Source organism: Prosopis cineraria, unplaced genomic scaffold, assembly GCF_029017545.1.
Source record: "Prosopis cineraria cultivar Desert tree isolate PC_DT_omini unplaced genomic scaffold, ASM2901754v1 PC5, whole genome shotgun sequence".
NCBI classification, from domain to species: Eukaryota; Viridiplantae; Streptophyta; class Magnoliopsida; order Fabales; family Fabaceae; genus Prosopis; species Prosopis cineraria.
Window position 1 is genome coordinate 37183875 of NW_026555336.1, and position 60948 is coordinate 37244822.

At 32.5% G+C, this 60948-nt stretch overlaps 7 protein-coding genes across 10 annotated transcripts; 4 read left to right on the forward strand and 3 right to left on the reverse strand.

Moving 5' to 3' along the window:
* Positions 1–15387: 15387 nt before the first annotated feature.
* Positions 15388–19290, reverse strand: LOC129310480 (uncharacterized). Its single transcript, XM_054952330.1, has 7 exons — positions 19141–19290; positions 18928–19017; positions 18568–18722; positions 17991–18111; positions 17480–17599; positions 17328–17398; positions 15388–17242 (listed from the first exon to the last, which is right to left on the reverse strand). Exons 1-7 carry the CDS (start codon positions 19246–19248, stop codon positions 17002–17004), a joined length of 906 nt encoding a protein of 301 aa, XP_054808305.1. The 5' UTR covers positions 19249–19290; the 3' UTR covers positions 15388–17001.
* Positions 19291–27884: 8594 nt separating this feature from the next.
* Positions 27885–35201, forward strand: LOC129311060 (heat shock factor protein HSF8-like). 2 transcript variants are annotated; one of them, XM_054953024.1, is made up of 2 exons: positions 27885–28549; positions 33663–35201. In XM_054953024.1, exons 1-2 carry the CDS (start codon positions 28286–28288, stop codon positions 34896–34898), a joined length of 1500 nt encoding a protein of 499 aa, XP_054808999.1. In that variant the 5' UTR covers positions 27885–28285; the 3' UTR covers positions 34899–35201. The 2 variants fall into 2 exon arrangements, with proteins under 2 accessions (XP_054808999.1, XP_054809000.1); XM_054953025.1 differs by lacking the exon at positions 27885–28549 and adding an exon at positions 29133–32436.
* Positions 35202–36626: 1425 nt separating this feature from the next.
* LOC129310446 (mitogen-activated protein kinase kinase 10) lies at positions 36627–37993 on the forward strand. Its single transcript, XM_054952286.1, has 2 exons — positions 36627–37083; positions 37119–37993. Exons 1-2 carry the CDS (start codon positions 36815–36817, stop codon positions 37834–37836), a joined length of 987 nt encoding a protein of 328 aa, XP_054808261.1. The 5' UTR covers positions 36627–36814; the 3' UTR covers positions 37837–37993.
* A 1216-nt stretch (positions 37994–39209) lies between these two features.
* LOC129310636 (protein SAMBA) lies at positions 39210–41621 on the reverse strand. The gene is made up of 3 exons (XM_054952541.1): positions 41364–41621; positions 40296–40409; positions 39210–39619 (listed from the first exon to the last, which is right to left on the reverse strand). Exons 1-3 carry the CDS (start codon positions 41518–41520, stop codon positions 39573–39575), a joined length of 318 nt encoding a protein of 105 aa, XP_054808516.1. The 5' UTR covers positions 41521–41621; the 3' UTR covers positions 39210–39572.
* A 113-nt stretch (positions 41622–41734) lies between these two features.
* On the forward strand, positions 41735–47481 carry LOC129310637 (uncharacterized). Its single transcript, XM_054952542.1, has 2 exons — positions 41735–41932; positions 46819–47481. Exons 1-2 carry the CDS (start codon positions 41869–41871, stop codon positions 47067–47069), a joined length of 315 nt encoding a protein of 104 aa, XP_054808517.1. The 5' UTR covers positions 41735–41868; the 3' UTR covers positions 47070–47481.
* Positions 47482–49799: 2318 nt separating this feature from the next.
* LOC129311704 (uncharacterized) lies at positions 49800–60171 on the forward strand. 3 transcript variants are annotated; one of them, XR_008593384.1, is made up of 5 exons: positions 49800–50408; positions 51074–51464; positions 51557–51714; positions 52097–52457; positions 59884–60171. XR_008593384.1 is itself a non-coding variant. In XM_054954120.1 (5 exons), exons 2-5 carry the CDS (start codon positions 50250–50252, stop codon positions 52379–52381), a joined length of 993 nt encoding a protein of 330 aa, XP_054810095.1. In that variant the 5' UTR covers positions 49907–49925; positions 50162–50249; the 3' UTR covers positions 52382–53071. The 3 variants fall into 3 exon arrangements, 2 of the variants coding, with proteins under 2 accessions (XP_054810096.1, XP_054810095.1); XM_054954120.1 differs by lacking the exon at positions 59884–60171 and having other exon boundaries at positions 49907–49925; positions 50162–50408; positions 52097–53071; XM_054954121.1 differs by lacking the exon at positions 59884–60171 and having other exon boundaries at positions 51074–51461; positions 52097–53071.
* LOC129311705 (syntaxin-22-like) lies at positions 53235–56547 on the reverse strand. Its single transcript, XM_054954122.1, has 7 exons — positions 56143–56547; positions 55429–55522; positions 55107–55246; positions 54730–54801; positions 54336–54493; positions 54100–54200; positions 53235–53652 (listed from the first exon to the last, which is right to left on the reverse strand). Exons 1-7 carry the CDS (start codon positions 56328–56330, stop codon positions 53587–53589), a joined length of 819 nt encoding a protein of 272 aa, XP_054810097.1. The 5' UTR covers positions 56331–56547; the 3' UTR covers positions 53235–53586.
* Positions 60172–60948: the final 777 nt, after the last annotated feature.

The window sequence follows — 60948 nt, forward strand, 5'->3', positions numbered from 1 at the left end:
TTGATTGGACCTTCGAATTAATTTGATATTCAATTTCCTTTAAACATTGTCGTAGGATTAATTACAATAGACCAAGATTATTAAAGCTGGAGAGATTGTGATCCAGCAACTGCTTTAATTTGTGACCTTGAAAATAGTTCCCTCCACATATGAACCTCATTTTGTTTCCTTACGAATGTGTGATTAACCTTCCTCTTTTTGCTTCTAACGGTAACTCATTGCTTTTTTTTTAATATTATGCTTCAAGTTCCATGAATTACCAAAGAAGAAGAAGATGATGATGATGATGATTTGTAGGGCACTCTAAATTTAAGCAAAAAAATTTAAATGTAGCCAGCTCGTCGTCATCGTCGTCCTTGTCGTCGATGAGCTATATACATATGCGCTCATGTCGAAGGATTAATTACCTTTAAAGATAACTCAAAGTTCTTAGGTATTTTATTTTATAGTACTAGATTATAAACATATGAAATTGATTTAATTAAATCTGATATTCTAATTTAAGATATCATTGAGTTATAGGATATTATTCAGGATGCCTGAATGTAGCTCGAATTAATTGATTGTATCTAAATTTATGAATTTATTCCATTTAAATTAAATAACAAACTTTAATGGGGTCTTATAAACATATGTCTCTGTACTGAGTTAGCTAACTGTTAATTAAAAAAGTATAATCATTAGTCGTTATCCTCTAGGGGTTTCCTTAACCAGTGATGGCTCTAACCCAATTGTCTTCACAATACCTACATGCTAGTAAAGAGATTCCCTCTATCTCTTTTTCCCCTGCCTCGTGTTTTTCCATTATCATGAGAATAAAGAACCAACTACAAATTATCTAACAATGACGGGAGATAATTTTAAATCATTCATTGTATTTACTTGGTTTGTGAGAATTCTATATAAAGGTTCATTAGCATCTGTCTCACAAAATTCTCAAACTATGTCCCATGAATACTTCTCTTAAGAAATATTGAAACAACTCTCAGTTGTTAGCACATTGTACCGAATAAAAGCTACAAATAGTCTTAAATGATGAGTTTCTCAATGACTGTAAACAAAAAGATGTGCCCTCAAAAAGTAAAACAAATTAACATGTGGTCCCGTTTTCATGAAATATTGTGAGAGAGAAGCACCCGGATGCCGGACAGTGGATATATATCTTCATTCCTGCGGGGGAAAAAATATGACGATAAAATCCCAAAATAAAAAAATAATAATTGTTAATCTCCAGCAAAAAAATTTTAAAAAAATTAATTATAAATATTAATTCAGATAACTATAAATAGGAATTGCAATTGAAGATTGAGAGTTATATTTAAAATTTAAATTTTTTATTTGTAATTAAAACTCTTAAATTTAAAACTATTTGAATAAATATTTCTAGTTGATTTTTTGAAAAAAAATTATTAAAAATAAACTGTCATTAATTCTTTATTTTAAAAATTTAATGTTATTCTCCGAAAAAAAAAATGTGGCAGCCTTCAGGTTTGTCACATATATTGTGTATTGATTTATATATATATATATATATATATATAAACTACTAATTTAATAGTGCCGATTTGATAGCACCGTAACAACGTATGGTCGATGTTAAATGTTAATTTCTAGCATTTTTGTCTTCTACGGCCATCGTACTTGGACAATATTAAAAAAATAATTACGACTTTGAATATGGACAATATTAAAAAAATAATTAATACACATCAATTCACTTATAATAAGGATCATTCATTTCTCATAAAAAGTTTTGTATTTATTACTTGGGTTAATCCTCTCTTCATACAAAAATATAAAATATTTTTAACTGAATCTCACTCCTAATAAAATAGTTATCTATTTTCAAACTAATCCTATCTTTTCATATTTATTTCTATTAAACATTCTATAATAAATATAAAGTCAATATCATTAGGGGCATTTTTAAAAAAAGATAATGATTACCTTAAAAGATTAAAAATGCTTTATATTTTTTAATATTTAACTCTTTAAAAAATGCTTACATTTTAAAAAGAGTGAGTATATGCTATTCATAATAATATGTTGCATTTAAGCTTGGATAGTGTGTGTAAGCAACATGGAAACATGGAGTCAATTGATGACTTATATTCCATCAAGTTTTTAAGCTCAATATCAATGTCTCGCCTCCTACATCATGAGTTGAACGTTAAATTTGGAGTTCTTATTATGCTCTTGAGAAATATTGATAAATCTATTGGTATCTATAATGGCAAGTGTATGATCATTACATGAATAGAAAAACATATTCTAAGAGCATAAATAATTTCATGATTGAATGCTAGGATAAAGATCTACATTTCAAAGATTGACATGTCACCTTATAACTCTCAATTGCCATTCACTCTTTATAGAACAAAATTTTCAATTATATTACCATTTGCTATGACTATAAAACAAAGCCAAGGTTAAGACTTTCTTAGCATTAGACTGTTTTTACCAAGACCCATCTTTATAGATGGTTAATTATACATTGTTCTATGAGCAAGAAAAGGTTGAAAATATTAATTATGATGCAGATGATAAGCACACAAATGTTACTTCAAACGTAGTTTAGTTTATGGAAAAATTTTTCAGCAATCTAACTAATGTATGGTAGTAACCTATTCATTGAGATGCTATAATTTTTATTTTTAAAAAAAAATCACTTTTTATTAGGTGTGAAAAATGATTGCATTCATTCACAATTTGTTTTTACAAATTATTTGTTCATCTTTATTTATTATTGTAGGCTGTTGGGTTCATCATCATATTGGTGTTTTAAATTTATCCATCACATTATCACCATAATATTTTGCATCGTTGTTCTTAAATATATAATCATTTACCTAGTAGTTATATCTTATTATTGTTTTAGGCATATAAAATTATTATTGTTTTAAGCATATAACTACTTTTAAGCATATAACTACTTAATACATACAAATTGCCATCGTTTAACATTAGAAGATGTTGCAAAAATAACATCATCCGTTACACACGACTGATTAACTAGTTCATCTCTCATAAAATGTGCTTTATAATAAATAAGGATAAGATGGAGTAGCTGTTTCCTTACTTTCAGTGACGAACCCAGAAAATTTTATTAGTGGGGGCAAAATTTATATCAAATAACACTAATGTTTTTGAAATATAATTATAAATATTTATTAAATTAATAAAAAATATTTTGTTAAAACTGGACACATAAGAAATAATAAAACGACTATTAGTGCCTTCCCTTGTACTTAAAAAATAAATCTTAAAAAATAAATTTAATATGAGAGAAAATTACATTGAAAATAATATAAAAAGTAGTAACTTTTAATACATACTTTGATACTCTTCTCTAATGAAAAGAATCATGATGTTTTAGAATAAATATTTTCAATATAAACCATTAAAATTATTTTCTATTTTATTAAAAAGTGTTACTTTGACCATGAATGAGTATAATAAAAATTAAAGAATCTGGCCTTATAAAGATAAATATTTTATTTAAGAAGTTGAAAAAGTATATTAACAATATTTTATTATATTCTTATATTTATACATGAACCAACATTTTTTTTAGTTTCTCACATTCATACCTCTATCTTACAAAATCAGTAATAAAAATAATATTAACTTTCTTGGTTGAACGAATGAAAAAATGTTGAGGCGGTAAAAACTTGTAGATTGACATTTTGAAAATAAAATAAAATAAGGGATGCAAGAGCAATACTTCTTGGGGAGGGGGCAGGAGCGTACAACTGAAATTTTCCCCTAAAACTCCTACTGAAGTTGGTATTGGCAGGCGCAGCTGCCCCTATCCGTTCAGACTACGTTCTTCATGAAAATTGACATTTTTTTTTTTCTTTTTGTCTTTAACCCTTTTATTACAAACAGCGACAATGAGTATTTAATCGAACTATACTATTCAGTTTTTCATGCCTACGTTAATTAATACAAGGTTAAATTGAAAAATGAATAAAAAATTTTTTAAATTATATAAATAATAATTTAATTATTTAAAATGTCATAATTTTAATAAATTTTTTAGGGGCTTTTTATCAATAATTTTTTTTAACAAAAAGACAATTTTATCTTTACTAAAAATAATAACCCCAATCATAATTTTATTTTGTTTAAAAAATTATAATTTGTGTTATGTGAAGAATTAAACAAGAATACATAACTTGTCAATTATAAATTTTTATTGAAAAACAAACCCATGGTCACACCCTTTTATTTAAAGAATAATAACTTTTATTCTGTGAATTATAAAAATTAAAAAAAAAAACATATAATTTGTTAAAAATAATTTCTATTATTAAAAAATAAGTTCTCAAAATAATGTTTCATTCATAACTTTTGTTTAAAAAATCACAATCTTTCTTCAATGAATCACAAGAATTAAACAAGAAATCACCAATTATCAATAAGAATAAAATGATCTTTTAATTTAAAATTTATTGATGAAAATATCCTAAGAGACTTCAGTTAACATTATGACATTTCCAAATTCAGATTGTCATTTGGATAATTAAAAAATCTGTTATTATCCTTTTTTCAACAGTTAAATTTACAAATAATTAATTATTTTTTCCTTAATATCATTCAAAGTTTGATCCTAAATATGTGTATGAAGAGTATCATTTAGAAGGTAATAACTTTTTAAATAATGCATTACATCTCTTAAGGAATTAGTCTAATGGTTTATCAATTGGGAGATCTCTCAAAAACTTAAAAAACTCTTTTAAAAATTTTAGTGTCCTACATTTGTATTAATTAAATTCAAGTAAAAAAATGTGTCAGGATTTAGGCAAAAACAAAAAAATGATCGAGTTTAGAGTGGAGAGGTGTTGACAATGAATGAAAAGAAACGAGTTGAATGATGGAAAGAAAAGGCAAAGAAGCATCCAGACTCACCGTTCACAAAGCAGTTGGAAATGTGAAATGTCACAACCCAGACGCCAAAAAACGTCGTTGGACTCTTTAATGCCTGATAGCCAACCTATAAATTTGCCCTCCATTAATGCACTTTGACAACTACTGTTTCCATTTAGGAAAAAAAAAAAAAAGGTAGGCACATGCTCTCCTTCTTTTTGGTCGAAGGTAGATGCTCTCTTTCAATTAAATGAATTAATTTTTCAAATCAATCGTAAATTTATATTTACACAAGAGTAGGATTGACATTTAATAGTATATTTATAAGCTTTTATAATCAATTTAATTTAATTATCTAATTTTTTATTTGTAAACAATCTATTAAGTGAAAAGCTGACTTCTTTTTCCACCAAAAATGATTTTTTTTACCCTAAAACGTAGATTCAAATTGAAAAACATACCAAAATTCCATCTAAAAAATGTAATCGATCATTTTGAAGTTCTTGTATAACTAATAGAATTTTTACATTTTTATATTTATATCTTTTTAAATATAAGGAGTAGGCTTGGCAAAGAATATCTCCATTGAGCTACTAAGAAACAGACCCATGGATAGATATATCCAAACTAAATTGCTATATATACAAAAATTAAAATTCAAACCCTCAACCATTTGATTAAGCAATAAAATTGTCTACTATTTACACTAACTTTAATTAGTTATATTTATATTTATATAACAATGTGAACCTTTCAGTTTTCACACAATGCCAAGGATTTTATATTTATATAATTTTATGAGCATTATGGTTCACTTCTTATGAAAAATGTGACTTTTTTTATACACACACTCACAATATAGAGTATTCTATAGAAAAATTTTACTTAATTTAAAAGATGGAGCATCGAGTAACTTTTTAAATTATTCTTTTAATTATATCTCTATTTTATTTATTACTCTTTAAAAAATGATACATTAAAAATTTTAATTATCATTATCAAAGCACTTATATAAGGTACTTCCTCTATTTTTATATAAGAGAAAAAAAAATATCACACAATTTAAGAAAGTCAGTTAGTTATAATAATTATATCCGAAAATGAAAAAGTGAACTAAACTACCCTGTATTAATCAACATAAGCATACATTAGTTATTTCTTAGTAATATAAATTATGAGAGGTGATTGAGAAATGTATAATACATGCTTATTGAAATTAATAATTTTACTTATAAAAAATATAAGTTAAAAGTGAGAGTTTTTTTAACAATAAAAAATGGAGGTAGTATTTAATAAGAATAAAATTAAAAAAATAATTTTTTAAGAAATTAAAATTTTAATTAATTTTGAAATTGACTATTAGGAATATATTTGAGTTGATATTGGTGAGTGATAGACAGTTATGTGTTTCTGAACGCATTAATTGTCCTGATTTTCAAAGTGACATATAGCGTACCACCACAAATACCTCCTAAATTCTGTTCTATATTTAAGATAGAAATGAGTATCTGAATCGTCTAGAATCTTGATATGCATGTATACACATAAGTCATATGAATCTTAAACACAATTTACTTGTTAAATTATTAAAAAAAATAAAGTAAATAACAAGCTTTATCATTTCATAAATTATTATTTGTTAAATTATCAATGAAGACTTGTTAAAAAATTTAATATAGAGTAATTTTTATAAATATTTATATGTTTTGATTACTAAATTTTACATGTCACAAGCTCATGGGAACTTGTTTATTTTGTCAAAATTTACTTCTCAAATTATTAAGAGAAATTTTAAAAGCTAGTAATAAGACTTATCATTTCATGAATGATTACTTATTAAATTATCAATGAGAACTTGTTAAAGAATTTAATGTGGAGTAATTTTTATAAATGTTTACATTTTTTATTACTAAATTTTTCATGACAAAGACTTATGGAATTTGTTATTTTATTAAAATTTACTCGTCAGAGTATTAAGAAAAATTTTGAAAGCTAGTAATAGGATTTGTTATTTTACAAGTAGTTACTTATTAAATTATCAATGGGGGACTTGCAAAAGAAATTTAATATGGAGTAATTTTTACAATATTTATTTATTTTTATTACAAAAATTTTACCTGTCAAAAGCACATGTGAACTTTTTATTTTGCTAAAATTTACTTCTCAAATATCTCAAAAAAAATTTTGAAAGCTAGTAACACGGATTTATTATTTTACAAATAGTTACTTGTTAAATTATCATGAGGACATGTTGAAAAAATTTAATATAGAGTAATTTTAATAAATTTTTACTTGTTTTTCTTCTAAAAGCTTACATGTTAAAAGTTTTATGAAACTTACTATTTTACTAAAATTTACTTATTAAATATTTAAAAGAAATTTTTTAAGCTAATAACAGAACATGCATTAAATGGTTACTTGTTGAATTATCAATGGAGACCTTAAAAAAATTTATATGGAGTGATTTTTATAATATTTTCTTATTTTTATTATCAAAAGCTTACATGTCAAAAGCTTATATGAACTTGCTATTTTATTAAAATTTACTTATCAATTATTAAGAGAAATTTTTAAAAGTTAGTAATAAGATTTGTCATTTCACAAATGATTATTTAAATTACTAATGAGGATTTGTCATTCCTGATAATGTGTGTGTGCGCGCGCGCGCCCCTCACATTAGCCACCTTAAAAAAATTAATCCTCCTCAGATTTTTTTTAAATGAAAGATAGTTTTATTTTTTCACACTAAAAATTAATTATGTTTTGATCCCTTGGTTTTGCATTATTCATTGTGATTTTTCCTTTTTAAAAGTGATTTCTTCAAATCACTTAATGCAAAGAGCCAGTGGGGACAAATTGACCTTCATGCTATAAAAAATTTCATTTACTATAATACTATACTTTCAATCATATTTACCTAGATAATACAAATTTAAAATATAATTTGATTAACACCGAGTTCCAAAAAAATTTTAGTCAGAAAGGTATATAGAACTTGTTCCATCAAGCCAAGTTTTATTTAATTTTAAATAAATATTTGTCTCATCATCTCTCTCTTCAACCAAAATTTTTTTTCGTTAGATTTATTTAATTAAAAAACTAACTATATATCCATCCTCTCTCTTTTCAGCCAAGTTCTAATTAATTATCTGGATAAAATTTAAATCACAAAATCTTTATTCTAATTTCATTAACTCCATTAAAGACTAAATAATTAATTGAAGTTCCTAATCAATTGAAATTGAAATATTAATGTCTAATACAATATTAGACACTTGGATTAACTGAGTAAATCACCATGAATCTCTAAAATTATTAAATGAGATGCACTGAGTGATACTAAATCACATAGGTAAAAATAATAAAATTGTTAATATATTTTAGGTTATGCCATAAGTGATACTAATTCACTGTGGGTCCCTAAAATTATCAATCGAGATATCGTGAATGATACTAAATCATTATAACATCTCTATGTTTACTGCTCAAATATAAATAAAAAAATTATAATCATATAAATATAAAAAAATTGTGTTTTAACAAAATACACTAGTATAGCTTATTTTAAGATGTTAAGAAAGTACTATAATAAAGATTACATAATGTGTGGGGGGATTTTATAGATTATTAATTATTGAAAAGAAAAGAAGGAAGAAGATTAAATAAAAAAAAGACAAAGAAGAAAATGAGAATAAATACCGAAACGTGAGGTCCACTAATTTATTTTATTATTTTCAATCTCATTTCTTCTTCTGTGCGCATCCTTTTTCTTTCTTTCTTTTTGTCTTCCTCTAGTGCGGTGCACAGTGAGAAATAGAGACAAAAAGTGAGCAAAATTTTAAAAATGGGACTCCATAACAAGATACCTTGAGTATGATCTTAAACTTTTTTAGACTATAAGTGTTTTAAATATTTTTTAATCACATATCTCTTTGATTTTTGATTTCTTGATGATAGAAAACTTAGGATTTGATATAGTTTGGTTTTGGGACTTGAATTGATTACTTAGTCTTTAATAGAGTTGATGATGTTGGAATACGGACGGTATGATTTAAATTTTACTCAAATAATTAATTAGAACTTAGTTGAAATGAGAGAGGATGAGATATATAGTTGATTTTTTTAAAAATTAAATAGAACCGACAAAAAAAAATTAATTGAAGAGAGAGATGATGGGATAGATATTTATTTTTTAAAATTAAACAGAAGCCAAGTTTCTATGTACAATTTTGACCAAAACTTTTTTGGGAATTCAGTGTTAATCAGACCAAATTTTAAATTTGTAGCATTTAGGTAAATGTATTGAAAGTGTAGTATTGTGGTAAATAAATTTTTTTTTTTATAGCATGAATGTCAATTTGTCCTAATTCCCACTCAAGTTTTATTTCAAGTGTGAAGTAAAAAAAAAAATCCAATTTCAATGCCAGCGCCATATTTCTCATACTTTCTTATTTAATTAGATTATTAAATTAATTATTTTGCATTGAGATATAAATCATTTCATATTTACAATTTTTTATGTTTTTATTTCATCCCATTTCATATACTGAAGATTCCGGAAATTAGATTAGAATTTGGATATTACTTTTCCCTCCATCGCACGAGGTTGATTGACAAATGAGTGAAATTTTTTGTAATTTTTATTTCAAAAGAATGGACATGTTTTTCTATATATTGTGAAGTGCACTATGAGTTTTATAATAAAAATCATTGTATGAGGTCCTATAAATCTAAAATGTAAATTCTTTTTATAAAATTATTTTAAAGTTTTATTTACCTTTTTTAAATATTAATTATAAAAATTTAAAAACTCCCTCCTCATCATCATAACTTCTCTTCACATCAACAATAACTCAAATTGTTTGCATGTATTCTCTATCCGTTTGCCTCCTTAAATCTCACGCCTTTGGATTCTCGTCTTTCTTCTGAATATTCAATATAACATGAGCAAAAAAGTTCATTGCCATTAAGGTCAAGTACAAACGGTTCACTCATATAGCCTTGTATGATTTTTTGTATCTTTTCTCACATCTAAGGTGACAGGGCTATGTTGTGGCTATAGAGTATTACTTTTATTCTTTACTTGGCCTCTTTAAAATCATGCACTGCTTTGTAGATTTTTTATAAGATAAATGTCTTATATATTTCTTGACCATACATTTATTAATATGGTCTATATAATTTCAAGCTTTTTATATGTTGTCTTTATATGTGGAACCTAAAAAGGTTCAAATGTATGAGAGGTAGGCTGCAATAGTTGGGTACAAAATTGCCATTCTCCATTATAATGGAAGTGTTTTGGGCACAACTAATGGCATAATGTTTCTAATTCAAGCTTAAGGAATGATAGCCCATGAAGAAAATTCACCTATTTTTTTAGTGATTTATTGTTTGCAGTTAATCTTCATATAGGCTTCTCAATTTTCCGCCTTCTATAGTTCATCCAATCCATACTATTATCTTGTAAAATACTTGACATTGTTTTAATGATTCCTTTTAAGAGACCTTATGATTTCCAAAATTTTATTTTATGTAATTGAATGTTACTAAATAGTACATTCAATATGGGTTTTCAAATTTCAATATACCAACTTTGGGGCTATTCTTATAGGTCTTTCATTGACCTCTAGTCTAAAATATTTTGATATGTTTTCAGAGTTATAACATTTATGGAGTTATATTTATAATTTTTAATGTGATGCCAAATTAGCATAATTTTGCCTACACAATTGATTGTTGAGGGTGTTAAAGTTAAGTTTGTTTCAAAAAGGTAAAGTTTGGTGAAGGGTTATTGAAAGAATTTTTATTGAGTTATTGGGAAGCGAATGAATTTTTCTCTACTATTTACGTCTCATACTATATTACCTTTGTTTAAAGAATTGTATATAATTATATAGAATATTTATAGAATTTTATTTTATAAACGTTGCAATTGCAATGTGCCACATTCGATTTTTTATTAGATTTTATCAAATTATAATATTAAATCATAATTCCTTATATTATTTTTGCAACTAGTAGACCCCACTTCTTCCAATATTTTATTTTTTTCACTCATGCTATTTTTAAAGTTCTTTATTAGTTTTTTATAATTTATATTGTTTCCTCATTCCTCTTCCATTATCTCACAAACCCTCTTATTATGTAACTTCTAATCATACTATTCTTATTTTTTATTTTAAAAACTAAGGGATCATGGGATAAGATAAATAATCTATGATAGGAATAAAAATGATAAATAAATATTGTTGTTATGAAAAATAGTTTAATAACATTTTAAATCCAAATTATGCTTTAGTGGAGAAAATTATGATACATAATCTTCACCCTGAATCTAATTTATAAAATTAATTTTAATTTAATTTTTTAATATTGAATAAAAATAAAAATTATGAGATTTAATAATATTCATTAGGGGTAAAGGTGAAAACTTACTAAATTTTAAGACAAAGTTAATGAGATTTAAGAATTTTTTTAGTTTTAATAAAACATGATAAAAGTGACTTATAAATAGGACTAGAGAGAGTTTTTTTTAGTTATATTTATAAGGCACTTTCAATATATTTTACTAGAATTAAAAAAAATCTTAAAACTTATTAACTCTTTCTAAAAATTTAATAATTTTTTAACTTTACCCCTATTAAATAAACATATTTTGACAATATATTTTCTCTCTACAACATTCAATGGAGATCAAATGGGAATATTTGTGATAAAAATTTAATGAAATAACTTATAAATATAACTAAAAAATTTTCTCTCTATACAAATCAATTTCTATTTTTAAGAGAGACTACAACTTTTTACTTGTTTTTATATAATTGGAATCACATATTTTAATAAGCATTTATTACCCATTTTCTAGAGAAATAATTAATGCATACCTATGTTAATTAACATAGAGTATTTTAATTCAATTTTTTTATTTTCAAACATAATTATTATGGTTAACCAATTTTCATGAATTTTTTGATATAATTTTTTTCTTATATATTGAAACGGAAGGAGTACCTTATAAATAGGATTAGAGGAAGTATAATAATATCCCATTCCATGCACCAATTTAAATGTACTCCACAATAACATTAACATCACTCTCAAATTGCATTAATCCGGCTCTTTCAAGTGTACTGTTATTAAAGTGAATAAAAAAAGAAATTAAAAGAAATAATTAAGTCACACTTATATATATATATATATATATGATTAAAGGAACATTTATTATGAGACAATAGAGATTACAAGAAAAGAGAAAGTAAGTCCTTGAAAATGCCAGATTCTTGGCATAGAGTTAAAAGAGAAAGGATTTTCTTCTCTTCCTTCCTATCCTTTTCCCCTCCTCTTCTTAATTTTAGATAATTTAAATTTGATCTCTTTCAAAACATTTTATTTTGTTTTACTCTTACAGTATTTTTAAATTGTTCTTATTAAATTTTAGTAGTTTGAATTTTATTATTTATATTTTTTATAATTTAATATTTTAATAATAATTTTATAGGAGAACAAATCTAAACTATTTAAATATTAATCTAATGGCTAGAAAGTAAAAAAAAAAAAAATTGGAAGAGGATGGGAAGGAAGAGGAGAGAATCCATGCTCCAAGATAAAAAGTGAGATCCATTTTCCACCTCGTTTTCCTTACTTGTTAGCTTGAAGTTTTTAATGAGTTTTACCGTAAAACATGCGGATTCATTGAAGAACGTATGACGTGTGCGTGCGAGGGTGTGGCTATAATTAGACCAAGAAGGAGTATGACATCGCAACTCATACATACATGCAAGTCAAAGATAGGTGATGGATGTTAGTTGTATTTATCGCAATCTATTTATAATTTCATCAACTAGCAAAACAATTGGATAGCGTCAAGTTATTATTCACATGCTTCGATTTAGACTTTCGGTTCACTGGCTGGCTGCGCTTGTCTTTTTATTATCATCACCATGTCTACACTCAACCAATCCAACAAAAAATCAAAATAACGTGAACATGAGCTTAAATATGAAATCGAGACTTGACACACCCACAGTCCCACTCGTATATGAATTGAAAGAAGAAGATAGCATTTGATATAAAAGACGCTTCCTTAACTGCTCAATCAAATTCTAATTAAGGGTATCATTATTCATTACCATAGTTCAGTTTTTTTTAGGACTAATGCACCATGAAAGGACCTACTGACTCTCTCATTAGCATAATATGGATGAGGGTAGGCCCAATAATATGGCGTCAGGAAAGTGGAAAATGGATAATTGAATAGATACCTATGAGGGGTATCTTTTTTGCAAACACCTTACCTCATTAAATGTTCATGAGCTTGTTACTTGTATTAGATAATTGAGGAAATCTATAACTAATACTTAAAACAATAATGCCGCAAACAAAAGTGAGTTAAGTTGATAAGAATTTAATTAATAACTCATAAAGTTGTAAGTATAAATTTCACTATTGATTTGAGTATTTTGTTAATGAACAATATATAATTATTTCTGTAAGTACCTTTTGAGTTCGAAAATATGTTCTGGCTTGATAAATATCAGAACCTAATTCATTTAAACTTTTACTTTATAACAAAAAGATATGCCTATGTGGATATGTAATCGAAAAATTATAAGCTTAAAGTCAAACAATTCAAAAGATATAAGTTCATGTAATGCCTAAATGAAATCTTTTACATGAAGTTATGCGTATGGAGAATGACAATAAAAGATTCATATCTCGAGCTGGCAGTATTCATCCATCTTCGACTGTATTATGTGTAGTTAATTTGATCGGTTAACAGTGTGCACTGTTGGTATTAGAGAAAATTAATTTCCCTAAGCTTCACTAAAAAAGACAAAATCAAGCAACAGGACCGTCTTATCTTATCGCCTAATCTCAAATGCTGACAACATGAACTCAATCATACAATCTTATCAACGCGAGTTTCAGTTTCTCAGAACAGTTGTAGTGAACTAAAACCTTCGATTTAATTAATAAACGTCAAATCTTGCATTGATTCGAGAACAGCAACTTTACTGGATATACGTTCAATCACATGTAGGAAGGAATAATAAAAGATAATAATGAAAAACGATGCACTAATTTATTACTCCGTCGAGTTCATTGAGGAAACAAAACCAACACTTTCCTGTACAAGAAATAAATTGATCACTCAGTGAGCCTAAAATAAAAGCCTTGATCACTCCTTTACTTGATTTCAACAGGAAATCAATGAAAGGGTCAAGGAGCAATGCAGAACCAGGTGGGAGAAATTTTCTTAATACAGCCCACATGTTTGTGAGGCAGAAATTTCCTCTGATTTCATAATTCAATATAAGATATCCGTCCTGGCTGCTGATAACCCAGTGGCTATGCTTTATGTCCACTTCCTCTGTTTTCTTTAAAACCACTGCTTGCTATATTACTTGTTGCTCTGAGCCTGAGGAATCTGTACTCGTACCAGTTAACATGAATTGAATAATTTTTATTCAGCTTGAGTAGCATATCTTGTACTGATTTGAGTAATTGAAATTCAGGTAAGCAATATATTTTCCTCTGGATCTGCTACTCTGTGTGGCTCATACCAGGATCATAACAAATATCTGATCTGATGATGGCAGGGAAACCGTAATTTACGTCAACTGATGACACAAAATATTTGGAAGAAACCTGATTATCACACTGAAATGCCGCCAAGAGGTCAGAGTTCACATAACACAGAAAGACAATAACTGTGACAATATAATTGATCCAAAGCGGCAAGTGCTCATTCATCATTAGTAGAATAATCTGTTTGCGTGATCCAGGCACTCAAGATCCTCAATAACTTCCTCGAGTGCTGCTGCTGCAGACTAGAATTTGATACCATTGTTGAAAGATAAGTTGCACTGCATAACATTGTCCCCAATAATCTAAGCGATCAGAGAAAAATATGCTTGTTCTTTCATAAGGCTACATATTTCCAGAAGCTCAGTGACAAAGATAAAATGCAACTTAGTATAATTCAGAATATCCAATAATATATAAAAAAGGTATGTTTAACAGCAATTATCAACCTATAACCTATGAATATTCAGGTTCATCTCAAGGAATGAAAATGAAGATGTTTCCTAATACAAACTCCTATGAAAGAAAGACGGATCCATCTTGTATTAAATGTCTCCAAACCAGAGAGAAATATTAACAACGAAGGATTACTTACTTCAGAAAAACCTGCAAGTCAGGACCCGGAAATTGAATCTGAATCATGCTATTGAACAAGAACCGAGAACGTGTCCAAGCAATCGACGACAAGACCCCGGCTTTACCCCAAAAGGAGGCCGTCCCTGCGCGATATATATCATAACGAGCAAGAAGCCACAAGCACGGAAACATTCAAATTCGAAATCCAAGGACCACCTTGGTATTGCGTCTGAGCGCAAAAGGTAAAATACTGAAAACCAGTCGAATTTAACAAAATCAACCCAGTAATGTTCGACAATAAGAAAGATAGGGTGGTCAGACAACTGTGAACTATGGTTTAAAAAAAAAAAAAAAAAATTCTTCAAAAAGCGATGGTTCAAGCGGCTAGGCTGACCAGGCATTGTGAGCTAGAGGAGCGGCAGCCTGTTATCCTTCCACTGTAGAGAGCCGGAGGTGTTCGCTGCTCTGTGAAACCAGCCTCACGCTATACCCCCTCGTCTAGGAATCCCGAGACTCAGGCCTTCGTCTAGGTCCCGCGATTCAGCTCCCGACTTGGAACGGGCAGGCCACAAGTGCGACCTCCAACCCAACCAGGCGAAACCAGAACCGTGTACCATCACCTTAATGCCCCCACTCAGATTACAAGCTCGCGTTACCAAGCTCGGCGGGCAAGTAGATCTGCCAGTTTTTTATATGCAATGATTTGTGTCAGAAGATAGACGATGTGGGACTAATGACTTGTGGTTTCCGTTCATTTCTCCCTCCCACATTTGAAGAAAAGGATACTCTGGAATCGCAAGAAAACTTCGGGATAACATAGAGGACATCAAGAGGCAATATTGAGGGGAATAAAGTCGTACAAAATAAAGAAGTGAATAGAAACATAATGGAGAAAACATCCTCCATCGAACATAAAAACAACGTGGTATGAGAAAAATTGAGTATTCTTCAACTTTATCGAAGTTATTCATTTTTTGAGAGATTTTAGATATACATTTTTAGCTAGGTCTCAGCTCTGACAACATAGATAAATATGGATTGGATTAGACGTATAACCTTCATGACTTTAATTCAGCCCATTACAAGAACCTAAAGCCACGAGAAGTCCCTGTGCACTGGCCATAGATCCAAAGCCAATCAATTGATTTCTTTTAATAAGAAAGCGATTATCGAATTAATTCAAATCCGCCTCCCCCCACAACTTGAAGGCAGAATGATGAATAAAGTTCAACAATACCTCAAAACAATATAAGCAATCATTGCTCAAGAAGTAGGAAGAGATGGTAAAGTTACAGGACATTACAAAATATATCCAAATCCCACGCTTGCATATCCTGACTCATGGCCAGTAGTATAATGTAGCTTATCAACTCTACAAAACTAGGCTTTTATTTTCCAAAACATGGTTCACTGGACGCGCATGCTCCTCAAGGGCTATACCTCTGAATGCAATGCTAAAAACCCTATCAGTCCAACATATCTAACTGCATTTTTTTTCACCTAAATAAATGTCACCCATACATTTCCAACATGAAAACGGAAGTGTCATTAAAAACTACCAACAAATTAATATTAGAAATTGAAAGAGTAGCAGCAAACCATACAATATAAATAAAAAAATCCAAATATTTGATATTTTCCGGAGTAAATATTTTACCCAAACTTCACTATTACAAACCCATATAAGTAAGTAGGAATTTAGTTTGAGAATAACACTACACTCTTTCTTTCTTTTTTTTTTTTTTTTTGGGGGGGGGGAGAGGATTTGCTGCAAACTAGGAAATTTATACCAATGCAAGAGGAACTAGAAGGGAAAAAAGAACGGTTGCCTGTACAAGAAATTTATGGTTTTGATAGTAAAACTAAAAGAAGAACCTTACTCCTGTACTTGATTTCAACAGCAATTCATTTAAATGGTCAAGGTACGTTGCAAAGCCTGGTTGGAGTGATATTTCTAATACCGTCGAATAATCATTCTGAGTCTTCAGTTTCCTCTGGTTTCACAAAAAATTCAATATAAGCTATGCGGCCTGGCTGCTGATAGCCCACGGAATCTACATATGCATGTGAAGAAGGCAATTTGCCAATCGAAACCAGATGCTGAACTTTCAAGAGTCCACCTCTCCCTATGGTTAACTTGCTTCCTCTGTTTTCTTTGATAACACTGCTTGGTATGTTAGTCGTTGTTGCTCTGAGGAACTTGTATTTGTACCTGTTAACATGAATTCAAAGAAATGATTGATATTATGATGGTAGGAAAAACATGATTTACTTCAAGTAGTGATACAAAACTTTACTTGTAAGAAACCCGATGATCACACTGAAATGCTGCCAAGAGATCAGTATTTGCGTAATACATAAGGTCAATCTGCGAGAAGGACAATAAGTGTCACTATACAATTGATCCAGGATGGCAAGTGCTCATTCACTAGTTGAGAACAAAACAAACCTGCAAGTCTCCATGGCCTTCACCTTTTAAGGTAACAGAAGGGGGAACTGGCTGTAGAATGATCTGGATGCTCGAACCGGGCCACTCTAGATCCTCAATAGCTTCCTTCAGTGCTGCAGACTAGATTTTGATACCATAATTGGAAGATAAGTTGCAGTATACAGGAAAGAAATGCTCATTCTTTGACAAGCACACATGTATTGATAAATTCAGAAACAGTATAAAAAATATAACTGGCATCATTAAGTGCATCCAAGAATTTTATTAACAATCACCATTTAGGTTATAAACTGTCTATTGCATTGCTCAAAAGTAATTTATTATTATGTACATGCGAGAGTACCTCATTATAAGATTAACTATTAAAACCTTACTGTTAATTTTATAAAACAAATACAAAATTTGGAAACTTGAGGGATGCAAGGTGCACAAATAAAGCAGTGGTGGCAAGATCCAAAATGTTAAGTAGCATCCAACTGGGACACACTGATATGAGAGCTTTGCAGCATACCTTAACAGTAAATGTCAGAGGGTTTGTTCCAGCAGGTTCAAAATTGTAGTCCCATGGCATTGTGTCAGGAATCCTTGTTCTGATCTCGGCATAAATGCTAGCATCCTGCAAGTCAACTTTCCTAAAACAGCGGAGAAGGTAAATTTCATTCACGGATCTGGTTGCTCCACAAAATTGTGAAGTGTTAGGCTTGTATAACTGAAGAAACTAAAGTAATCAAGCATCGTGTTCAACAAAAATCATGAAAATTGCAGTCTACCAGCTAGACTAAAATGAATGACAGAATCCATCAGAAGCTCTCACTTGATAAAGTATATTTATTTCTTTCCAGGGATTGCTTTGCTTTAGAAAAAAGTTAAACGTTCACTAATTTATCAAATCATAGAAAAGGGCCATGGAACTGTAATTAGCAATCAATAACCAATGAATTTTCATGTCTTATCAGTCCTTTTCATGTCAAGCAATAAAAATGAAGATGTCTACTAATACATATTTTGTCAAGGAATGACGAATCTGTCAACATTATATGCCCCCAAATTAGAGAAACACAAACTATCAACGAAGGCCATATACTTACTTCAGAAGAACCTGCATGTCAGGACCAGGGTATTGAATTTCAATCATGCTTGACTGACCAGGAACCGAGAACGCGTTTAAACAATCCACTAAAATGCCCAAGCTTACTCCAAAACGAGGCCGTCCCTGTGCGTTGTAATCATAACGAGCGAATAGCTGCAAGTACAAACACACCCAAACTCAAATCCCCCATTAATTAGGTAATTACAGCATTAGCAAAAAGGATAAAATACTGAGTGGCAATCGAATTTGACGTGCAAGTTGTGACTAGAACTCCCCAGAGAAATGAAAAAGACCAACCCTATATGTTATAATGATGATATATCAGTGAGAATGCAAATATTACATGTAAAATGGGTACCTCGCGTTTAAGATAGACCTTGGCCTGAAGACAACCACTTTCTTCCACGATCAAAACGATGCCATGTTCAGACAACTCCACCACCGCGTCCTAGATGCGATGACAGTGGTAAGTTAATTGATTCAAAGAGAGAATGTTATAATATTTATAATAGCTTGGGGACCAAATTCCAAGTGGAAAATGAGGATGGAGGTGAGACTGAGAATAAACAACCTGGTGGCGTTTCCAACGAACGGCGCCGAGAGCATCGACCAAGCCTTGAACGTGCTCAAGCTGGCACACCAGGTCATGGGCCTCATCATCCATAGCCGACGAGCTCATTCTTCCTTGCCCCTCCCGCTCGCGCCAGATACCCAGAGAGGCAAAGCGGGAATTCTGAGTGAATGGCTCCTTGACAGATTCTTTATTTATAAGTTTTAATTAAGAAAAATATAGATAAAAAATTCATATCAATTAAAAATTGTTCATTGTGAAAAATGAAATTGATATATATATCTATTTAAATTAATTTTTTATTAATAAATATTTATTTAAATTTTAATAATAATTAATTTAAGTTTTGACAACCATGAATTCTTGATTAATATAAACTTCTTCTAATAATTTTTTATTATTATTGTCCATTTTAATTATATCATTCTACTGGTCCCAAAATAATAATAATTATATTATTATAAGCGAGAAAAATTGGTTAAATTATTGATTTTATTTAAAAATAATAATTTATTCTTATTAAATTTATCATTTTTAATATATTTTTTCATATTATTTTTATTTTTAAAAATTTAACAATCAAAAATTGTGAAAAAGATAAAATTAAAAAATAAATAATAATCTATTCTTTTAATTAAATCTCACCCTCCAATAAAATAATTAAATACTTTTAAACTAATCCTATTTTTTTATATTTATACTTATTAAATACCCTATAATAAATATAAAGTTACTGTTAATAGGAGTACTTTTGAAAAAAAGACAATGATTACACCTCAAAAGACTAAAGATATTTTATATTTTTAAATATCAAACTCTTTAAAAAATACCTTATATTTTTGAATGAAGAAAGTATAAAGTAATTTATAGAAAGTATCACAAATTTTTTTTAGAATGTAATTTAGATTTAACTAAATAACATGAAAAAGTCTCACTTTTTTGGCATAATTTTTCCTGTGTCCCTATAATTCTAAAAAAGTAAGATGTAATTTTTTTAAATAATCTATAATCTACTTCTATCAAGTCAAAGCAATATTTCTAATTTAAATTCATAACTAGACATAGCCCCGTGCATTGCATGGGTGGGCAAATTTAATAAGATGTAAATTCAAGTAATGATATTAGAGTTAAAAAAAAACATAGCCATAATGTATAGTACCTAATCAAGAAGGAAATAACGTATAACTTAACAATAGTTACTGTATGCAGGGAAAAAAAAAAGCTTGATGAGGAAGTCAAGCATTTATTAACAAAGTTCACTATATATGTAGCTCAAAAACAAAGTAAAAAAAAAATAAACCACTTGTAATTTTGCATAGTCGAAATGAAATGCCAACCCAAAAATTTGGAATTGTGTAAAAGATGAATATTATTCATACAATCGTGTTGCACAGGTTGGCTAATCCTTAGCATATAATGTTTATATCACCATGTGCCATGGGTTGGCTAAAAAAAAAAAAAAAAACACACACACACACACACACACACACACACACACAGAGTTATACTATAATATTACTAACTACAGGTTGATTTTCTGATTCTCATGATATTATATGATACACACTACAGGTTGATCTTCTGATTCTCATGATATTATATGATACACACATAAATTTAAGTAATGATAGTATATAGTCCAGACAATTACATCATAATATGTGACAAATGGTTAAGAAGGATAAATAAAGTATTATCTAAATAAAGCTATTGTATTTGGCAAAAAAAAAAGTTTAACAAGGATGTCATTCTTCACTGTATGGTCAACTCAAAAACAATATTTACAAAAAAAATATTGTACATTTATAGCTTAAAGGTTTTAAAAAAATTGTAAGGTTAGAAGTTATGAGAGATTTTCTTGTGCATTATATTAATAGTATTTGACATCTTTTTTTTTTTTGGAAGATGCCAGTTCGAACTCATGTGCTGCAGTTTAGAAACACTCAAGTAAACCACAAAGACACGGAGTAAGTGGCATAGTATTTGACATCTAAATGAGTAAAATTGAACTAAATAGCTAATTATTAATTTATATTTCAAACAATTCAATTCCCACATAAACTTCTAGTATGAATAATCTTTGCAAAAATTTAAATTGACACTATAATGCATGATGCACAATATAACTTGGCCACCAATATAATCCTACCTGACTTGGCCCATAAATAAAAGTAATAAGATAATAGATAGATAGAGGGAAAGGGGCTCTTGCTCAACTCTTCCATCCAAAAAAATAAGTGTATCATACATATTCATACATATGAAAGTGAATTTGGCTCAAGAAAAAATACATGTACAAAACCATTATCCATAGAATAAAATTATTCTCCAAAGATAGACAACTAAATCATAAAATCTAGAATACTGTAAAACAACTCTGCAGAGGCTTGTGACTAACTCATCCTAGAAACCTGCTTAAGCTAATTTATTTATAGGAATAAAAAAATTATTGTAACAGGGAATAAATAGTATAGCCACCATACTCACACAATATCCTCTTAGTCTTTCTCATTTTTCTTTAATGGCTGATAAAAAGTAGCTTGCCTATTTCTATCACCAAACAAAGCTAAAGAGGAACTTTTGTGTTGCAAGTCATGATGTCAATCAAAACAACAAACAAATGTTGGAAAGAACAAACTGAGAGAAGAAAACATATCCAAGTCAAAAAAATTAAGCAAAGTTAATTAGGTGGGTGATTAACTGATTAAGTCACGGTTATGTGTAATTAAAAAAAACTATGATATGTTGGAAATTGACCAACTCGTGAAAGCCGAGAGGATTGACTGGGAGAGACAAGATTCAAGAAGCAGAGACTTCGATTAGGAGAGACAAGATTCAAGAAACAAAGACGTGAGGCGTGAAGGTCTGAAGGAGAGCAAAGTATGGATGAGAATAAGGAGATGAGCAAGACAAAAAAGAAGGAGACGGAGATTCAGACGATCGAGGGAGCTGTGATGGCCGACGAGCTGCGATAAAGAAGAAGGAGAGAAGGAAATCTGAGTAGATTGAAGCGGACAAGAACAAGAGGTGTAACTGTGTGAGACTGTGACTTTGTGAGGTAGAGGAGCAAGGGCGAGGCTAGGGATACGGCATTGGCATGAGGTAGAGGAGCGATGACGACGGCATAAGGCTGAGGGAGAAGTTGCGAGTTGAGAGCTGTGTGAGGCAACGACGTGAGGACTTAGGGTTCACTATGTGAGAGGCTGAAAGCTGTGTCTATGTGAGGATTGAGGCACGCAGCTGAGAGTGAGCTTCGAAAATGCAAACTTCAGCAGTAATTCAGTTTGGACTGGCAAGGTTTTTTTTAAATTAATAATAAAAAGGCAGACATGCTTTATTGTAAACATTAAGTCATTAACATAAGGATAAGGGTGAGGACGTGAGGTTTGGTTTAGACTAGACAAAAAAAATCACATTTTACTTTTACATTATTATTTTATATTACTTAAAAAAATTTAACTGGCCTTGGAGGGCTTACCCGAGCCTAAGCCCTTTTTTACAAGGCTTATCAAGGCCAAGCCCTCAAGCCCGATTACTTTAAAAAAAAAATCAAAGCTCGAACCCTTATTTAAATAGGGCCTCCAGGCCTGGCCCTTATTCTTGACTCTAATGATATAGGCAAAGCAAAAAATTGACATGTAGGTTGCAGATTTCATTGCATAATGCTCAAGATGTCTTTCCATATTACCATCCTTTTAAAAGATATCCCATCAATGGATATATATATATATATATATATATCACCAGCTATAAGCATACATTAGTTTCAATTTAAATAATGACAGAAGGCAACCCAAAATCTACAAGTGAGATGCCCCTGCTAGTACATTGCACTTCTCTGCATAAAAACAAAAACATGTTCAAAAACAACAACTTAAAAAAATATCAAGACACAGGGGAGAAAATTCAATATAATAAATATAAACGTTAGATGCTAATACTCTAACTTACTTTGGTTGGACTCTAGTTGAATAACAAATCCCTCAAGTACAAAAAGATCTTAGCTCTTTATGGAAAGAACCCTCCTACAATTGATGGACACAATGAAATGTATAGATAGAATAAGGAACCACACATTATGATTTATAAAACTCAACTATTTTAATAAGAGCAGGAAACTATAAATTAACTACAAACATTCTTTCTCTTTATCTTTAACTCCGTTTTGTAACAGTACGGAGCCACCCCTTGGGCCTCGACTCGGTACTGGACTCTGGCCCATCACTGGACCAAAGCCGACTTTCCCACAGGTGGTACTGTGGTTATTCCTTACCACTGCCTCTCCAGGGTCTTTTGGAACCTCCCCAGACTCGAACCTCCAACCTCTACCACCTTAATGAAGTTGAGGCGAAGTTTGGTACCATTGAACCATACCACCTGTGGGAAAGTCGGCTTTGGTCCAGTGATGGGCCAGAGTCCAGTACCGAGTCGAGGCCCAAGGGGTGGCTCCGTACTGTTACATAAAGTTGGTTCAATGGTACCAGACTTCGCCTCAACTTCATTAAGGTGGTAGAGGTTGGAGGTTCGAGTCTGGGGAGGTTCCAAAAGACCCTGGAGAGGCAGTGGTGAGGAATAACCACAGTACCACCTGTGGGAAAGTCGGCTTTGGTCCAGTGATGGGCCAGAGTCCAGTACCGAGTCGAGGCCCAAGGGGTGGCTCCGTACTGTTACATAAAAGGCGCCTTTTATGTAACAGCCCTCCTGGGTCACCGCTGCCTCTCCAGGGTCTTTTCCCAGTTGTCCAGCGCCTGGGAAAAGACCCTGGAGAGGCAGTGGTGACCCAGGAGGGCTGTTACACGTTTAGTCTACTGGTTTCAAAGATTATGGATATCCAGCACTAATCTCAACCTGAAAGGGAGAGAAATCATTTATAAGAGGCCATCTGATGCTCCATACAACAAATCAAGTGTTAAACTAGTAAAAAAAAAAGGTTAGAAATTAGAATAAAAAAATGAAGAGAAGAAAGGACAAGGACAATTCAGACAAAGCTAATAAAATAGAGTTGTAATATTTAAGGGTGAAGAAAAGATTCTAATGATGCAATGATGGCTACTCAATTTGAAATTCAAATTCAAACTATTAACAATGAATTGGTCACATGTCAAAAGGAAAGTACTACTGTGAGGATGTGTGTAAAGGGAGTGTCAGTGAAAGTAAGTAATAGACACAATAACAATTTTTTAGGAGCCAAAACGGAATACTACTGTGTAATAGAAAATAACTGATAGATAAAGTATAAAACCTTAATGTCTTATATTCTATCAAATTATATATGGTATGGGGATTGATAAAAATAGCAAGCATATTTCATACTTTAGTGCACAATGCTCGAAGTGTCCTTTTATACCTATATAGTAATAACCATGTCCCATCATACTTAATAAATATGAAACCTTTATCAATACATTGAGTAGCCATAGGTGTAAACCTAATCCTGTAGACTTATATCAATTAATCAAAAGATTATTCATAATATATAGATAACAAAATCACAAAAGCAATGCTTTTTAAGATATGTTTTCACAATGCCTTATAACTCTAAAAAGCTACATGATAGTAAGTCTACTATAAGAGCTCCATACCAAAAGAAACAACATATTAATCATTCACCGTGCCCCTTTTTGACTGATGCATCAAGGGATCGTATTCACTTAATGCCAGTCATACATAATTTTATTTCATTATTTCTTGATCTTTCACCATAAAGTAAAATTAACAATTTCACATTATATTATTAATACTCCTCCTTTATGACCAATTCACTAACGGGTCCTCATGATTTACCTGATTCTTCACATCTTAATTGCAGTAATGGGTTATGGAAAAAAGGGTCATATCATTAAAAAAAGAAGACTGGAGAAGGAAAAAATAGGATAAATAATTGATGAATAATTGAAAAAAGGAAGATAAAAGAGAAAGAAAAACAAAATAAAAGAAGATTAAAACAAACATTATATTTCTTTGTAGAAGGTAGTTAGTGATAGGCTAATTTTTAGACTAAAAAATTTTTAGCTATAAAAGAATATAGATTACATGTAAAGTATATGTGACTTTGGGCAGCTCTTGTGCAAGAGGTATTGTCAATCTAATTGCATTCAATGAGAATTTGATGTTTTGGAAGATGTTAAAATATAAATGAAGTAGTAGTCATAAAGAACAGGTAGATAATGCCTTTAACCTTCTCAAGGAGCTAGCAGCACATTACTGTGTCAAATTACCTTCTTACTATGAGATATGTCCTATCGTATTGACCTTTCCAAAATCCATAACCTTGAGAGTTCTAGGAACTTAGTTACTTTAATGAAATTGAACTTACCATAACCTTCTCAAGGAGCTGGTAGCACATTACTGTGTCAAAGGTTAGTCACAGGTTTCTTATCTTGATTTCAATAGTTTAATCTCATAGAAATCCAAAATTACCATTTGGAGATAATATGAACTCCATTCCTGGCATGGTTTGTAGGTTTGATAAAGCTGTCAAAATGGGTATTAACTCCATATATGTGTATACCAATGTAGGAATAACTTAGTTACAGACTCATAGTGTTACTGCCTTTCTTCGTTGCATAACATATTATTATATCTTCATAAATTTATGTTAGTTTTTGTTTTAGTAGTTCATGGATGTTTATTGCGACTAACCTTTGCTTTGAAGATCTAGTCAACCAAACTTTAGTTGCACTGCTAATAGCAAAAAACTTATGGGAGGAATGGATTACATCAAGTCAGATGTGATAGGACTAAATGGAGAGGAAAAAAGGCAAAAGTTATGTAAATAACTTAGACAAATATAGGAAAAGAGAGCTTTGATCAACCAATCATCCCCTCTCGCAATGGTTCCATTGTTACCCAACAGACAACTAAATAGATATCTAAAAAATTTTTAACTTCACTTGTCATGATAAATCAATATTAATTGTTCAAAATAATTCGATAATTTAAAGCTAATAAAGATGAAAGCAAAAAAATTATTCTAACCATTATAAAATGCAAGCCATTGAAAATTAGATAAGGGTTTAAAACTAAAAAAAGGATAATGCAAATGAGGTCCTATGATTAAGATTGTCTATAAATGAATCAAAACATAAGACAAAAGCTAAAAAAATATATACTGTAGTTTTTGAAATGGATTAATTGCAATTAAATTAAAATATTTCATGTCTAAGTCTGCCATATTGGCATTGTTGCAATAAGAAATGAATCAGAAAATGAGACAAAAGTTATAAGAAAATTATACTCAGGTCTTTGAAATGGATTGATTGCAATTAAATCAAAATATTTCAAATATAAGTTTGCCTTATTGACACTGCTGCAATAAGAAGACATATGGTATAACTAGAAAATAACGATAGTAATGTATAGGAAACCTGTCAGTAATAAAAAATAAAGGATTAAGAATGAATTTGAAATAGTTGATATTTGAGAGATGGACAAAATTCCAATATCTGGAGGCAAAGTCATAAATAGTTGAATTATTTAGATTCCTACTCTTTGTAGTGCTATTATAGAAAAAGCATTCCATGAGATATAACTTAGTATTTTACTTTTTTTGGGACTTTATTGCTACTACCATTCAACAGTTTGAGGGCCACCCAAGGTAGTGTATAGGAAGGCTAAGCATTTGAAAAGGGATCTTCAACTCTTCAACATTCAAACTCCATGTTCTAGCTCCTTTTTCCCCGCACGCAAAGCATCTACCACACAAATAAAAAGAAGATTAAAGAAGAAAAAAATAGGGTAAATAACTGATGATTAAAAGAAAAAAAGAGTTAAAAGAGAAAGAAAACAGAAAATAAAATAAGCCTTAGAACCTGTTGCTGCTCCATGTGGTGTTAGTTCGGTTCTTCTTCTTCTTCTTCATCACCGTTGTGCTTGTGGGGCTGTAAGGAGTCGATGCTTTAAACATAATAAGCATCACCAATCTCATCTTCATTTGTTCTAGGTTGCCGTTATCGAGCTCAATTATTCCTTCTGCATTACCAAGGGAAGCCATTTAAAGCATCTAAAAAAATGAACAATTGATTTTAGACCTTGGTATTAAGGGTGGTCACATACAAAAGTAAAGAAATGCATCCACAGAATAAAAAGGAAGGTTTAGTGCGAAATAATGCCAAGGCAAAGGCATTAAGAGGAGAGGGACAGCTATGGCTGTCGAGGTTGAGTAGGCCTTAATCAATAAAGGAGGAGGGCAAGACCAATGCGCTCATCGGAGGTAGAGAAGATGACATATTGGCATAAAATACTCAAGAGAGGTATTTAGATGAGAGGATCAGATGAATGAAGTAGTTGCACGGTAGATTAGAGGAAAGGCCAACACAAAGAATAGTGATCAAGGATTTTATCTGAACATTTTCTATAAGTAGGTTAGTGAGATAAGCAAAAATTTACACAGACCTCGATAGTATACATGAAACTCGATAATATTATCATCCAATTTTTTAAAAGAATTTAAAAAAACAGTGGGAGTTTTGAAATTGAAAAGAAGAAAGAGGAGAGAGTTTTTTCAAACTTTTCGCACAGAGCAATGTAGCCATAGCTTAATGGCTAGAAGCTGGCACTGTAACTAGAGCCAAGTATTGTTCATAAAGTCATTTAAGTGAGTATGTGTCTAGAGCCAGATTTCAAAAGTGGCTTGTCCCGATTACATTTGTTATTTAGGTTGATAATCAAAAAGGACAAAAAGTGATCCGTAGCCTTTGGCCCCAAAAAGAGGGAGGGCAAAAAAAAAAAAAAAAAAGAAAAACGAAAGGAGAGGAAGGAGGTTGTAATCCATCGTCTGCTCCTCAGTCCATCAGTGGGTAAACCCAGGTCGTATCCTCGGTCCCTCGCCTCTGACCTATAAATCACACATAATCTTCTCCATCCTGTCCTTTAAAACCCCATTTTCTCTGTAAAATCAATAACTTCGTCGATCTATCTCTCTGTCTCTCTCTCTCTCATTTCATTTTTTTCCTTTCTTTTCAAACTCCGACACTGCTCTGAACTATCCCTGCCTCCAACTAGGGTTTAAGTTTCATACCAATGGCTGGCATTGCGTCCCCTTTAAAACGATAGATTTTAGATAGCCATAATTTTTTCACCATTTCTATTCCTTTTCTTTTTTCTGAACTTTAGATTTTTGTCTGTTGGTAAATCAACTCTTGACATGGACGGAGTTAATAACAGCGGCTCCGGCGGCGGCACACAGACGCCAGCTCCGGCTCCCATTCCTAATACCAACGCGCCCCCGCCGTTTCTTAGCAAGACATATGACATGGTGGATGACCCGTCCAGTGACGCGATCGTTTCTTGGAGCTCAACCAACAATAGCTTTGTTGTTTGGAACCCTCCTGAGTTTGCCAGGGACCTCTTGCCAAAGTACTTTAAGCACAATAACTTCTCCAGCTTTGTTAGGCAGTTGAATACATATGTACGCTTTCCTTTCTCTTTAGCTCTCATTTTGATTTTCACGTCGTCGTCGTTATCTATGAGTGATTAGACAGCCTCAGTTTTTTCCCTGTGGCAGTGTTATTTTTTGCGCTAATAACCTTATGGATGTTAGAATTGATCGTGAGAATGAGGGAGACGAAATTAAACATGGAATATTTATTTAATTTGAATGTTTTCGGTTGATGCCATGAATTATGATTTATAATTACGTTATCTGAGATTAGTGTGACTGTATTATTGATGAGCGAGAAGGAGTGACATTTTTCTTCTCCTCCCTTTGTTTTTGGGTGTTATACGAATCCTATTGTCTCTTCTATCACCCTGATTCATATACAGATAATGTAGGCAGTGGACTGAGGCCCTTATCCAATAGATTATGTAGTTGCTTCAGACTTCAACTAAGTCTCAGAGCTGGGACAGGATGCATTATTTTGTTTATATATATACGATATAGCCTATGAGATTTCAATTTGATATGTGTTCCTCCTGTATTTTCTCAGCAACTATATGAATCAGAAGAGGGAAATTTCGCAGAGAAAGCAATTCTCAGGTTTATCAGTTACTTAATTGCAAGTTTATTCCTGTATCATATTTAAAAGGCCATTGCACATACGATATAACTGAATTGATGAGACATATATCAAAATTCAAACTCCTTGAAGAGAGTTTTGGGGTCTCTAGATATTCTCTTATGGGTTGCTATTATATTCAGCAAGAATTCACCGATATGTTTTTGTACTATAATATTGGTCCGCTATTATGACCTATTTCTTTGCAAAACATAAGTAATTGAAAGGTGCAGTTAAATATTCACATGACCCATGAGCTATTGATTTTAGTTCTGCTTTTGCTAGGATGAGATGAGGATTATATAAGCTTTTTTATATGAAGGATTGTTTTTGTCAACTTGCTTTTCTATCTGGTGGAGGCACAAGGCCTAGGATTCATTATAAAAAGAAAAAAAACTATGTAGCTGCTGCCAATCATTACATGGAGGTAGATGATTGTTTACACTTCACATCATAAAAATGTTGTGGAATAGATATCAATCTCAATTGAAAAGGAAGGAATGTAGGGACATGGGGGCAAGGGAAGTAGAGGAACAAATTGTAGAGAAACCTTAGCAGCCTATATGGAGCTGTCCTTGAATTCAATCGTTGGGCTAGCAGGTCATAAAACAATGAAGTTATTGTGAAATGTGATGGACCCATAGCTATTGGACTATGATGGGTAAGAATGTTCTGGACTGACAGAAATTAGAGAGGTGTAGGGAAAGATGAGGGAAGAACAGTGAAGGTAGCTAGAAGCAGAGAGGAATGAGGGAGATTTAGGAGAAGAGATTGAGAGAATTTGAGGGACATAAGGAGTATTCTTTTATTGGTCACCGAAGATAAGATTACATCTCAAATGCTTCAGGATATATAGGCTTTAAGTCATTCCCTCCTAATGGCTATTTTTTAACTAACCAACTGTTTAAATGAAACACACATGAAACATGCATCAACCCCTAAAATTATAACTAATCATGTCATAATTATAAATCTATAACAGACTATGAGCGTTCAAGGCTTATGAAAGAAAGGATAGCACAAGAGTGACAAGGGGGCCAAGTTGGGTTTAACTGCTGATGAGGAGGCTAGGGGGAAAAAGAAGGAGAACAGGTTGTTGTTACTAACCAATCATACATAGAATGCTGTGTAGGTGACAGATTAGTGATTAGACAACCTCTGAATTCTATATGTGTTGATCCAGTGATATATGATTTATAATTTCATACGTTAGTTGAGGAGAGTGTGGCTGTATATCAAGGAGGGAGGAGTGGCTCTTTTTTCTCCGTTCATTTTTGGTATTTCATAAATCAGTACTTCTCTTTTATCATCTTGGTTCATTTCCAGCTGAAAATATAGTAGCCTCAAGCCCTCAACCAATAGATTTTTGTAGTTGCTTCAGACTTAAACTAAGTCACAGCTGGGACAGGATGTCTTATTTTTATTTCTATACATCAAATAGCATGTGTGATTTCAATTTGATATCTATTCCTCTTGCTTTTTCTCATTAAGTAGAGAGGTTGGAAGAGGGAAGTTTGACAAAGTAAGCTGTGCTCAGGTTTATCAATTACTTAATTGCATTTTGTTCCTGTATTATATTTAAATAAATAGTCACTGAACATTTTATAAGCATGATTAGAAGGGAGACATATTTCAAAATTCAAATTGCTTTAATAAGGTTTTAGAGTCTCTAGCAAAGATTCTCTAATAAATTGCTCTGTTACCCCGCTTGAACTTACAGATACGTTATTGTAAAATGATATTGGTTTTGTGTTGGGAATTCAAAGCTGAAATTAATTATTTATGTGACACGCAAACTGAACTTTTTATTTTAGTTCTCCATTACCAGGATTGGATTACATATTGTATAATCATGTAAGTTCTGATGCTTTGAATAAGAAAATTAATTCAACTTGCTTTTCTAGCTAGTGAAGACACAAGGTTTAGGGTTCATAGAAAATGGCATAGCAGCTCTATCAATCTGATGTGTAGTTGTAGAAAGAAAGAGAGAAAGAGAGGGGAAAAAGAGAGAAGAAACTGAGAAATGGAAACCGAATATGAATTCAATAATCTCAAGTCTGAAAGATAAGTACAATATTGCCTCTTATTTATAGGTATAAGATCTATCCTAATCCTATTCAAACTCTACTAATATAATAATATAATTAAATATCAAACTTTATCTAACCCTATCATAAATCATAAATCTCATCTAAATCCAAATATTCTAAAATAAATAGATATCCTAATCTTGTCAAATAATAAATCATATCTAAATCTATTTAAATAATCTAAAATAATCTAAATCTATTTAAATCCTAACTAATTATTAATTACATAACAATCCCCCCCCACCCCTTCAAAAAACCTTGACCTCAAGGGTCTGAATGCTGAAAGAAGGATGCTGTTTCTGCAATATCCCATTGGCTTCTTGATCCAGAAGACCCTTTCAGTGCTCCAAGACTTCCCTAAACTTCTGACATCTGCCTAGTATCATTTGCGATCACTTTGCCAGGGTCAAGATGAAGTTCAATGAGTTGCAATTGCATTTTCTGCTTCTGAGGACAGCTGTGACCTTTGAAGAACGGCTGATGGCAATAAAAACAGAGGTTCTTGGCTCAAAACTCATCAACTTCTTAGAGGCTCAATCGTTTGGTGATTTTCAGATTAGGTTTTGGAGAGGACCCTTTGGACAAAGGAACAGAGGAAACTGAACCATATTTTGAAGAAGAATGAAAGTCAGGAGAATGGACATTTGTACCTTCACTCTAGTCATTGTGGGTTTTGCTAAAAAGAGCCAAATTTGACACCTTCTGCAACGTGCTCGCCTCATTAACCTTCTGAATATGGATATCATGCAGTTTCACAATGGCTCGAGCTTCTTGGAGGGTGGATGGCTTCAAGATCCGAACTTGGCCTGCGAATTCCTCTTCTAATCTTGAGATATATGACTGAACAAAGTAGTCCTCTGCCAATTGGAGTTTGTAAATAATTGCATTGAGGGCATTGTTATGAGCATCTATTGAGCCTAACTGGCGCAACTTCATTAAATCACCCATTGGGGTTTCGAATGGTGGCCCAAAACGTGTCTTTGAGGCTTCAATGTAACCAGCCAATGTGGTTGCACCCCCTTTAGTTGTTTGCTCCCACGGTTGGTGCCATTGAAAAGCCCCTTCATCAAGATGTAGGCTTGCCATGGTAATCTTCCACTCCTTTGGGGTCTCATCAAGTTGAAAATACCTTTTGCAATTGACAATCCAGCCCACGACATCCACACGCTGAAAATGATGGGACTCCATTCTTGTAAATCATGTGGGAGGTTGGTAGGCTCTTGTATAACCATGTCTATTGTTGTTGCTTCCTTTGCTTCTTCCAGCCGAATCGCCTTTGTCACGACTCAGCTATGCAACCTAGGCTGACAACACTTGTAAAATTCCAGATAAAGAAGAAAACTTTTGTAACTCTTCTTTGATAGCCCTGAAACGTTCTTCAAATTGTTCGGCCATATTTTGGTGATTGCTCTTGGAACTAGTCTTGAACATGAATGCTAGTCGGGGATTGCTTGGCTCTTATACCACTGATGTGTAGCTGTAGAAAGAAAGAGAGAAAGAGGGGAAAAAGAGAGAAGAAACCAAAAAATAGAAACTGAATATGAATTCAATAAGCTCATGTCTGAAAAATATGTACAATATTGCCTCTTATTTAGAGGCATAAGATCTATCCTAATCATATTCAAACTCTACCAATATAATAATTTAATTAAATATCAAACTTTATCTAACCCTATCATAAATCATAAATCTCATCTAAATCCCAAATATTCTAAAATAAATAGATATTCTAGTCTTATCAAATAATAAATCATATCTAAATCCATGTAAATAATCTAAATCTATTTAAATCCTAACTAATTATTAATTACGTAGCACAATCATTGAATGGAGGAAGATTGTTTACATTTTTGCATTTGGTGGAATAGATCACCTGCCTCAGTGGCATAGAACTGCATTATTTAGCATGAAGACATCCTATTTCCATTCGAACTAGAGGAATTAGTGGGATTATGTATTTTGGCAACGGCGTTTTCATGCTGAATTAACCATAACTATTTTTATTAAAACGCAGGGTGTGAGGGCTCCATTCACTGCTGTCTTGCATGAATCAAGGCTAGCTATTTATGAGCTTGCTATATTAGCAATTCAGCTCTGCTGAATAACTATCTCACTCTTCTAGCTCACCCCTTTACGTCCTCTGTGATAATCTGTTACTGTGCCCAATTCCCTTTAGAATCCTCTAGCCACTATAGTAGTGGATAATGCAGCCTTTGCGCTTGTACTGTATTTTGTCTTCATTCTCTTGCTATTGCCCTTTAACATCCTAGGCCCAAAGTCTATAAATGCATCACATTCTATCTGTCAGTTTGTAATTTAAGTATGCATCTACTTTCATGTTTGTATATACTGACTGAAAAGTTTTGCTGTTTCATTGAACTTTTGATTTACCTCCTTCCTATTTCTTTTTTCTATTGTCAACATAATTAAACAGGGTTTCAGGAAGGTCGATCCAGATCGGTGGGAATTTGCAAATGAGGGCTTTTTGAGGGGTCAGAAGCACTTGCTTAAGAGTATAACCCGGCGAAAACCTGCCCATGGTCATGGTCATGGTCATCAACAGGCACAACAATCTCATGGGCAGAGTTCATCTGTAGGGCCATGTGTAGAGGTTGGGAAGTTTGGTCTAGAGGAAGAGGTTGAAATGCTCAAAAGAGATAAGAATGTGCTCATGCAGGAGCTTGTGAGGTTGAGACAGCAGCAACAGGCCACTGATAACCAGATGCAACAAATGGTTCAGCGCGTTCAGGGAATGGAACAACGTCAGCAGCAAATGATGTCATTCCTTGCAAAGGCTGTCCAGAGCCCTGGCTTCTTGACTCAGTTTGTACAACAGCAAAACGAGAGCAATAGGCGTATAACTGAAGCCAGCAAAAAACGACGGCTTAAGCGGGAAGGTATTGCTGAAACAGAGTGTGCTACTGCTTCTGATGGACAAATTGTTAAGTATCAACCTTTGATGAATGAAGCTGCTAAAGCAATGCTAAGGCAGATCATGAAATTGGATACCCCTTGGCTAGAATCTTTCAATAATAACTCAGATAATTATTTGATTGGCGATGGCTCAACATCGTCAGGGGCAATGGACAGTGGCAGTACTTCAAACCGTAGCTGTGGAGTAACCCTTCAAGAGGTCCCCCCACCTTCAGTGAATGCTCCCTCAGCTGGAAAATCTGAAAAGCAATCTTCTCTAGAGTCTGCAGCTTCTGGAAAAGTTACGGCTGCTCAATATCCTGATGTAAATGTGCTAGTTGGTGCATCTGAGAAACCTTCTGACCCTATTTCTGAGGTGGATATCATGCCTGAGCTTTCTCCAATACACGAGATGGTGACGGGAACTATTCTTGATATTCCTGAAGAGAATTATATTGGACCTGAAACAGGAAATGAGGGATTCATGGATCCTAATTTGTTGGGGGTAAACGGGTCGATGCCCATTGATATTGGTAGTATTTCACCTGATACAGACATTGATGACTTGCTACGAAACTCTTCTTTTTGGGATGACTTGGTGCAAAGTCCACTGCCCGAGGATATTGAGATTGATGCTGCTGAAGTGTCCAAGGGAAATGAGGGGCAGCCAGTGGAAAATGGATGGGACAAAGCGGAACATATGGATCAACTTACAGAGCAGATGGGTCTTCTTTCTTCTGAAACAAAGAGAGTTTGATTGGCCACCTATTAAATGTAGAATAATCTGTCATGTTTTTCAAGGTATCCCCTGGCTCAAACAACACAGAACTGATGTCTAATGTATAACTTTTTAACAAAAGGAAAAGATGTCTAAAATATAATCGTATCGCGGTTCGCGCATTGGAAAAGCAGCTAATGATTTGTCTTTGGTCTTTTTGGGTCTAGTTTGTGCATACGAGACCCTAGTCTAATTTTCTTGTTTAGATTTACATACGTATATCTTTTGACTTCATGTTGAATCTATAAGTTATGATCTCATGGTAGCATCAGATGCTGTAAGTTCGGCCTATGATTCTTTTGTACTGGTTCATTTGTTGTCCAGGGATAAACAGCCATTAAAAAAAAAAAAAGGAACAACTCGTCAAAGTTCTCTGCAACTTCATTTGTCCTCTAATATGCCCTAGCCCTTGCTTTTGGCTGCCTTGTTTTGCAATGCCTCTTTATTCATGTTCTATTTATTTATTTTAAAATCAGCATCCTTTATTTCCTAAGTATGTCTAAAGGGTACATGGAAGTCTTCAGAATTTCATGAACTAGATATGTTTGATGATAGTCTGGGGTATTCTGTTATTTGAAAACCAATCGGATATTTTCTTCAAAAAAGACTACAAAAAAAAAAACCGTTTTTTAAAGGGGGCATGTCTTTGGACAACCTGGTTGTGGATCCAACTCTGGTGATTATTATTGATTAGCAGTGGTGTGGTCCATATTGCTGAATTACCCATCTGTGTTTGTTTGACGTAAAGAAGATCTATATTTTGAATCCAAGGACTTTCAAGAAAATGACTTACATTTGAAAGTAGTATATAGTTTTTAGATTCTTTCACTCACAAGTATGTTGGGGAAAACAAAAAGGAAAAATGAAACACGTTGGTTAAAATAGGTTAACTGCTTGAGAGTACTAGAACAAGGATAAATTTGGTTCATTACATTTGCTCAAATTTTGATATAAGTCTCTCTATATATATTTTTTTAATATTATAAGTCTTTATATATATTTTTTAATTTTCTAGATCTTTTCATGAACAGTGTTATAAACTGAAAAAAAGTAAAAGGGTCTAAAACACTAAAAAAGTTGTAGGTACCTATAACAAAAGTTAAACAAAGTATAGAAATTTAAAATTATATTTGTATTTATTTTAGGTTTATTTCAAGTTTCTTAAGCGATAATTTATGCATGTGGTTTTTCTTTTTATTTTAGATTGTGATCGGAATAATTAAATGCAAGGATTCTCGCTAACTTTGAGCGTTGCTCCATTGCATGCCCAACAATTTTCTTCACAAATCCCCATCATATCACTATCAATCTTGATATGATAAATCAATAAATCATCCCTAAAGATCCTAATTCAAGAAAAAAAAATCTTAAAAATTGTATTTTTCTTAAAATTTGATAACAAATTATAATATTTCTATGTAACTATAATTGTCAAGTATATTTACAATAAACCATTTGATGCTAACTTCCCCTCGATGTCCGATGTTTTTGCAAATATACAATTTTCATTCATCTATATGCACAGATGATCTTTCTTCTTTCTAGCCATAAAAAAAGACACACAAGTTCCCACAGAAGCCACGTAATTCAGGCTGTAGCTATTAATGGTAAGGTAATTAAATTAAAAAAAACTAAAAAGAAATGGAGAGTAACAAATGGCAGAAAAAGCACACACCTGCGCCACAGAACAAACTACAATCACAGCCACTTAGCTCAGAAATCACCACCAAATCCTCACCTGCCCAACTATTTCGGAATGATCATAAACACTACTCACTCAAGAATGTGTGTCTCTTAAACCCCACTTTGATTTGTTTCCTATTTTTATAACCTCACAAGTACAAACAGACATGACAGAGAAACGCACTGGTTTCATTTTCCGAGTGCAGGTGTAAATGACATTGGTAAGAGAGAGGAGGCACCAGGAAGCTCTAAGGCTTTCCTTACCATCACATCCCATCCCAGAAACTGATTACTGTCATCAAATCCAAATCCCAGCCTCCAATGGGAACTCTCTGGCCATCAAGAACCTTTTGAGCCTCGAGAAACTCACAGTTCTCGGCCATGGCAATGGTGGTACAGTGTATAAAGTCCATCACAAGAAGAACCAAACCTTCTATGCTTTGAAAGTCCTCAGGTGCAACCAGAATGCTCTTGAAATCTTTCAGCAGGCTAAACGTGAGGCAGAGATTCTCGTGAGGCAAGAGTGGATTCCCCATATATTGTGAGGTGTCATGCAGTTTTTGACAATAATTGCAGTGAATCTCATGTAAATGGAGGTGGCGGCATTAGCTTTGTCATGGAATACATGGAAAGAGGGTCATTACATGATGTGTTGAGAGAACACGAAGCACTACCAGAGGAAGTGATCTCTGTCTTGGCAAAGAGGGTTTTGGAAGGACTCAACTATTTGCACGGCATGAACATAGTGCACAGAGATATCAAACCTTCAAATTTGCTTGTGAATGACAAAGGGGAGGTGAAGATTGCAGATTTTGGAGTGAGTCATGTGGTAGAAGGAAGGTTTGAAGCATCAGATTGTAATGCAGGCACATGTGCTTACATGAGCCCAGAAAGAGTTGATCCTGAGAGATGGGGTGGTGAAAATGCAGATGGTTTTGCTGGTGATGTGTGGTCAGTGGGAGTGCTGATGCTAGAATGTCTTCAGGGTCACTTCCCTTTTACTGATGCAGGTCAAAAACCAGACTGGGTCACGTTGATGTGTGTGATTTGCTCTGGTGAGAAGCTTGAAATGCCAGAGAAGGCATCAGCTGAGTTCAAAAGCTTCGTGCAGAGATGTTTAGAGAAGGATTGGAGGAAAAGAGCAACAGTACGTGAGCTTCTTGATCACCCTTTTGTGAACACCAAGTTCTGCCCTTCTGGCAAAGGACTGCTCAATTATCTTCTGCATCGTTGAAGTACATTGCTGGAGTCTTCTTTCCATTTTCAAATAATCTTCAATGATATTTTGGGTTGGGTTTAGGAAGAAGAAAGATGAAAACTTTTGTCTCAAGTTAGAGATTAGGAGGTTGATAATCGTTTATTTCCCGACATGATCATGAAATAAACGGAATCCTTCGATTAAAAATTTAACGTTCTATGATAAGAACTGAGTACTCATAATTGTGAAAATTAGAACGACATGCCTCTACACGCAATTTGATGGAACACATTTCGATAATCTCAGTCCACCTTTTAATAAATTTCACAGATTATATTGGGTTAACCAAAATTTATTGAGGGATGAAGCTGAAACACATTTCAGGATCCCTTCTTCATTAGCATGCAGATTTTCTTCAATACCTTTAGGCCTTGGATGATACGATGAAAGAGTTTTTGATTAAATTAAAATCGGAATTGAAATTAAAATAGAATTAAATTTAAAAAATGTGTTTAGTATGAAGATGAAATCCTAATTTAATATTAATATATATATTTAAAATATGAAAAGACCAAAATATCTCTTTAAAAAATCATCTCTCTCATGTTCATCTCTCCCCTTGGCCATTGTCATCATATGAAGACCTTCGTAACTTTCAAAAATATGAGTTGAACCATAAAAAAAATGTGGAGCATGATTGATAACCAACAATATCCCCACGAGAGCACCGTTGAACTTGATTCCATGGCCCGGCAACCTCCACGCTATCATCCCACCAGGTTTTCCCTTTGTATGTTTTTGCAAAGCACATGTGCTTTAGCTGGTTCATCACGGCAACAAAAGCGACAATGATGATTGGAGTTTTAACAATGAAGTTGAAGGCAGGTATTTAGAGGTGGGTGAAGGTGGAGCAAATGATGATGGACAAGGGTGGAGGAGACTGACATTGATGAAGGTGAAAGTGATTTTAAATTTTAATTCTAAAAAATCAAACGGATTTTATGAAATCTAAGATAGAATTAGATTCTGCATATTTTATTGAAATTGGGATTCCAAAGAATCCAAAATATATAATACCAAACAAACTTACATCAAGAGTCCATTTATAATTCCATTACCATACTTAGAATTCCATCATACCAAATATAACCTTATTTTGTTGTGCATCCAAAAAGTTCCTTATGAAGTATATATATATATATATATATATATATATTTTAGGCTTTGTAATTAGTTTTAACTTTGTGAATTTTTATTTAACAAGGTTAATATACAATTAGAACTCAAAATCAAAATGCACGCTCTCACTGCCTCATGACATATGTTCCCACCGCAATTTATGCATATTTGGTGGATTAATGCTGTGGATATCATAAACACTGGGGCTAAAAATAATAAATATAAAACGGTTAAAATAAAGGGGTCGGATTTCAATATGATAGGATCAAGATCATTTCATTAGTAGACATAAACACCCATTCGTTGGAGTTAAAGAAATATGCCACCACATATTTAGTAGAGGGTCAGCTTCGAGAAACATATAGGTTGCGCTGTAAAACCAAAAACATAAATGCTTTACCATATTTTAACCATAAGTAACTACACATATGGTATTCAATTCTCATGAACGTAAGGGAATCATGGAGTGTCACATATACAACAAGCCTTGGATGTCCTATGGATGCTGACAAATGAAAACATAGCTGCCCTCGTCCGCGCATCACAATAATTTGGATCCTTGAGGTCAAACAATTCTCACTATTCTGGTGGAGTCAATTCCAGTTCTTAGAAATCTCTGAGGGCTTGCGAAGAAAACCCCCTGTAATGGAATATTCAGTGGAAACAAATTAACCTATGGATGTCCCTGTCCCAGCCAATGAAAGGAACAGACATGCTTTACTATCTAGAGCCATGCAATGAAAAAATGATGCTGTACAATAACAAATTAAGCCGAATATTCAACCAAGCTTTCTAACTATGCCGAAGAATTTAGCATTTAGCAAATAGGGAAAAAAAGCAAATGCATCATGGGATTAGTTAGAATTAGTATCAATTAGAAGTTAGTTCTCTAAGGAATTCTTGGTATCCTGATAGTATAAACAAGAGAAGGTGCAAGTATATGGGTATGATAGATTTGAGCAGTGTTTATGTTTTCTCTGTATCAGCGAGGAATAAATTTTATGGCTTGTCAGATAATGCAAATCAAGCATGCATGTTTTTTACCAGACAGAACTTTGGAATCTATCTAACTTGAACAATCCTTTTAAGACCAAACCCAACATATTACTTGAAAAATCCACCATTATTGATGTCTGCCTCACTTTCAACCATATAACAAAAAATCATTGCATTTAGCTGGTTTTAATGCCATGACATAATCAAAGTAGGTTAGCAAAGTTATCTAAACTGTTACATTTAGAGTCACACATTTTAATACAGAAATCCAGCAAAGTATTGCAATAACGAAAGAGGTAATTCAGAGATCATAAACTAACCTCCTCCACTTGAAACAAGGTGGATCCGAGAACGAGGACCCTCAAACTTCCAATTATCATCATCTAAGGATTTAACCTCCTTCTCAAGTGCAGCCATGAGATCTTTTTTTAGAACTGCAAAATCAGAAAGCAGAATCTGTAAATGCATGCTTCACGGGTTAATTTAGGAAACACAGACAGAATGTTGTTATACTTTGGCTCCAAATACGAAGAAGACAATTGCTGTACTCCATACAAAATTGCAAACCATTAGAGATAGCAAGGAATATGGATTAAAATAATTGTCCTAGTTAGCTCTTCAGCCTTCGGTATATAAAAGGAAAACCAGTTAAAAAAAATGTTCCAACTGCTTAGTAATCTTAAAGGCTCCAAGCTCATATATGGCAAATTACAGTGCTGAGCATAAGTTGAGAAGGGAAGACTCATCTTCTTGTCCCAAATATTTATTTACTAAAAGAAGTTATTACATTATTACAATGTTTGGAAATGGTAAATGGAGTCTGCAAAGATAAAAACAGATCCCTCGGATGTCAATCTTAACAAGATCTCAATTTGAGGCTACATGTAAGATTAAACCCCAATAGCTTATCAGAGGGAAAATCAGGAATCAAATAATGCATATTGAACAATAATTATAAACTTAATTATCACATCCTTAAATTGGCTGGTCATGGTAACGAAACAACGTGACGACTGAATTTCATCATTTAAACAAATTTTGCAAGAAAATGATTAAGAAAGATGGTATAGGAATATATTTATGAACACTGACATGGAAGAGCCCAGAAAATAAGATTCCTCTTTGATCAGCTGAAATGATTCAACCTTTTTTCCATGAGGTAGAAATTTTGACATCTTTTTTTTTACAATGAGAAATCGTGTCATCCCTTCCAAAGATTTTTTTTTTTTTTTTTAAACCTTGTTAACTTCATCGAATGAGTAAAATTCCAATTCCAGATGACCGCGAAGCAAAGAATTTGGCGAAAAGTCATAAAAACTAAGAATATAAAATGAAGAAACGCACAATACAAGCTAAGAATTTTGAAAAGAAGAGAATGTAGAAGTAACCTAACATGGCCTCGTCCTTTCGCTCATATGTTGACAATGGATCACACGGAAAATGGAAATCGTCAGCAGAAAGAGTTGAATTACTGCCACCACCTCCTCCACCACCCACAACCGCCGTCGCTGACATCGATGAATGTGCCGGCGATGAACTACTCATCGTATGCCCACTTCCTCTCCTTTGCACAGTGTTTGGTCGGATTTTTTTTTTTTTTGGAGGGGATGGGAGTGGGCAAAAGTGTTTGGTTGGAAAAAGTTCGAAGGGAACATTCCAAAATTGGGGGTTTTTGGAGGGCGGCGAAACATTTTTTTTCACTGACTAAAATACCCGTGTAATTTTAAAATATTCCACAATTGCCCATCAGATAAAACTATTCTGCTCAGTTGGCGATCCATTCAGTTGGCCTTTGTCGCTTGTCGCCTCTCTTCTAGGTCGTCATCGGCTTGATCACTGCCTCTCTACTTGGTTGCCGCCGCCGCCGCCTAGTGCGCTTACAGCCACCGTCAGATGAGAGCTGAGAGCTGCTCGTGGGTGTCTGAGTCCGTTGCCGCATTGGAGAGCTTAAACGCAGGTGAGTCATTGGTCGTTCTTCCTGTTTCACCATCGATGCTTCGCCCGAGTCCCATTCCTTTTTTCTGTCACATTTGCGTCCCTGTTTCTCCATTTGTTTCTGTCACATCTGCGTCCGAGTTCCCCGAATCCTGATTGAGGAATGCTTTGATGCCTATTTCAATTCAATTTAAAATGCCTAAGCACCCGGGGGAAAAAATGAGTGCATCAGAATTGCTTACCAATGATTTTTCTGAATGGCTTCAAGTGTCCAATTGAAAGGTGATGATATTGTAAACAGAGTATATACAATAATTAGGAGAATTAGTAAACCGAGTATATGTCTGGTAGTAAAAATTACTCGATAATGGAGCTGACTCTGCTTCTCCAACTTCTGCAACTACCAACTGTTGCGGCAGACGTGAACGGCGAAGTACGAACTGCTTGACTTGTGCTAGAAAGGACACTATCCTTAAAAATTATTCCGACATACCTTCTTACGATCGACAATTCTCAAGGATTAAACAAGTACTTTCTATGGCGGAGCAAGGAAACAGAACAATAGAGACTAAAAATCAAACACAAACGTAAAGACGAACACAAGAGCAGAATGCAGAGGGAGGAGAGAATTGCCCTGAAAACTCAAGAGGCTGGTACCCTATTCTGTCCGCATAGCCCGAGGAAGGAGACATGAACGTTGGCTCATAATCACCGGATTAAAGCTCCAGTTACACTCTCATAAATTACGTTTAAGCACTTGTCTGGGGGTTATGTAGACGTACATCACAGTTAAGCCTCTGTCTGGAAACGTTGGCAAACAAAACGTTCAAGATATTAACTTAACAAAATCGATTTATTTGGAGACGTTGGCAGACAAAACATTAACTCACAAAATTGGTTTTCAAAAGAGGTTTAATGCTGAAAAATTGTCAAGGTTTCAAGTTTAAATTCAAAACAGCAAAATCAGAGGTTTTCAGGTAAGCTAAAAATAATTATTTATTTAATTATTTTTATAAAAATAACTCAGTAAAAGAAACCTATTGCCTTTTGAACTCGTGCGCAGGGGGCGAATCAGTTGATTTCAACTGCAATTGCCCTGTGTTGGCCTATCTCATGTGCTCGAGGTCACTTCTCTTCTAAACTCATTTTACCAGCCCACTTCATTTCTTAGTATATATACACTAAGAAATTCTTTCTTTTAGTCAATGTGAGACTTTGACACACACACACACTGTTGACACACATACAACAATCCCCCACATGTGTCAAAAGGATCTATGTTCGTCTGTGTTTATTTGCACAAAGGATAATCACTTCGAATTTGGTGTCTATCAACTTAAATCAAACTTAGACTAATAAAACTTAGCACACAAAACAGTCAGTGTAACTTTATTATTGAACCAACAGATCTTGAGCATATGCTAGAGGTCTTATTAATCAGATTATACCCTCACAATCTTTGCTGTTAACGACGATTTTGTACGTTGTCGGCTATGCGTACGCTTGGTTTTAACAAATGCTCTAGAGATTTAGCCACGATCTCATAGAAGCGGCCCCACTCCACATTTTTATAAGTGTTTTCATCAAGTGTATTTGCAATGAATACACCATCCATAAGGACTATGAAAACATTAAAAACTTTCGCTCAACCTCCGTTCAATGCATTCTAGCACTTTCTCAAGCCATAGGAAGGGACAAAATCCAGTGCTAGCAGAACTAATAAGTGACTTGTTCTTACTTATTAAACCTTCTTCATGGGTTCTCCAATCACAAAAGTTGGGTTGCCATCACCGTTAATTTCAAACAGGCTTAAGTTCCATTCCCCTCGACATTTCAATAATAAATTTCTTCCCCAGGGGCTTAGTTAACAGATCCGTCAGATTTAACTCTGATCTCACATAATCGATTAAGATGACCCTATCTTTGAGCAGCTGCCTTATAATATTATGTTTCAATCGAATATGTCTACTTTTGCTATTGAAGGTCTTATTTTTAGTCGTTGCTATTACAGAATGGCTATCACAATGTAAAGACACTGATGGTGTAGGCTTTTCACCTATTGGAATACTTGCTAAGAAGTTTTTCAACCACTCAGTCTCAGTCCCAGCCAGCTTCATGGCAATGAACTCAGAATCCCTTGAGGATTTTGTGTTGATTGTCTGTTTTGTAGACTTCTAAGTTATTGCACTACCACCAAGAGTGAATATATAACCACTTGTGGATTTTGTCTCTTCTGAATCCGAAATCCAGTTAACATCATTGTATCCTTCCAATACAGCAAAAAATCCACTATACAATATATCATAATTCATGGTACCTCTCAAATATCTTAAAACTCTCACCAGAGCCTCCTAGTGTTTACTGCCTGGACAATGGGTATATCTGCTCAATCTGCCTACAGCATAAGCTATATCAGGCTTAGTAACATTCATCAAATACAACAGACTCCCAATAATCTGTGCATACTTAGATTGAGCAACTGGATCACTCTTGTATTTTTTAATTGCACACTCGAATTATAAGGAGTACTCAGAGGAGCATCTTCAAGATGTCCAAACTTTCTGAGAATTTTTTCAACATAATGTTCTTGGGAAAGCAAGATTTCATTTTCATTCTTTATGATTTTTACACCCAAGATTATCTTGGCTTCACCCATATATTTCATATCAAAATTTGAAGAAAGAAAATTTTTTGTTTAATTAACAACACACATACTAGAGCCAAAAATTAGTATATCATCTACATACAAGCATATAATCACACAATCATTATTCACAAGTTTTGTATAAACACATCTTTCTACTTCAATAGTAGAAAATCTATCAGTTGTCAAAACTTGATCAAGTTTCTCATGCTATTGCTTAGGCGCTTGTTTTAAGCTATACAAAGACTTGACAAATTTACAAACTTTATTTTCTTGCCCAGGAATCACACATCCCTCAGACTGTACCATATAAATTTCTTCTTCCAAATCACCATTTAAAAAAGCAATTTTAACATCCATTTGGTGAACAAAAAGCTTGTAAATTGAAGCCAAATCAATGAGAACTCTTATAGAAGATATTCTAGTCATAGGAAAAAATGTGTCAAAATAATCTATATTTTCTTTTTGAGTAAAACCCTTGGCCACGAGCCTTGCTTTATATTTATCAATTGAACCGTCTAGAAAATATTTTTTTAAAAAATTCATTTACACCCAATGGCCTTAGCTCCTTGGGGCAAATCTGCTAAAACCCAAGTTTTATTTTTTCTTAAAGAATCAATTTCAATTGCTTCTTTTCAAAATTTGATATCAGGAGAAGAAATAGCTTCATAAAAATTTAACAGTTCATCTTGTACTAAATAAGTGTAAAAATTATCTTCAAAACTTGTTTCTTTTTTTTGCTTTTTACTTCTCTTTAAAACCAAATCCTCATTTAAATTTTGTTCAAACTCTGAATTCTCAATAGGTTTAGAAACATGCTTAATTTTCAAGGAAAAAATATGTTCATAAAATTCAGCATCCTTAGTTTCTACAATTGTGTTTTGGTCTAAAATATCACTTTTTAAAACTAAAAGGCGATATGCTGCACTTTGTTCAGCATATCCAATAAACATACAATCGGAAGTTTTAGACCTAATTTTTCTCTTTTTAGGATCAGGTAATAAAACTTTTGCAAGACACCTCCACACTTTTGCGTCTTAGTCTCATTCTTTAACATTTTAGGTTAAACAATTTGATCTTCCAGACCTCGAGTGGCTAAATGAAGAATTGAATGCCTTATGCGGATAATGACCTGGCAGAACACATGGAAGAACATGGTTAAAGTAGCCAACACTTAACGAGAGGGCAACATTATACCCAAAAAAATACGTTGGGGCAAAATTACACTAAAAAAACTTCAAGATATGGGGTGTGCCTGAAGGAAAATATTAAGAGTATTTTTGTACGTTAATCCTTTCTTTATTGTTGACATGTTTATCTTTCATGTGATTTTTTTCCCCGAAGCAATATCTTGCCACCTGCTTTTCATACACCCTTTCTTATTCTTTAATGTAACTGATCCTTGGTTGAAAACATTGTGTACAGTATAAATTGCTGAAATATTAATCAATATTTGGTTAATTTACACCATACCAGTCTTTAGAATATAGTGTTAAGAGCACTGACTCGGCATATTTTGCTAGAAAATCAACAAGTGAATCATAATATAGGATCTATTTCTATTGTGGGTTGTGTTTTTAAATGTGAAATGATGATTAGTTTGGCATAAATCTCTCTATCTGTGCTTGCGTGTGTACTACCTCTAGTCTTATTTATTCGTCACTTCCAGCATGTTTTATCAGAATCAAGGAAAACCTTAAATCTCAGTAATTTTGTCTTAAAATTTAACAAATTTTCACCTTTTCCTCTAATAAATATTCTTAAATCTCATTATTGATATTTTTATTCCAAGCATTTAATAAAAGCAAAACTGTAAAGAGGGACATTAAAAATTAATAAGTGCCCTATAAATAAGGCTAAATTTTTTCTTCTCTCTATGCCTCATAAATAGGATTAGAGGAGTATTTAGCTAGTCTTGATTATTTGGAGAGTGTTCTTTTGTGATTCCAATTCATGACATGCTGGAGCATTTGGAGAGAAACACCTGTAGTGCTTTGCATAAAGGAAGAGAATTTATATTGACTTGTGAAAATTCTAACTAAAATTTAGTTTAAAACTAGAATAGATCATAGTTGAAAACTGATACCCTTCTAAAATTTAAATAGTTATATTGTATGAAAAAATAGTTATAATCTTGCTGATAATATCTAAACAATAACCCTAATTTAAATTATTTGATTTTGATATATATATATATATATATATATGCGATGGTTATGTAGTAACACTAAATTTAAATGTGTTGTTTTATTCTTGATACACAGTGATGGCTTTATCACAAGAAAATCAAGAATTATTGCATTTGTTGAATTGGTGGTTGGTGATGGCTAAAGCAGTGCATGAATTTTTCTTTTTTGAGTGTTTGACAATGATACTGAAGCGATGCCAAGTAAGTCATGTGTCTTGCATGATGGATTGTTCTCTTGGTACCAACTCACCACAGAGAGCAGTCTATCTGAGACAACCTATTCTTCCCAAAAAAGGAAGAGATCGAGCTGTGATCGTGATGACTTAATGCTAAAAAGGTAAGAGAAGATGGCCTAAACAATGGCTGAAATCTTCAAGGATGCCACAAAAAATCTAAGGATGCATATAGAAAGGGCTGAACGCAAGAAGCGGGTGGATGGGATGAAAGAGTAACTTTATGAAGAACTTATTAAGGTTGAGGGCATCTCAGATGAGGACCGTATTGCTGCCTAAGTGAAGATGGTTTCTGATGAGAGCTTGCTCATTGGATTTTATACCATACCTGCTGGTGAGAGGGCTGGTGCGATCCGACAGATTACAGGCTGGTGTAATTAACTTATGAGACTTTTGAGATGGTTGGAAGAGTATTTAACATCTATCTTAAACTTTTGATTTGTAAGATATAGAATATATTACATGCTTATGCTTAATGTGACTCCTGAGCAGTGAGATATAGAATCTCTTACTATATGAAGAATTATATTTGCTTCAGGCTATATTTCATTTCAATTTAAAATTTCTCATATTTAAATAATTTTTTAGCCAACATACAAAAAATGGAATGAATAAGTGCACAAATTATTCACTTCAATTTAAAATGTCTTACATTCAAACGCTTTTTTGTCAACTTAAAAAAATGCAATGATATAGTTGCCCAAATGATTCACTTCAACTTACATATTTAAAACGAATTTTTTAACCACCATTATTTTTTTTAAAAAAAAAAAAGTGGAATGAACAAGTCCCCACTTTCAATGATCAACTTTCATGCATTTATGTCTTGTCTATGGGCCTGAGAAATTAGTAGAAGGGCTTTGTTGTAATCGTACACGTTCTTTTTCGTTAATAAAGGTTGATCCTTGTTCCCCAACCAAAAAAAAAAAATTGCCCACTTCCCTCCAAAATCCCTTAACTAACCAACATCACGTGGCTACTCATGTACGATGTGTCTATTGTTCATCTGGGTACCTTAGTAATGAATTATACTCTTTTGAGAATTTTTAGCGAAATGTATACACAGTCAAAAAATTTAGAAATAGGGTGGGAAATATTTACTAATATTTTATATTTTCTTAAAGAAAGAAAATTAATATATTACAGTAAGAACATTAACATACAAGAACAGTGTTTCCAGGCCAGGGGGGAAAAACTAAAGACAGAAAAAAGTATTTCTAATCCTCATGCAGAACACGAATGTGGATATGCTAGAAAATAGAGTAAAGGTGAGATATCCGCAGCAACAACATGACTTGCCATTCTTTTTTATGGATCCGTAGTAAAGAACCTAATCCTTGTAAGATATTGATTCTCAAGTAAGTTTCGGATAGATTTTTATATACAAAACCGATCTTTCTATACTCCACTTAACTTTAATTAAGAAACTATTTTTCCCCTAACTTGGAGTGAAGAAAGCGATGGGCTGCAAATCGATTTATGTGCATTCATCAAAAAGTTGGAACTCTAGGAAAACGATTTCAATGGTTTTAGCTTTTTGTAAATAATAATCGTTCTCTGCCAAATCAGTGTGCCCATAATAAAGAGGAAGGGTACAGTACTTTCACCTTCATTCTATTTTATCTTAAATATACATATCTTCTTTCTATTTTTAAAATTTATATGAGCTTCTCCTAAAATGAATAATTACAAAACATAAGCATTTTCTTTACTTTAAAAATTTTATTTTCATACATCTAACTGTTAGTTAACTATTAAATTATATATGTTAAACTAAAATATCTCTCTTTAAATATATATATATATATAGTCTAAAAATTATTCAAATTACCCAAAAAAATTAATGCATATATTTTTTAATTTTTTATATTTTAATTTTTTAAAATTATAGAAATGTATTTATTTAGTAATTTTTGAAAAATTTAAATACATAAATTAGTTAAACTAATATTCAAAAATTTTATGAAATAAGAATTCAATATAATAAATTACTATATATAATTTATATTTATTTTTCTTTAAATTTTATTAATTCTAACATGAACTTTAAAATTATTTATTTAAATATTGACATACTTGATTATTTAATTTTTTTAAAATTAGGAGAGAGAATAAAAAATTAGATCATAACGGTAAATTAATAATTTTAAATTTTTTTAATATAATTAAAAATAAAAATTTAAATATTTTAGAACATTTAACAAAAATTCCTAATAATAATGTTTTAGATTGGATCAAAATGTATGCTATGAAAACATAGAGGAAGTGTGAAACCGAAAGGAGGTTACTGTGCTTCACTAGTTTACCCTAAGAAACAAAGAAAAGCTGATTCACTTGTCATGATTAGTAAATAATGGTGACAAGAATAAGTGACCAAATAATTTTTAATAAATAATCATATACTCCAATAAATATAAAATATTATTACTCTTTATTAAAAAATATAAAATATTTTTTTAAGAGTTAGATCTTAAAAAATATAAAATATTTTTAATCTTTTGATATGTAATAATTATTTTTTTTAAAAAAAAACACATATTGATATTAATTTTATATTTATTATAGAGTATTTAATAGAAGTAAATATAAAAAATAGAGTTAATTTAAAAAGAATTATTTTATTAAGATGAGATTTAATTAAAAATATTTTATATTTTTTAATTGAATGAGTATTATTCAACTTTTTTTTGAGATTAAAGTCATTATTAATTATTAAATAATAATAAAATTGCTTATAAGTAATATAATAAATAGTTTTTTTGGCAACAATATTAATTAATAATTAACATATAGTAAATCAGTAGGAACCCCAGCAAATTGCCAAATGACAATCTCGTCCACCAAGGGTAGCTCGGCCATTTTCATTCGTCGACGAACGAGCATCCCGCACTTGGTCGAGCTCGCCGTTGAACGCCGTCCACTGTTGTCATTCCTGCGTGGTTATTGTCTGGTGAGTATTGAAGAAGATTCGAACCCTAGGGCTTTGTCTACTCTCAAAATCCGGTGAGATTGATCTGTTCAATCTGGCTTTGAATTTAGATTTGAATTTGTTCCCCGCGTCACCTTTTCCTGCGTGGTATTTGCCTGAATCAATTTAAGGTATTTGTGATCCATGATCGGGTAAATGACTTGGCTCGAGTTGTGTCTAGCAATTTAGAAGGTTGAGTTTAAATTGTCATTCTTCAGTGGCTTGGAGAAGTTGCCTGAATCAATTGGCTAAATAAGGCATCTTCGTCAAAGTATCTGGAACAAAAAGTAAGGTATTATATCAACTATGCATATTACAAAGATTTCAGTGGGCTCAGATGCCCCCAGTGAGTGTAATATAGCTCTGCCCATGCCGCGATGTATTCCCTGCATGTTTTTGCTGAGAGGGATTTTCTTGATATGGTTCCCTGTAAGCTGTTTGCTTGATCAAGCACTTTCAAGTGAGGTCAGTACTACTAGAACAATTGTGCCATTGTTATTCTAGAAAGTGTGCTGGTGGTGCTTGAAACTGTGATTTTAGTTTAATAAGGTACTGACATTTGATTGCGGTTAGCTATTTGTAATATAGTATAAATCAGTTGCCTAATGGTCTCTGTGTTAGCATCCCCTAACACATGAGAAAACAGTAGAAGTTTGTGTACTGTGATATATGGTTTATGAGACAACCCAAATTAGCAAGAGTGACTCTTTTTCTTTTTGTAATGCTTTTAACTTTATTGGCATACCTTCTATCTCTTACCACCAACTCTTGTATCTTTGCAAGTTGACGTTGAAATACATAAAAGCAATCTGCAATTGCTGCTAACAAGCAGCCTAAAATAAATTGATGATGCACCTAGATGAGAGCATTAAATAGCTAATTGAACCAATTTCCTTGTTCACTCACTTTTAAAATCTGGATCTCAATGGAATTAAATAAAACAGCTCCCTATTTGTTGATTGGACGCTGATAATGATCAAATTGTATCTCATTTTGCATTAATCCTGTCTTATTGTGGCTAAATAGATATCTGCTCAAACAGTTACTAGATCCTTTTATCTTCTTTTTCTTTTGATGTGTTGAAGTGAGTTTTCAGATTTTATTTTGATGTTCATGACTGGCATTTTCAGATTGGGGGTTATGCAGATTCCAACTCCAACAGTCCACACGCTAAGGCTTTTTGTAACTTTGATCAATTTCTGACTCAGTCCTACTATGCGAGATATAAGGTCTTGGTTGATTTAGATTTTGACACTTTCATGTCTCAAGAAATCCCCTGTGGTATCTGCGAAGTGCTTCCGGATAACTATAAATATACTTTAAGAGTGTCAGATCTACAGCGAAATCTTATTGGGGGAGGTTCTCATCGTCATCTGTCCACTTCAATCAAATTTCAAACTCAACCTCCGAATTCTGTACCTGAACGAATAAGCTATTCATGTCAGCTCGTAATTATTGAAAGACTTCCCTCTGGAGTTTTTGCTGATTCATTTGAACTACAGCATCTTGTTCAGCATGGTGGTAAATACTCTTCATAAGCACTTTCATACACAAAAATGCATGTTATCAATTTCAGAAACATCTTGTTTTCTTATGGTCACTCTTTATTGCAGTGTTTCGCAATGTAGCTGTCTTTGGAGATACCAATCTAGAGTTGCCTTCATTTATGTCCAATCGTTCTGCTGTTGAAATCCACTTAGATGTTGATCCAAACATTTTTCACAAGTCAACTGACATCAATCTGGAGCTTCCTTTGCACGCACGATATCAGGTAAGTAAAGCCCATTAGGGTTGAAAACAGCACATTTAGCCTCGATGGTCCTGCCCTAATCCCATTTTAAGCCAAGCCGCTTCATAATTATAACCCATGTTCTAAAATAGAAGCAGGAACATATCTCTAAAGGGCAATATCACCTTACGAATACGATAATTACTTCCATTATTTATCAAGATAATTCCATACAACATACACTTTATGTAATGGCTAATTTTACCCAATTACTATAATATGTCATGTTATAATCCAGTATTATAGCGCTTTTTTTTTTTTTAATCAAGGTCAAATTAGTTGCGGTATTCATTTTTTTTTTTTTTCAGTCAGAGTTCACTAGCGGTATTCATTATTGCCTTATGTGTTGCCCTTTTATTTGCAGCCTCTAAATGAGAGTGGCTATTCGACAGTTAAATTCGGTAGCCCAGATGTGTTGCTACATTGCAGCGCAAAGGAAAATATGAGCTGTTTCTTCAAAGCTACTGGTGATGATACTAATATGAATCATGATGATATTGTCTGGAGAATACCTTCTGGAAGAAAGGCCCATGCTCAACTTGTTTCTGCCTTTACATTTATGGCAGCCTTATTATCAACTTTCGTAATTGTTTGGACTTCATTGTGTTATGCTAACATCAGACTGTGCCGAGGTGGAAAGCAAGCATAGCTTCCCAACCCCCACCCCCCCGGGGATGTCAAGAAAGCAAGCATATATTGTTGAAGTGAATTTCTCGCTTTGCCACGTAAGTTTTTAATTATTATTATCATTATATGGTTATACTTTTTGGTGTCAACAAAAGATAATTTGATAAGAATTTGATTCATAATCTACTAAGTCATAAAATGAAATCTTATTACTGACATGAGCAATTTATAAATACTTCTATAAATATTTTTTAGTTTGAAAACATGTCCCAATCTTTGAAACTTCACCCACTCAAACTTCTTACTATAAAAAATATATATATTGTTATACTTCTCTAACAATATTTAAAACTTGTGAATAATTTTCGAGTGATCTAGAAGGCATTTAATCTTTTGCATATTTTCTTCTATTTCACGAATGAAGTGCTGCGAAGCAAACATGTTGCTAATGGTGACAGACTTCAGAAGGAAGCCATAAAATTTAAGAAGTTTGGTTCAACAAAATGAATGAGGGCATTAATTTTTTTGAATTTGGATATTAAAGGACTAATTGCAATGAGACTAACTATCAAAAAGTTTACTCAAGAAGTAGGAGCCTCATTGGCACAATGAGCTGTTTATAAATCCTCAGTTCTCAGTTCCAGTCCGGATCATTATGAAACGTTTTTCTGTTCCTTTTATCATACTTAAAAAAAAAATGGTTGATTACCAACTTCCATCATCTCCAACTACAGAGTTAGACCAACCCCAAGCAAACATAAACATAAACATGAAGCTTTTAGGATATAAACTCCACTAAAAAGTAAAATATTATATATATATATATACACACACACACATACATATTATATATATATAGAGAGAGAGAGAGAGAGTGAGTGAGAATGTTAACGTATCGCCAAGAGGCCTAATGTTGCATTTACAGGGAAAGGGGCATTCATCAAATCAAATATTATTTTATGATGAATAAATAATCAGAGAGCCACTACACAAGAAGGGTGACACACCATCATAACCCAAACTCCTACATAGAGAAGAAAACACATAGCCCATACAGAATCCTCAACACACACACACACACACACACACACAGGTTAATTACCACATAAGATGTGTCAAACTCAAGTCAACCATGAAATCCAGTAAAACATTGTGAAATCAGTGAAGGCCATCTGCTGTTACAAAGATACAAGTCTTCTTCATAATTTGAATTGCCATAAGCTTTGACTAGGCAGCAAGAACTATGATCACGATGAGGAGCACAACCCCGAAGATCACCAAGAGCAAGCACGTCTAGAAAAACGAGAAACAAGGATATACAAGATCAACGATACTAAATACCCAAAGCTTTAATAAAGGGAATGCGAACATTCTATCAAAGATAATATAGGAAATCTACAATTCTACCGCAAGGATTACAGAACTGAGTGATGGTTAATTCCATAAACCCACCTCCTTTCTCCAAAATATTGGATTAAGCTGCAGTTAACCCAATTCTTTTCATTCTTAAAATAATGAACCCTGTATTTCGGGTCCTCGTTGCCATATAGTAAAAGTTGAACTTTTTAAGATGGCTTCCATGCACTCACTAAATCCAAATCAATTTAGTTGAGGTATTACCTCACAGGAGGCGAGTCTATATGGAATGTTGGGTGTGTCAAATTTTAACATGGAAGCAGGTGGAAACATTTAAAAACAAATACATAAATGAAAGTTATAAGATAAAGCCTAATAGATTACCAGGGACGAATTTGATCTTTGGATCTTTGCAGCTTTCACGAGTTGAGATTTTGCTTCTGAAGTTGCCGAGTGGGAGGCTTCAATATTGGATCCAATATCATCTGCAAAATAGAAATCCTTGACATCAGATGACAGCAGCCAGTCCAGACAATGAAATACTTAAGCTAATACAGATATGAACGCAATAAGAGCTTTTTTTTAAAAAAAAAAAAAAAAGCGGGTCCCATTTTAGTTACCAATTATGACTCCTTGCTCATGGACAAGCACAGCAAGATCTTTAAAAATCTCGTTTACTTCACCAATTTGCTGTTGGATTTCTTGAATGCCATGCTCACGTTCCTCAATTATAGCTTCATTGAAGGCAATCTCATTATCCAATAATAACAACTCTTGCCTGCAACATGAACAAAGCAAGGCAAATCCCCGCATCAGTCATGAGGCCAAATCCTTTAATATTATTGAAATCTTTTTAATAAAACCGTTTAATAATATTGAAAATATGTAACACTACTATTTGATCCAAGTCACATTACACAATACAGCAGAGGCCTCTACAATAAGCAACGCAATAATGAGATCAAAATGTATGTCTAAACTTTGATTTACCATCAATAAAATGTGAGAAATTACCTTCTGGATTCCACAAGAGCACGCCGTTCTGAAGTCTGATCAGAACTAACATCCACCTCACTGGCTGTATAACTGCAAACCAAGAAGAAAAGGCCAATATCATGAGCAATATATGCATGTAAGAAATAACATCTTATGAGGAATATCAGTGAACCGACAGTCACTAGATGAGAAAGTGTTCACCAAAAACAAGTCCAGATAAGGTAAACACTAAAAAGTAGGCCTTTTTAAAGAAAATTATTGTTGTGTATAGGATCAGTTCACTTCATAATGTTGCATCCACGTGCAAATTGCAAAAGAAAAATAGAGGAAAACAGAGAGGGCACAGTCCTTCCCCTTTTGACTATTACAAACTTCAATAATTGTTAATCAGTCACCTGGAAGGAAGACTTGCTTGTGAAACAAAAGGAGTGTAGGCTGTTTCCCTTGTGGCTGCAAGCTGCTGTGCCTTCTGAAATTCTTTCAAAACTGCCTGAAAATCTTTTGCAAGTTTAGCATCGGCTATCTTCCTACTTGCCTGCAACAATGAGAAAGACATGGAAGGCAATCAACTACAAAGTGGTAGCAAGAATTCATTTTAAAGGTACATTCAAAATTTTGATCATAACAAGTATATGCTCCTCTTTATAACAATTTACAGACATTCAAACAGTTCTCTTGGATATGCATATATGATACAAGATAAAGATTCAAACTTACGCTAACTTCAACATGGTGATCTATTTCACTAGCCTGCTTGAGTTTAGCAGATGTATCCTTCACCAATTGCCCGATATTGAGTCTTGTCTTGTGCCTTCAGGTTAAAAACAGTCAACAAGTTAAGGAGTGGAGATTAAGCTTCTCATAAATATAAAACCAACGGCTAAGTTTTGAATTGACTATGAAAAGATGCATTCAAGAAAATAATGTGCAAACAGCTTATAAAGCATGATAAACAATAAACATGTATAAAGCATGAACCGATTTCAGCATAAACTGCAATACCAGAGTGCACTAAAGCTTTCACCTTCAATTGTTTTATGACTCAAATTTATTGATGGGTCCAATTACATTACAGCCTCCCACGGTCTCAACCACGAACGAAAAGAATAAATACACAATGTTAGCGAGAAATCTGTTAGCAGCCTCAAGTTCAAATCAACACCATAACTACTTCCTCCCGACATTTAAAAATGATTTTTCAAGGAATTCATTAGCTGACAAGTTATATACAAGTCAGGCTGCTCACAGAAGAGTAATTGAACTCATCCATCGAGCTCACTAGAAAGAAGTAGCACAAAATTCAACCAATGCAAACCACAATTGCCACTCTCTCAACCAAAACTACCGCAAATACATAATTATAAGCGGTACATGAACTACGAAAATGCTCAGAAAAATCATAATATGAAGAATCATAAACTGCGCACTCACAATTTCTCGCGTAGCTCGAGCGTGTCTTTAGGGGTTCCGAGGGTATTGACGAGCCTCTGAAACGTGGAAACAGCGGTGTTGATCTGAAAGATACCAGAAGCCACGGCCTGGGTAGGATCTTGGTTGGGATTGCCGAGGTTTCGCCGGGGAGCGAAAGGCCGGCCAGCTTCAATATCCTGAAAGCTCATTGTGTAATTACTATGACCCTTACTTTCTCCAGAAAATCAAGAATTGAATTTTCTAGAGAAAGAAAAGGGGCGAGGAACGAGAGCAAGGTGATTTACGGCTCTTAACAGAAACAGATGCTTCCAATCGGCGGGTCCTGAGAATAGAGAAAGTCTAACGACGAATTGACGGGGACATGGCAGAGATGGATGATCGGCTGGGGACATTGATTATCATTAACGATTAGTTTAGTTCTCTGTTAATTGACAATTACGGGCTGCTTGTCGTATGAAATAAAATGATATTGAATAAAAGTAATATTTTTATAAATATAAAAAATGGGAGAAATGGACAAAAGTACCCATCAAGTGATCAGCCAAAAACATCTAATAATTTAAAATAAAAAATAATAATAATAAAAATATTTACAACATTATTAAAGTTTGTACAAAAATAACCAAACAATTAAATTGCCTTAACATCTATTAGTTGATTGTACTTGTTACGTGTCAATTTTTGTTAATGTGAATTTAAAAAGGGACAAAAATACATATAAAATCATCGACCAAAAGTATCCAATAACTTAAAGTGAAAAAAAAATATAAGAATGCTCATAATATTATTTTAATAAATGCAATAATAATCAATTTAACAAAATTCATATTGTGTGATTTTTTTTTTTCGCCACGTATCTCACTCCCTTCCTCCCTCTCTCTATTCATTTTTTTTATCTACAAAACTTGATATTCAATGTAGTGAAATAAGTTGCACGCAATTGAAAATCAAGAAAAAAAAAGTTGTGACTCGCTACAAAGAATACATACTTCATTAAGGAGCTCGTAATGCTTTCATGACTACACGCACCCCCTACACCATCTATCTTAATAACACTGGCACGACTTTAAATGATTTCGTTCATGATGAGATTTGAAATCCTCAATTAGCTTCGAAAACTTCTAAAAAAAAGCAAACGATTTAACTTATTATTTGATCAAAACATTATTTTTCCACATGATATTCATATGATGATGAATCAACATCTGTAAAATTTCACTTGAAAATATTTTTTTGTCAATGTTAGCAAAAAGATAGTCAACTTTTGCTTAGTATCAGCTAAATGGTCCAACATTTAAGAGATTTAATGAATTGATCACTATTGCATGTACTAAAATAATATTATGAGTTTTCTGCCTTTTTTTTCATTTTATGCTATTGGATGCTCTTGGGCAATAATTTTATAGATATTTTTTTTCTTTTTTTTAGTCCATATCAGCAAATATTGACATATGACAAACACATTTATCATTTCACACTGAAAAATAACAGACGTTAAGGCAAGTTAACAGTTTGATTACTTTTGCATCAATTTTAATAATGTTATAGGTATTTTTATCATTTTTTCTCGCTTTAGGCTATTATTAGCTCTTGACCGATTACTTGATAGGTATTTTTTTCCATTTACCCTAAAAAATATTCCTAAAGGCACAAATTCAAATTTTGAAATATTTTATTTGATTTTCTTAAAAATGTTATTATTTGTAATGACAAAACTTATTATTATTATTTACAAAAACATTTAAAATTATAATTGATTTAAAAATCAATTACTAATATTCATATAAGATAAATTCCATCTCATTAACCACGAACTCTTGATTAAGTTGATGTGGCATAAATTTAGTTAAATTTAACTATCATTTTAATAGCAAGGGTTTATAATCAAAATCTATAAGATAGGGGTGTATGATTTAAATTTTTCAAGATAAGAAAGGTTATATGCAATTAACCTTGAGTCAGTGGGAGTTATGTGTGTTTTGGCCTATCATGTTGTTAAAAAATATATGACATTTTTAACGAAATCTCACCTTTTAATAAAATAAAGTGATTTATTTTAAAATAAATAAAAAATAATTTATTTATTGTGAACATTTTAAAAAAAAATTACAATAATTATACTTTGAAATACAAAAAATATTTTATATTTTCAAACATTCAATCCTTAAAAAATTCTTTATATTTTTTAATAGAGAGAGTAAAAAATATAAGCATTGATTATAACAAAAATAATATGTTTAATATAACATCCTAAATAACAATCTGTGAACAGTTCAATTTGTTCTAAATTTCATATTTTCATATTAGTTGGAATTGATGGTAATTAATATTGCTAATATTGATAGTTCGTTTTCTTCATTATTTTATCTGTATTTTAAAATTATTATTGATTTTTTGAAATTATAATTTAATCTGTGAAATTATGAAAATGTTACTCTGCATGTGCCTTAGCAATATTCCCAGGTACAATAATCTTCCTTGTATTATAAAATTCAAAGCTAATACAACACTGTTCCGTCTTTAAATATAAGATAAATTTGTTTTCATTTATAAGTATCATGTCATTATAAATTTTGATAAACATTTATTATATTTTTTAAAATCATCTCTCATAAAGTTAATTTTTTTTTTCACTAGACAATTTCTTTCATTGACTACAATGATAATTTAGTCTAATTTTAAACATAATTATTATGCTTAATCAACTTTCTTAAATTATATAAATTTATTATTTTTCTGATAATTAAAACAAAAGCAGCATCTACTACGATAAATGGCATCCTTCGAATCCAAATATTTATACAAAACAATAATTGTTATTAAAAATTGAAAATTATTACATTTTAAATGATTAAATATATTGTTTATAATTTATAACAGTTATTATTATTAGAGTTATTATTCAACAGAAAAAGAGTGGTAAATTATTATTGGAGGTTTTTTTAGATCAAGAAAAAGAAAAAGAAATATTGAGTATAATTGATCTTAAATTCTGTGATTGGAATGTTGGCCCAAAAAAAAAAGTTGGCAAACTAAAACCTTTGGTTAGAGCATGAAGGAAATTTACCATGTGAAGAGATGAGAAGATAAATTGTTTTGGAAACCATATACGAACAATTCTTTTAATGTTAAATCTATCTATTCTTTTTAATGTTAAATCTGTCTACTCTTTTCTTTGTGCAAGTACTAGAAAAAGATATGGAGATGGAGATGGCCTATTGCGAAAAAATAAAATCATTTATGTGGATGCTTACACATAGAAGAGCACACACGTATGAGATAAGACAAGGAAGAGGACTAACAATCTAGCAAAAGTGTCCTTGTGGATACGACATGATAAAAGACTCAATGCACCCTATTGTAACTATATATGAATGTATCAAACAAGTGGGAAGCTGTGGTCAATAAGTATAGTTGGAGCACTTTTGCTAACCTTAAAGTGTAATGTGGGTTAAATGGAATCTAAGCCATGAAGTAGGTCAAAGGTACACGACAAAAGTGCCCTAAGCAACTCTTTTTGGCTATAATCGTTGAAATATTTAGGTCGATAGATGTGAAAAAGTATTTGATAAGAATAATTTCCTTAACCAAAAAATTGCCTTTTCTAGTTTTGTTTAAGATGTGTGTAGATGCTAATCTTCTTAGTATAGCCCCCTTTTTATCCTATGAAAGCAAATGCTTTAAGGAAAGCAATAGGAATGAGTCTATAAAGCTTGATGTTGATGTTTTTATTTTACCTAGTGGAAGCAGCGGTTGCAGTGGTTCTATTTGGGATAGAGATGAGAATTAGTTTCTAGGCTTTAGATGTAAATCAATCAATGTCCTTGCTGCGATCGTGGAGTTACTGGCCATTATTCATGGCTTCAATTTACGTTGGGGCAAGGGATTTTGTATATTGGATATCTTTTGTGATTGCATTGAGGCTATACTTTTACCAATTAGCAATTGTGACAACTCCCACCCTTTTAAGGAACTGGTTGATGATGCGAGACTTTTATATCATTGGAATTGAAGCTTAGTTACTCATCATTTTGGTAAACTTTTATATGTTGCTAAATGTCTTATTCTATAGATATGACTTTTTATATCTTTGATCATTCCTTACTCCTCTATCAAGGGGAGATAGGTGGTGAAAGGGCTATGCTTGAAGACTTGGTCATGTTGTAATTGTTTTTAAGTTATGAATATACTTTTCAGTCAAAAGAAAAAAAACTATTAAGTCAAAAACAAATCTTTTGAAGTTTGATCAGAAGAGTTTTTCCTTTTAGCCCAAACGATTGTATAGAGTTAGAATATGATTAAGCATGTAAGGTCTCCTTTATTAAACCACAATTAACTCCTTAATTAAGATAATTACGTGACTAACCCAAGTAAATTATCAAGTTTGTAAAATTATACAAGTGAGAGCAATTCTCAAATCATTTACAATGATTGCAAAATTCAACATTTTTAATTTCTATCAAACACTTATTATGTACAAATCAGAGTTTTAAAAAAATGCGGAAACTTGAAAATCGGTTAGGACCTAAACATTAAGTTTCAGAACTCAAAAACTATGTTTTGTACAAAAGATGTGACATGCACCGTGGCTAAGGGTCCATGTGCCTCAACTCACTTGCCTTTGTGCCTTGCGTCGCGTCACATTGCACAAATATGACAATAATTAGCTGTCAATTTGATAGCACAAGGAGCGAATTTCAAACGCATTCCAAATCTTTGTTCAACGTTCAATGGAGGTGATTTTGGTGTCAATACGGAGTTTTCTTCCAACTTTAGCTAATTCATAAGTTTCATATTCAAATTCAC

Bases quoted from the DNA above. Each gene is read 5' to 3' on its own strand.
- LOC129310480 (XM_054952330.1), bottom strand. From the start codon at position 19,248: ATGAGCTCGTCGGCTATGGATGATGAGGCCCATGACCTGGTGTGCCAG. The intron at 18,112-18,567 runs GTAAGTATATGG...CCGCTGTTTTAG, and splicing joins GACATGCAGGTTCTTCTGAA to GAAAGTTGACTTGCAGGATG. The intron at 17,600-17,990 runs GTATGCTGCAAA...ATCAAAATCTAG, and splicing joins CTCTGACATTTACTGTTAAG to TCTGCAGCACTGAAGGAAGC.
- LOC129311060 (XM_054953024.1), top strand. From the start codon at position 28,286: ATGGACGGAGTTAATAACAGCGGCTCCGGCGGCGGCACACAGACGCCA. The intron at 28,550-33,662 runs GTACGCTTTCCT...ATAATTAAACAG, and splicing joins TTAGGCAGTTGAATACATAT to GGTTTCAGGAAGGTCGATCC.
- LOC129310446 (XM_054952286.1), top strand. From the start codon at position 36,815: ATGACATTGGTAAGAGAGAGGAGGCACCAGGAAGCTCTAAGGCTTTCC. The intron at 37,084-37,118 runs TCAGCAGGCTAA...AGATTCTCGTGA, and splicing joins CAGAATGCTCTTGAAATCTT to GGCAAGAGTGGATTCCCCAT.
- LOC129310636 (XM_054952541.1), bottom strand. From the start codon at position 41,520: ATGAGTAGTTCATCGCCGGCACATTCATCGATGTCAGCGACGGCGGTT. The intron at 40,410-41,363 runs GTTACTTCTACA...CTGATTTTGCAG, and splicing joins AAAGGACGAGGCCATGTTAG to TTCTAAAAAAAGATCTCATG. The intron at 39,620-40,295 runs GTTAGTTTATGA...ATTCCATTACAG, and splicing joins CCTTGTTTCAAGTGGAGGAG to GGGGTTTTCTTCGCAAGCCC.
- LOC129310637 (XM_054952542.1), top strand. From the start codon at position 41,869: ATGAGAGCTGAGAGCTGCTCGTGGGTGTCTGAGTCCGTTGCCGCATTG. The intron at 41,933-46,818 runs GTGAGTCATTGG...CTTGATACACAG, and splicing joins ATTGGAGAGCTTAAACGCAG to TGATGGCTTTATCACAAGAA.
- LOC129311704 (XM_054954120.1), top strand. From the start codon at position 50,250: ATGCATATTACAAAGATTTCAGTGGGCTCAGATGCCCCCAGTGAGTGT. The intron at 50,409-51,073 runs GTCAGTACTACT...TGGCATTTTCAG, and splicing joins ATCAAGCACTTTCAAGTGAG to ATTGGGGGTTATGCAGATTC. The intron at 51,465-51,556 runs GTAAATACTCTT...TCTTTATTGCAG, and splicing joins GCATCTTGTTCAGCATGGTG to TGTTTCGCAATGTAGCTGTC.
- LOC129311705 (XM_054954122.1), bottom strand. From the start codon at position 56,330: ATGAGCTTTCAGGATATTGAAGCTGGCCGGCCTTTCGCTCCCCGGCGA. The intron at 55,247-55,428 runs GTAAGTTTGAAT...TCATTGTTGCAG, and splicing joins ATCACCATGTTGAAGTTAGC to GCAAGTAGGAAGATAGCCGA. The intron at 54,494-54,729 runs GTAATTTCTCAC...TTCATGTTGCAG, and splicing joins GCTCTTGTGGAATCCAGAAG to GCAAGAGTTGTTATTATTGG.